This window comes from Solanum lycopersicum, chromosome 1 (genome assembly GCF_036512215.1).
Source record: "Solanum lycopersicum chromosome 1, SLM_r2.1".
Taxonomy (NCBI): Eukaryota; Viridiplantae; Streptophyta; class Magnoliopsida; order Solanales; family Solanaceae; genus Solanum; species Solanum lycopersicum.
Window position 1 is genome coordinate 71797615 of NC_090800.1, and position 72089 is coordinate 71869703.

The 72089-nt window shown below is 36.5% G+C and overlaps 3 protein-coding genes and 2 pseudogenes across 3 annotated transcripts; 4 read left to right on the top strand and 1 right to left on the bottom strand.

Annotated features, from left to right (window-relative positions):
• The first annotated feature begins 10695 nt into the window (after window positions 1–10695).
• LOC104647749 (uncharacterized) lies at window positions 10696–11196 on the top strand. Its single transcript, XM_010323403.1, has one exon. The coding sequence runs from the start codon at window positions 10696–10698 to the stop codon at window positions 11194–11196; it is 501 nt and encodes a 166-aa protein (XP_010321705.1).
• Window positions 11197–12787: 1591 nt separating this feature from the next.
• LOC101254526 (cullin-1-like) lies at window positions 12788–16652 on the top strand (annotated as a pseudogene).
• A 1977-nt stretch (window positions 16653–18629) lies between these two features.
• LOC138346864 (uncharacterized) lies at window positions 18630–21919 on the top strand. Its single transcript, XM_069294762.1, has 6 exons — window positions 18630–18818; window positions 18951–19829; window positions 19871–19949; window positions 20107–20513; window positions 20607–20744; window positions 21410–21919. Exons 1-6 carry the CDS (start codon window positions 18630–18632, stop codon window positions 21917–21919), a joined length of 2202 nt encoding a protein of 733 aa, XP_069150863.1.
• A 10904-nt stretch (window positions 21920–32823) lies between these two features.
• LOC138346880 (secreted RxLR effector protein 161-like) lies at window positions 32824–33678 on the bottom strand. Its single transcript, XM_069294763.1, has 2 exons — window positions 33053–33678; window positions 32824–32962 (listed from the first exon to the last, which is right to left on the bottom strand). Exons 1-2 carry the CDS (start codon window positions 33676–33678, stop codon window positions 32824–32826), a joined length of 765 nt encoding a protein of 254 aa, XP_069150864.1.
• A 5573-nt stretch (window positions 33679–39251) lies between these two features.
• LOC101254234 (probable disease resistance protein At1g61300) lies at window positions 39252–46261 on the top strand (annotated as a pseudogene).
• The last annotated feature ends 25828 nt before the right edge of the window (window positions 46262–72089 follow it).

The following is a 72089-nucleotide window of genomic DNA, read 5'->3' on the forward strand; positions in this document are numbered from 1 at the left end:
CAAATTCTATCACACATGCACGAAGCATATCCTCCAACACTTGAATCGTTCGCTCAGACTGACCATCGGTCTGAGGATGGAACGCAGTACTAAGGTCCAACCTAGTACCCAATTCCGCATGCAATGTTTTCCAAAACTTAGAAGTAAACTGCGTACCTCTATTTGATATGATGGAGAGTGGAACTCCATGCAATCGAACGATTTCTGAGATATAGATTTTGGCTAACTTCTCTGCATTGTAGGTCACCTTGACTGGAATGAAGTGAACAGACTTAGTTAACCTATCAACAATCACCCAAATAGAGTCATACTTACCCAATGTCTTTGGAAGACCAACCACGAAGTCCATTGCAATTCTCTCCCACTTCCATTCAGGAATGGGCATTCTCTAAAGTGTTCCTCCGGATCTCTGGTGTTCATACTTTACTTGCTGACAATTTGGACATTTGGCAACAAAATCAACAATGTCGCGCTTCATTCTACTCCACCAAAAGTGTTGCTTTAGGTCACGGTACATCTTGGTTGCACCAGGATGTATAGAATATTCGGAACTATGAGCCTCTGTAAGGATGGTGTGGATCAAATCATCAACACGGGGCACACATATCCTTCCCTTAATTCTCAAAACACCTTCCTCATCCATTATTGCTTCTTTAGCCTCTCCTCGCAACACTTTATCTCGGATCCGAATCAATTTCTCATCATTAAACTGCTTTTCCTTAATCTTGTCAAGAAAAGAAGATCTTGCCTCCACACAAGCCAACAATCCTCCCTTCTCATTTACTTCTAACCTCATGAAGTCGTTAGCCAAAGTTTGAACCTCTCTAGCCAATGGACGTCTAGAAACTTGCAAGTGAGCTAGACTTCCCATGCTCCCTGCCTTTCTACTTAAGGAGTCTGCCACAACATTAGCCTTTCCTGGGTGATACAAGATGGTAACATCATAATCTTTCAGTAGTTCCATCCACCTCCTTTGTCTCAAATTCAAATCCCTCTGAGTAAAGACATACTGTAGGCTACGATGATCCGTGTATACTTCACACTTAACCCCATATAGATAGTGTCTCCATTGCTTTAATGCAAACACTACCGCAGCCAACTCCAAATCATGGGTCGGATAGTTACGTTCATGCACCTTTAATTGCCTCGAAGCGTAAGCAATTACATTCTTCTCTTGCATTAGCACTGCACCCAAACCCGAATAGGATGCATCACAATAGACAATGAAATTCTTACCTTCCACGGGCAAGGTGAGAATTGGTGCAGTAGTCAACAAAGTCTTGAGTTTCTGAAAGCTTTTCTCACATTCGTCCGACCATACAAATGGAACATTCTGCTTAGTCAAGTTCGTCAATTGGGAAGCAATGGAAGAGAATCCCTTGACAAATCAACGGTAATAGCTAGCTAAACCAACAAAGCTCCTTATTTCTGAGACATTAGTAGGTCTTACCCAATTCTTCACTGTCTCAATCTTAGAAGGATCTACCATTACCCCATCCTTCGAAACCACATGCCCCAAGAAGGACACTGCATCTAGCCAAAACTCACACTTGGAGAATTTGGCATAAAGCTTTTTCTCCCTCAACATTTCCAATACCATTCTCAAATGCTCTTCATGTTTCTTCTTGCTCTTTGAGTATACCAATATATCATCAATGAATACGATCACAAAGAGATCCAGATATGGCTTAAAAATCCCGTTCATCAAGCTCATGAAAGCAGCAGGGGCATTCGTAAGACCAAAAGACATTACTACAAATTCGTAATGCCTATACCTAGTTCGAAAAGCAGTCTTTGGCACATCCGTTGCCCGTATCTTCAATTGATGATAACCAGATCTCAAGTCAATCTTAGAGAAGACACAAGCACCTTGTAACTAATCGAACAAATCATCAATGCGAGGAAGAGGATACTTGTTCTTAACCGTTACCTTATTTAGTTGTCTGTAGTCTATGCACATTCGAAAGCTCCCATCCTTTTTCTTCACAAATAATACCGGAGCACCCCAAGGAGATGCACTTGGTCTAATAAAACCTTTGCTTAGCAACTCTTGAAGTTGTGCCTTTAACTCTCTTAACTCCGCGGGAGCCATTCTATAAGGGGGTATAGAAATGGGGCGAGTACCCGGTTCAAGATCGATGCAGAAGTCAATATCTCTATCCGATGGCATGCCAGGAAGGTCTGCGGGAAACACATCTAAAAACTCATGAACTATCGAGACCGACTCAATTGGAGGTACCTGGGTAGTATCATCCCTGAGATGTGCCAAGAACGCTAAACAACCCTTACTAACCATTTTTCTTAGCACGAAGAAAGGAGATGATACGAACCGGATTAGAAGTGTAGTCACCCTCCCACACTAATGGATCTGTCCTAGGCTTGGCTAACGTCACAGTTTTAGCATTACAATCCAAGATTGCAAAATTTGGAGAAAGCCAAGTCATACCCAGAATTACATCGAAGTCAACCATTTCTAAGATAACCAAGTCTACATAAGTATTGCTCTCCATAAAAGTCACAGGACAAGACCTATACACCTTCTCAACTATCACAGACTCACCCACCGGAGTAGAAACACGAATAGGCATGTCAAGCAATTCACAATTTAATTTAAGACCAGTAGCAAATGAGGAAGATACATATGAAAATGTGGATCCAGGGTCAAATAATACAAAAGCCATGCAATCACAAACCGAAAGATTACCTGTGATGACAACATCAGATGTCTCCGCTTCAGATCTCCTAGGGAAAGCATAACAATGGGCTCTCTCACCTGTCTGTCCGTTGCCCCTACCATGTTGTGATGTAGTGGCTCCAGTTTGCCCATCACCCCGGCCATTTTAGTGACCACCATTACCTCGACCACCGCATCCTCCAGAATGACGGCCTCTTCCATAACCACCTCTACCTCTAACATTTGGAGGTCTGTAACTCTGTTTTGGACAATACCTCTTAATGTGTCCAGTCTCCCCACATCTATAACACTCTCTGGATTCGAGCATAGGTCTCTCAGAGAAGTGTTGACCGGTCTGAGGTGGACCCCCAACTACAGTCTGTAGTGAAGACTGAATTGGTCGGACTGAGTAACCTACTGAACCCTGTCCTCTAGAGTAAGAACCATTAAACTCACTTCCCTTTCGAAACCTTTTTGATGTAGTTGCCATGGTGAAGTCATCTGGCTTCACTCCCTCTACCTCTATCATGAAGTCTACCACTTCTTGAAAAGATTTCACTGTAGCCGCTACTTGTAAGGCTGAAATCCGCAACTCTGATCTCAACCCCTCACAAAACGGCAAATCCGCTCTTGTGGACTAAAACATAGTTGGGTGGCATACCGGGATAATGCACGAAACTTAGCCTCATATGCAGTAACCGACATCCTACCTTGCTCTAGGCTCAAAAATTCATCTCTTTTCCTATCCCTCAAAGTTCGGGGGATATACTTCTCCATAAACACGCTAGAGATTGATGCCCAAGTCATAGGTGGTGCCTCTGTTGGTTGACACTCAACAAGTGATCGCCACCACATTTTGGCGTTTCCTTGAAACTGATAAGTCACAAACTCAACACCAAACCGTTCTACTATACCCATCTTGTGTAGTAGCTCATGACAGTCAACTAGAAAATCGTAGGCATCCTCAGATTCAGCACCCTTGAAGACTGGAGGTTTCAATTTCAAGAACTTACTGAAAAGTTCATGCTGATCATTTGTCATTATCGGTCCTGTAGTCAGACGAGGAAACGTGCCTATTCCCAATGAGGCATCCATGCGGGGAGCCATAATAGCCGCATGTTGTACCTCCGGAGCCTGAGGTGCTGGTGTAGAAAACACTGGAGGTGTTTGACTTAGATCAGATAACCCACTAAGATAAGCAAGAACCTGATTTATCATCTCTGGGGTAGGTTGGGGTGGTAGTTCCTCATTCTGCACTTGCTCAGTTTCCCCTTCCTCACCCTCTCTTACTACTTCTTCAGTCGGTGGAGGAGTCACCGCCCTAGTATCAGAAGGGCTAGGTGCTCATCCTCTTCCTTTAGAGGACGTCCTCCCACGACCTCTACCACGACCTCTTGCCGCTATTCTTCCTCGAGCTACAGCCCCAGTGGCTGGCTCAGACGCTTCTTGTCTTGCCGATGTTGGTGTTGGCGTAGTCGTTGCTCTAGTTCTAACCATCCGCGAAATAGAGTGAAGATGGTCAGATACCAATTTGTATCACCTAGATACCAATTGGACCCAAGTAATAGCACGAAAGAAAGAAAGAAAGAAAGAAAGAATGGAATTTTCCTAAAGTCTTATAGCCTCTCAAAGAAAAGTAAAGGCGTCCCCCTACCGTTCCTTAAGACTCTACTAGACTCGTTCTTGTGCGATGAGACCAACGAACCTAATGCTCTGATACCAAGTTTGTCACGACCCAAATCGGGCCGCGACTGGCACCCACACTTACCCTCCTATGTGAACGAACCAACCAATCTAAACCCTAACACTTCAATATAATATCAACAGAAAGTAATGCGGAAGACTTAAACTCATTACTAAATCTAAGAGTATCTAAGAAGCTAAAATACATAAACAGCTAGTCCATGCCGGAACTTCAAGGCATCAAGACATGAAGAGGAAGATCCAGTCCAAGCTAGAAGCATTAGCTTACCCTAATATCCGGAGTAATGAAGACTGGCTAGAGTTGCGGTTGAGTTGAAGATGACGGCACGTTTGCTGCACTCCACAAATAATCAAAAAGAAAACATACAAGTAGGGGTCAGTACAAAACACAGGTACTGAGTAGACATCATCGGCCAACTCAAAATAGAAAACAATATATATCAGATAATATCATAAAATCAACTACAATACTCAACATGCGGCATTTACAATTACCATAACCCTTGGTCATAACACCAAGCTCATCAATGAGGACTCACGCCTCCTCATCATACTCATTTGGGAATTAGGTTCATTAGATTGAATATATTAACATCTTTCGAGATTCATTATCTTTATTCCCCTCGTGTCGGTACGTGACACTCCGCTCCTCATATACTATCCTGGTGTCGGAATGTGACACTTCGATCCTCATTCTATCCTGGTGTCGGAACGTGACACCCGATCCATATTCTATCCTGGCACCGGAACGTGGCACCCGATCCATATACTATCCTTGTGTCGGAACGTGACACTCCTATCCTCATTCTATCCTGGTGTCGGAACGTGACACCCGATCCATATTCTATCCTGGTACCAGAACATGGCACCCGATCCATATACTATCCTGGTGTCGGAACGTGACACTCCGATCCTCATTCTATCCTGGTGTCGGAACATGACACTCCGATCCACATTCTATCCTGGTGTCGGAATGTGACACCCGATCCATATTCTATCCTGGTACCGAAACGTGGCACCCGATCCCCTAATCTCACTACTTTCGTTCATCAAGCCTTCTTTTACACTAAGGCATCATCATTAACAAAGTAGATTAGGGTTTCTTTTTAAAGATTTAAGATTCAATAGCTTCATCATGCTTATTTCATCACAATTATATTATCACAACATGCAAAACACATAATTAAGCATATAGAAGGGTTTACAACACTACCCAATACATATCATTCGCTATTAAGAGTTTACTACGAATAGTATAAAAACCATAACCTACCTCCACTGAAGATTAGTGATCAAGCAAGCAAATTTCCCAAAGCTTTGTGTTTTTCATTTTCTCTCTTCCTCGTTCGATCCTCTCTCTCTCTTTGTTCTTTCTACTTTTTTTATTCAAACCCTCTTTCTTTTACCCTAATTAACATATAATTAAGAATAATAGATCGCAATAATAACCCAGTAATTAACTTAAGGTTACCTCTTTTAACCCCCAAGTAATTAGACTTATTAGCATTAACCCACTAACTTTATAATTAAAGTAGGAATAGTCCAAAACGCCCCTTAAAACATTTAAAGAAATCCGACCCAGCCTGGGATTACGCAGCCTGTGACGGGCCATCGTGCCTGCGACGGTCCGTCCTGCTGCTCCGTCACAGAGTTCAGAGACTGAAATTCTCTGAAGAGTCTGTGATGGTCCGTCACGCCTGTGAGGGTCCGTCCTGCTATTCCGTTACGAAGTTCAGAGAGTCGATTTCAGTACCCATTTTTCAGAATTTCTAAGTGGTTTGAAATGAGACCCCTCGACGGTCTGTCGTGCTCATGACGGTCCATCGTGGGTTCCGTCGTCTCAGCCTGTTTTTCCAGAAATAAAATCTGCTGCTCAAAACGACTAAATAGGTCGTTACAATTAAAATACATAATATTTAATTTTCCTTAAATATTTAGAAATATAACTAATACTTGTTAAACTTATTTTAGTATGACTTAGTACTTTTAGATTATGATTATTTTCATTATGACATTACAATATTTATTTTATATGTTGATTTCATTATTATTTTTTAGTGAATACTTTATGTAATCAATACTCATCTCATATTTTGTATTTTTCTAAAGAAACATCTTAGATAATTTTACTTTGGTTTGCACGAAAGGTGGGGGTGAGGTACTTTTTTCGGCATACAGAAAGAAAATCCAGGATAATGGCTTTCAAAAGACGAGTGAGGGATGTTAAGTGAGCGACTGAAAAGGAGACTAGAAAGAACATGAGAATTAGCACCATTCATATGAGTGCTTTTGTTTTGTCCCTTCGAGTCAATAAAACAAAAGGACAACCCTCTCTATATCTCGGTCTCGGTTTAGCATCATATATCGATGAGCTTCTTTTTTTTGTTGTACTGCGGATGTTGGAGCAACTCCTCTATGTTGTGGGTGTGGAAGGGTGGGGGGTCGCCGCTTGATATATTACTTGAGAGTTACAAATAACTTACATTGTACATGAACATTGATAGATACAATTGAAAGTTTAAAACAACTCTTTTTCTTCTCCCTTCTATTGCTCTCTTATAGTGGTGTTTATCTTATTTCGCTTTGATCTTATAACATGTTATCAATACCAGTTTTTAATTTATTCCAAAGATATGCATAATATGAAAAACAAAAATGTGGGAGATCTTTCTATAAGTATATGGGTATGTATTTTACCAATCATTTACTTACAAACATAATTTATGTCATGATATCACCTTCCCTTGTTATTTAACATTGATTTGGTAACTATAATTCTTAAAAGATTGTTCAGATCTTTATTACTGCTATGTTTGAGATTTTTATGTTTGCATTATTGTTGACATAATTGTTACATCAATAGTAAATGAATCTTAGTTTCTATTGTCATTGCTAGATGAAGCCTAAGGGGTTTCGGAGAACCTTATAAAAATAATTAGGGGAAAAATGGACGGGAAGAACTCTGGATGGGATTAATTATAGATATACTGTCAATTACTGTTTTGGTCTGATCAAGTAGCCCAAACTTTTTTAGAAACTAATATTAGTTTTTATTATTCACTCCATTGTAGATAAATAATTTAAAAGGAAGACGGTTAACTCCTTGTGATATCCATTATTGTGCAGCAAGGTATGTAAGACTATTTTATTTCCTATTTCCTTGGTATGAATCCAACACTTGTAAGCTTTCTAAAGAAAACACCAATTGTATGAAGGCCCAATCCATCGGTGACTTCTTGAAGTTGACTCCAAAATTTCACTTAGACACCTTAACTGAACAATGTCCATTTTAAGCATCTTATGTAGGATTATGCTGTGTCATTTTGACACTTTTTCCTTACGTGATACAATGAGTGCGATACACTCACTATATGCGCGTGAGAAACTTACTTTTTCTAAAAATAAATTAAGCTTGGACCATTGGTCCCATTTTTTTTTGATTTTTTTTTTGAAAAAGAACGTCAGATGGACTCAAAATAAGACCATGAAACAGTGAAAACAAACATTAAAAAAAAACAAATAAACAAATAAATTGTTGTACTTTTCCATCCATTTCCTTTTCATCTTTTTTTCCTTATATCTGAAAAATTCTTCTTCTTTGTAGGTGTACCTTCCGGTGAGAAACTTACTTAACTATTTGTTATTTTATTTTCTTTATTTCTTCTCCATTTTCAGCCACCATATTCCCAAACTTAGATTCTTTCCACGGAAAAATAGATATGATGGTGACAGAGGAAGCAGTGAATTTGAGCAACAAATTTCTAACAAACATTTTCTTATTTTGTTTCCCTTCTTCCTCAATTTATTTTGACAAAAAAAATCGATATCTTGCTTTTTCATAAGTATTTGAAAAGAGATAAAGTTTTAATGGTGGAACGTACATCACATCGAGAGCTTCTATTAAGTATTAACCGACATAATTCACATGAGTTAAACATGGAGTCCAATGTATACCCCCATCGAGAGGACCTAATATACCTTGCAAGAAGTATAAAGTCATGATTGTGACATGATCACTAAAACTGATGTGCAATAGAGGGGACTTTCTGAACCTATGTGGCACGTAGTTCTGGGATTGTGAGGGTATGTTGTACCCTCGTCCAACTCGGTGCTAAGTCTACTTCCAACTGAATATTCATGAAGCTAAAATGCACCAAGTACTGAATAGCTTAAAATTGACATGCTAACTAAGAATGCAACATTTATATGCTGAGAATGCGACAACCGAAATTTGGATCACGATTTTCAGTTTAACTGATCTAGCAAGTATAATTCATGTACTAAGAGAATTTACACAAAATAGGGTTCTAAGTTTATACAAGGAATTAGCAACATTTTCAAGAAAACATGTTACTTTAACGTTTTCAAAGTGCCATCTACTACGGGACTGACGGATCATTATTTAAACTTCCGGCCGTCGTCTGGGTCGTGGTTCATGCTCTACCGACAGGGCTACCCTAAAACAAGCATAACTTTTTATTTTGATCTTGGATTTTAGCAAACATGGTGGCTTTTTAAAGAGGAATAAATTATCTTTAATTTGATAGGTCATGGATCACCAAATTCATTCTGTGCTAAAAGATATGACCGTTTGAAGTTGACCCAAAAATCATTTTTCTCTAACTAGCTGAGCTGATGACCCTCACCTACAGTCTGTAGGTCAAACCATGGACAGTACTGGTTGGCCGTAGGTGGGATTGGAGACCACTGAATCTTGAACCTCGACGACAGAAAACCACCTACGGACCGTGGCTCCATCGACGAACCATGGACCACGGCCGTAGGTCTCATCTTTCAACCCTGAAACTCACCTACGAGACCTACCTACAGCTCATGCATGGAATGACGAATTGTCCTAGTGAATGGTCACAAAATCTTGACTCTTATGGGAACTTGAACTGGCCAACCACGGTCCCGCATACGGTCTCTAGTTCTACCTATGGTCCATGGGTGGTTCTTTGGTGCTGGCACTAGTTTTTTGGAAACTAGGATTTTCTCCCTTATTAGATCCGTGGTGTTACAGTTTCTGTTATATTCTAGGTGTTTTGATGATCGTCACAAATGCGGGGACCTGGTCTGTTGTAAAGTGCTCTCGTCCAGATACAAATGGAGTACAACTGTAAAAGTTATCATGTCAGATGGTAGGTGAAAAGTGCAGTGTCCTACACCAATAGGAAGAGCGGACGAGATCGTATGTTTCGGTATCTCACTAATGCAGGGACCTGGTCCCAAGCAGAGTTTCCTCAATCAGATACATATTTGGTTACAACTATAAAGTTGTCATGTTAGAGGTTGGTAAGGCGTCAGTGTACTACACCAATCAAAATGGATGAGGGTGTTTGTCCAGTGGATAATAACTCTTTATGTTTGATAGTTTTAGCATGACAAACACCATATTATATTAATTCATCCAAAGAAGAAAGTCATCTAGCAAGCCTTTTCAAGAACTCACAAAGAAGTTTGCAAGGGAACTGGTCCTCGCAAGACTGCGAAGTGAAAAGGTGAAAAGACAGCCGTTAGAAAAGCCGTGACCTCTGATGCGGTAGGTGCACAACTTTTCCAACAGCAGGCCTTCTTCCAATGGGATGGCTTCAACGAATTTGTGGGAAATTATATTATCTCTTTCCAACAAACACAAATTCAAGATTTGTCAAACTAAAACCAAAAGAGCTTAAAAAGAGAAGGTCATCTTCAAGGAAGAACTCAAGCACAAGAATACATACAATAAAAAATCTGATCAAGAGAAGAAGTGCTTTCTGTACCTGCTATTGTTCTTGAATGTTTGTATTGAGCTTAACTTGTAGGATTCGTTCCATTGATTGTTAAAAACATTTCAAACCTAGTTTGAGTCTTGTAAGAACATAGTTAGGAGTAACTTTTTGTCTTACTGTAAACATTTATATTAATCTGTTGGGTTAGTATAGTGGACGGTATGGTATCTGCTTAGTTGAAGTCTATGTTATCTAGGGGTGATAGCTTAGTGGATAGTGTTGTATCTGCTCTAGCTTTTCTAAGTAATAGGAGGTTTGAAAAGCCTTGTTGAGAACAGGTCGTGGTTTTCCTGCCTTGAGCAAGGAGATTTCCACGTAAATTTGTTTGTTCAACCTTTACTTTCAGCACTTATTTTACTGTTCATTATTATAACTGTGCTGAGGACCTGGTCCCATCGAAATAAGTGGATGAAACTTTTAGTTACTATTCTTGCTTAGTTAAGGAACCTGATTCTTAACTGATAACTAGACAAATACATTCCAACAATTGGTATCAAAGCAGGTGCTCTCTAGCTGGTTAACACCAAGAGAGATTCCTGTAGAAGAATGATTGCTCCACTAAACAGAATTAAGGAAACGTCAAAGAAAGAGGTGAAGAAAGAGAAGTCTCTAGCTCTCAAGGTGACATTAGATAGAACTTATGATGGAGATGATGAAATGACATACCTCCCAAGAAGGTTTCAAAAATTGGTTAGGAAACATAGAGGTTTTCGAAAGGAAAGAAACTCAAACAGAGCTGCAAATGCTAATTACCGATGTCATAAGTGTGGAAAGTCAGGACATTTCATCAAATATTACCCCATGCATAAGGTTGAAAACAAAGAGTTTCCAAGACCTGGGGGTGAAAAAGATAGAAGACGGGACCTACTACCCAAGAGGAAAGTAAGAAAAGCTGCAGATGACTATGTTGAGAAGAAAGCTTTTGCTGTCTTGGGGGATTCCTCAAGTGAGTCGGAAGAAGATTCAGAAAACTATGAGGATGTCTTAATGATAGCCGTAGAAGATGATAAAAATGTCTTCAACTCCATTGTCTCATTAATGGCATAATCTAATGATGAAGAGGATCTAAATGAGGTAACTCTTTTTGACCTTAAATATGATCTAGATACTCTTCCAATTTTAGCTTTGAGGAACTTGCTGCTCGTCTTATTGACTCTGTTGATGAATGAACCACTGAAAACTTCATGTTGAGTGAAAAATTAAGTTTGTGTGGGGATGATGATTCAGCTCTTAAATCTCAAATATTTAAATTGACTGTCAGGATAAGTATCCTTGAGTCTGATATTCCAGAACCCAATGAGGGACCTGATACCTCTAAGGGTGGAAAGCGAAAGCTTAGTATTTTTGAAGAGGAACTGGAAGAAAAACTTAAGACTTATGAGTCTAAGTTGGTCACAAATGCTCAACTGAGGAAAGATCTGACCAAGGTAAGGGAAGAGTTAAATCAATTTTTGAAGTGGACTGACTTATTTAAAATTATCTCTAACTTATCTGGTCAGAGTTTCAATGGCAAGAAGGGGCTGGGATGCAGACTAAATAGAACCTCCTTATAATCCCCATAGCAAATACGTGTCTGTAGCTTATAATCTTTTGTGCACACACTGTGGTAGAAATGGTCACATGAAAGAGAAGTGTGAGATTTTGAAAAGAGCTAAAGAAAGGCATGTGAAGTTTGTCAGATCTGAAAATAATCAAGAAAAGAAAAAATGGTGACCTATTCCTCGTGCTAAACCTGTCAGATCCGACAGTAATGTGAAAAAGGAACGTAACGGACCTGGTCCACCCTATCGTTTTAGTAAGAACACCTTGCCCCCTTGGACAGGAAGATTTCTTGTTAAGACTTTTAACAGCTACTGGGAACTCCGTTTGAAGTGGGTTCCCAAGTCTAACAAGTAATTCTTGTGCAGAAGAGAGGAAGCAGTGAGTGTTGGTTCATAAATAGCAAATTCTCATGACACATGACTAAGAAGGTTACAAAACCTCCTCTCTCTCAAGTCACTTCAAGGTGGAGGTGTCTCTTTTGGTGAATGACAAGAAATGTTACATTATTGGTGTAGATTTGTGATGAATGAAATGAAGTTAAGCTCTTATCATATAACTATTTTGTCACAAACTTTCTCTCTCAGGCCATGATCTGTTAACTGCTCGTTATGACAGTCTCACTGACCTCAATGCTCGAGGTGAGAATAATGAGACATGATTGAAGAGATGTGCTCATAAGTGTTGCGTTTCTGCACAAACCTGCGTCAGGGGGCCTGGTCCAGTCTGCATAAAATGATATTTGCAGATAACAAATGTTGTAATGATGATGTTTAAGGAGAAGCAAAACAGACCATCCTTCAGCAAGGCTTATCCGGTGTATAAAATGTGTGCATTAAAAAAGATATTCATGCGCTTTTTGATGAGTCTAGAATAATTGAGAAGTTGCAAAAGAAAGAAAACTCTGAGATGGAGGGACTGCTTCAGAATCAGAGAGATGGTCTAGATAGTGAGCTTGTTGAAGAACATTCTCTTCATAAATCCAGTAATCTCAAGGAAGTTGATGCATATGATGAACCCGATGAGGGACTCGGTCCTCTAGACAGCGTTGAACAAAGATGATGCAGTTCAAACTATAATGTGAATTCTTAAGGTGAGAATGAAGAAGCTGATCAAGCTTAGTTTGAAAGATGCAATGTATGACAGTTGGTTCCTAAACAAGTTGATCGGGTTGTCCAAGTTGCTTCTCACGTCAGAGGTTGGTGAGGCGTTAGTATACTACACCAATCAGAATAGAGGAGGGTGTTTGTCCAACGCATAATAACTCTTTATGTTTGATATTTTTAGCATGACAAAACACCATATTATATTCATTCATCCAAATAAGGAAGTCAGCAAGCAAGCCTTTTCAAGAACTCACAAAGAAGTTTTTAAGGGACCTAGTCCCTGCAAGACTGCGACGTGAAAAGGTGAAAAGACATTTGTCAGAAAAGCTGCAACCTCTGATGCGGTAGGTGCACAACTTTCCCAACAGCAGGCCTTCATCCAATTGGATGGCTTCAACTAATTTGTGGGAAATTATATTATCTCTTTCCAACAAACACAAATTCAAGATTTGGAAAACTAAAACCAAAAGATCTTAAAAAGAGAAGTTCATCTTCAAGGAAGAACTCAAGCACAAAAATACATACAACAAGGACCTGATCAAGAGAAGAAGTGCTTTCTGTACCTGCTGTTGTTCTTAAATGTTTGTATTGAGATTAACTTGTAGGATTCATTTCATTGATTGTTAGAAACGTTTCAAACCTGGTTTAAGTCTTGTAGGAACATAGTTAGGAGTAACTTTGTGTCTTACTGTAAACGTCTATATTAATCAGTTGGGTTAGTATAGTGGGCGGTGTGGTATCCTCTTAGTTGAAGTCTAAGTTATCTAGGGGTGATAGCTTAGTGGGCAGTGTTGTATTTGTTCTGGCTCGTCTAAGTAATAGGTGGTATTGCTTAGTGTGGAGATTAGCATGCTAATATCATGTTGTAATTGTCTTTTACTTTTGCTTGTTGAGGATTAGTGAAAGCGGTTTGAAAAGTCCTGTTGAGAAAAAGTCGTGGTTTTCCTCCCATGAGCAAGGAGGTTTCCACGTAAAGTTGTTTGTTCAATCTTTACTTTTAGTACTTAGTTTACTATTCGTTATTATAACTGTGCTGAAGACCTAGTCCCATCGAAACAAGTGGACGCATGTTCTTGCTGAGTCAAGGGACCTGGTCCTTGACTAATAAATGGAAGCATACATTCCAACAGTTTCGCACCCAGTGTTCAGTACCCGCATCCGAATTTGTGTCGGGATGTCTCACAGTGTGGGTAAAGCGCTCTCTAATAGGTAACCAAGGGAACTTGAATGGAGACCTGATTGAGGAGTAAGGAGTACATAACACTCCACCATAACCCTTGTTCATAGCATATTACTATATTGCTTATTTTAACCAGTTTGTGCTTTTGGCGAGTTTTGTTCAAAGATTTCTTTTTAACATCATATCTTCTCTTTTTTATCTAAAGTATTTAGTCACAAAGTTTGACTTCATCTCAGTGATTGTTTTATTTCATTTACTTAATTATCATTGAGTACATGATCATTGATAATTTAGTGGATGGGAATGTTACTTGAAAGAGATGGTAAATGTTATGTAAAGAAAAACCCCCCATCAAGTGCCTTTTTTTGCATTTCCTTCATTTATGTATCTTAACTTTCCCCCTTATGCTTGTTAGAACAATGTCAAAATTAATTCATTTTATCTTTTTAGGGATGAGACTAGTATTTCTTTGTCAATGCATTTAATGTAATTGCTCAATGTCTTGCATTCTTTCTAATAAACTAGTGTTCTGCAACCTTCAACAGGCAGATAAGAGAGGTATGGTTGGTTTGCAGGAACAGGTAATCCTTTAGTAAATCTGTTATCTGATCCTTGAATATGTTTTTGGCGGTTAACTTACTTCTGAAATTTCAGGTTTTTGTTCGGAAAGTGATTGAGCTTCATGATAAATATTTGGCATATGTGAACAACTGTTTCCAAAACCACACTTTTTCACAAGGTATGTGTTAGACCAAAGGATAGTTGTCTAATTTAATTATTCTACTCTGTGCGTTGGGTCTGTGCATCAGGGTAAAAGTAAATTGCTAATATATGTCCTCTGATCACTATCTAGGCACTTAAAGAAGCTTTCGAACTTTCTGCACAAGGGTGTTGCTGGTAGCTCAAGCACTAAACTTCTTTCCACATTCTGCAACGTCATTATCAAAAAGGCAAAAGTGAAAATTTGAGTGATGAAGCCATGGAAGAGAGTTTGGAAAAGGTGAGCTCTTGCTCTATAGATCCCCGTCGCTTCTTTTCCTCAAGAGCATCTGCTTTTTCTTTGTACTACTGGAGTTGGAGAAAGCTGATAATAGATCTTACTTGCAGGTGGTAAAGCTTATATTGATGATAAGGTCTTGTTTGCAAATTTCTATAGGTAGAGTTACCTCTACTGTGTATCTCAACCACTACTCGAATTTTCTTCTTTGTTACAAGTCTACGACTTCCTTTTTTTAGGAGAAGGCTAGATCGACTGTTGTTATTTGATAACAGTGTCAATGATGAACATGAGAGAAGTGTCCTAACAAAGTTGAAGCAGCAGTGTGGGGGGCAGTTCATATCAAAGATGGAGAGAATGGTAAGCTATCTAGATCAATTATGTTAAATTTGAGGCTATGTTCTCTGGTGACATTTAGGTCACAGATTTGACATGGGCAAAGGAAAATCAAGGCAGCTTTGAGGAGTATTTGAGCAATAGTCCAATAACAAATCCAGGAATTGACTTGACGGTGATTGTCTTGACTACTGGCTTTTGGCCTAGCTACAAGTCTTTTGATCTCCACCTCCCAGTAGAAATGGTATATCATATTAATATGTTTATTGGATTTATGTTGATTTTATCTTGGTTTTGACCCTAGTTCCTCTTGCTGGAAGTTCTTCTCTTTCGGGAAGGAATGATGCATGCTTTTTTGCTTGAATCATTTTTCTTTTCAAACGTCCTTTCGTTGATTCATTTTATGTTGTGCATTGTCAGGTTAGGTGCATTGAAACATTCAAGGAGTTTTATCAAACACAAACGAACGATAGGAAACTTAAGTGGACATACTCTTTGGGAACTTGCAACATAAATGGAAATTTTGAGCCAAAGACTATTGAGCTCATTGTCACCACTTATCAGGTTAATTTTTTTCTTACTTTTTGAAATCGGATAGTCTTAGTTAATTTGAAATATTGCTATTACGGTATCAATGAGAAAATGAGATTGAGACTTCTTCCTTTTTCATAGGCTTCTGCTCTGTTGCTATTTAATGCATCAGATAGATTGAGTTATCAGGAAATCATGACTCAATTAAACCTATCAGATGATGATGTTGTTCGGCTTCTTCATTCCCTTTCATGTGCTAAGTACAAGATTCTCAACAAGGAGCCAAGCACCAAAACAATTTCTCCGACTAATGTCTTTGAGTTCAACTCAAAGTTCACTGACAAAATGAGGAGGATCAAGGTACAATTAATGATGAGTAAGTTTAGCCTTATTAATATGAATTGTTGCACTACATTACTGACACCTTGAGGATATTATTGTAATGGGTATGCAGATACCTCTCCCTCCTGTTGATGAGAAGAAAAGGGTAATTGAAGACGTTGAAATGGATAGGCGGAATGATGTATATGCTTCAATTATGCGTATTATGAAGAGCCATAAAGTATTGGCGCAGCAGCAGCTGGTTATGGAATGCATTCAGATGTTGGGACAAATATTTAAGGTATCCCTAGAGTTAAATTGTACTTCTCAATTTTAATGTTTGGTATTAAATTTCAACTGAGCTAATTACTTTGTTTTGAATACTCCATAGCCTGATGTCAAAGTTATCAAGAAGAGAATCGAAGATTTGATAAGTAGACAATACTTAGCGAGGGACAAATATAACCCAAATTTGTTCAAGTACTTGGCATGATTTGTGCCAATCATATTACTTGCAGAAACACATAACTTCCTGGACCTTTGATTGCCTTGCATCAGGAGCGTGAAACATTTTGTAAACAATTGGATAACATCTCAGGAAAAAGTAGATTTGTCTGTCAGATACGATTGCCGTAACTTCTTCCTATCTTATTATCCCTTTCACTTGCTCTATTATGTATTTTGTCAATAGCTTATCCTCTCTGGATTCAGCACAATGGTATTTATTTTTAGTACATGCTCTGCAATCCTACTTTTTTAAATCTGCAATCCGGCTAAACAAATGTCATCAGACATGTCATTTATTCTTGAATGATGATTCAATATTTGGAGGGTAGAACAATAATGATTAATATGAACAATGAAGGTTGGTGTCTCCTGTAATAATATGTGAAGCTCAACTCATCAAATTAACATCTGACGAAACTCGGAAGTATATATTAGGAAGATAAATAAATAAAATTCTTCCCTATATAATATATTTCTTTCGTTTCAATTTGTTTGATCTACTTTTCTTTTAGGTCTTCTTAGAAAAGAATGACTTTTACCTTTTCTAACAACTTCTATTTCAACTTTTTAGATGATATGTTTAAGAGCACAAGATTAAAAGATTTTTACATATCTTTAATTTGACACCACAAAATTCAAGTCTTTTTACATATTTGAACTCTATATCAAGTCTACTCAATTTGGAACATAGGGAGTATATGTTATGAATTATTATGATGGTGGATGTTAATGTGCATATGCATTAGTATTTGATGAATGTCAATAGTCTTATGCAGTTGTAGACCTGTTTTTATTGCTCTCTGGTAGTGTGGCGTGATAAAGAATACTAAAAAAGATTGAGACTCCATCCATGGTTTAACGAAGATCTCTATATACTTGTTCAGAATAAGTAAGATATTCGATCTGTGTGCCTAAGAGCAACTCAAACAAAGATGAGTTTGGTGTGGTCTGAATTCAAACATGCATCTCCGTCTATTGGTGGGTGCGTAAATGACGTCGTGTGGGGGCGCCAATGTAGTGAACAAAAGGAGTCAAGTTGCTGACCTGGATGACATGGGGGCTGCCACGGAGAGTAATCACATGGATATGCCACGTAAGAGCTCTAGAAGAGTAATTCCTCCTAAAAAACTTGGCGATTACGTTTGGAAGAGTGGGAGGTCACGTGACAAAGGACAGAATTTGTTGCAACAAAAGGTATAAACAGAACAGTACTGGGCATAATGGGGCAAGCAAAAATTATGATGGATCTTTCTGTTAGCTCATCTCTAGTTTCTCATATCTTTCTTCATTCTATCTTCTCATCCTATTTCTTTTATCTATCTAGCACTAGTATTACTTCTAGTATTCCAAATTGCCTTACATATAGTTTATCAAGTATTGTTATTGTTTGCAGAAGTTGTAGTTGGTTCAGTTTATTAATACAAGGGTGTCTTTGAGAACTACTGTTATTATTCATTAGTAATCACTTTGTTACATTGGTGCTTTCATCCAGAGGTCTTTTATGGAGGACCAACAATTCAAGGCTCTAATTGCATAATCAATGAAAGAAGTAAAGGATTCATTCGCCAAGGATATCGCTGACATGCGAGGCTTATTCCAAGAGATGGTGGGAAAATTAGTTCCGATGGGTGCTCCTCAACGAGATCCGTTCATGGATGCTCCGGCACCGACCCTTCATCATAAACCAGCTTCGGTTGAGTTGGGTCGTTTTGGTGGACAAAATCCCGAAGCATGGTTATTTCAGGCCGAGCGTTACCTTGATTTTTATGGCATCGCTGCTGCTCACAGATTGACCTTAGCGTCTTTTTACCTTGATGGAGAAGCCTTGGATTGGTATCGATGGTTGTTTCGTAACAAATAACTAGTCGGATGGGATCATTTCGTTGAGAAAGTGAAGATTCGTTTTCAACCAAAAGGGCTTGAGTCAGCAGAGGGAAGATTGGCGAAACTCCGTTAGACAACCATGGTATCAGAGTTCCAGGGACGTTTTGAGGCTATGGCAAACCAGACCAATGATATCTCGGAGGGGCTAATGGTTCGTCTGTTAATCTCTTGGCTAAGAGAGGATATTAAGGGTTCAGTTTTTGCTCATGGACCTAAAAGTTTTGAAGAAGCTCTTGATTTGGCTCATACACATGAGAAGAGGATTCAGGCATAAAAGGGATAGGTACGACCCGCCTTTGCTAATAGAATTCCACCCTTGCTTCCAAATCCTAGCACCAAAACATTTCACGATCCATCTTCTAAATCAATTGTTCCTTCTTCATTATCGACCCCAACTCAGAGTAGGCCACCACTCAGGCATTTAACACACGCTGAGATCCAAAGTCGTCGAGAGCGTGGTCTTTGTTGTTACTGTGAGGAGAAGTATACTGTAGTCCATAAATGTAAAACCCCACCCCATCTTCTACTCCTTACAGATGGGACAGATATGGACCCTCTGTTGCCAGACCCTTTTGTCACAGATGATATTTTGGCTGAGGATTTGCAGTGCATAGAGTTACAGGAACACTCCGCTATTTCCTACAATGCACTAGCCGGAGGGAGTTCACCTTCTACACTACGATTTACGAGGCAAATGAATGGGACTTTGATTCAGATCTTGGTGCATGGAGGAAGTACCCATAATTTTATTCAGGAACGAGTTGCACGCTTTCTGCAATTGTCCATTGAAACCATCTCTAGCTTCCCTGTGGTTGTGCGGAGTGGCCAGCGCCTCCGTTGTGACGGAGTGGCCAGAGGCCTCATGTTGTTAATTCAGGGAACTACGCTCACTGAAGACTTGTATATTTTGTCACTCCATGGTGCCGACCTTGTTCTCGGGGTTTCTTGGTTAGCAAAACTAGGTCCAGTTGTCACTAACTATGCGACGAGAACTTTGGAATTCAATTTAGGAGGAAACCAATTAGTATGGCAAGGTGTATCTCCAACTGATGTGAAACCCGTACAACTCCATAGCTTAAGACGAATGGCAGCTACGGAAGCCATTGCATCCTCTTTTTGTTTGGAGATAGTTACTGGATATAACTCTGTTACAGAGCAGCCTACTGTGGAACTAGAAACCTTGTTAGAACTATATGCTGATGTATTTCAAAAGCCATCGGAATGGCCACCTTCTCGTATCCAGGATCATGCTATACATCTCAACTCTGGGGCACAACCGGTGAATGTTAAACCTTATAGTATCATTATTTCCAAAAACAGGTCATGGAGCAAATGGTTTCAGAAATGCTTAAAGAAGGGGTAAACGGGCTAGTACCAGTCCATTCTCATCGCCGGTATTGTTGGTTAGAAGAAAGACGGTACGTGGCATTTTTGTGTTGACTATCGAGCACTCAATGCAATCAAAGTAAAAGATCGGTTCCCAATCCGAACTATTGATGAATTATTTGACGAATTGCATGGGGCTCACTATTTTTCTAAGCTTGATTTACTCGCAGGTTACCAACAGATTCGTGTGATGCCTGAGGATGTGTCTAAAACGGCCTTTCGAACTCATGATGGTCACTATGATTTCTTAGTAATGCCATTTGGATTAACTAATGCTCCTTCAACCTTCCAGGCAACAATGAATGATATTTTTAAGCCACACTTGCGTCGTTTTGTTCTCGTATTTTTTGATGATATCTTGGTCTACAACCCTACTTGGAACACGCATTTGGAGCATCTAGAGATTGTCTTAAAATTGCTGCGACAACATCAATTAGTGGCTAAGCACTCTAAGTGTTTGTTTGGGCAGTCATCAGTTGATTACTTGGGTCACATTATTTCAGCTCAAGGCTTGGCAGTGAATCCAGATAAAATTGAGGTGATACAACAATGGCTCCCTCCTAAAACAGTAAAAGAGGTACGCAGTTTCCTTGGACTCGCTGGGTATTATTGACGTTTTATTCACCACTTTGCAGCTATAGCAGGGCCTTTGTATAACTTGTTGCGGCAGACTCCTACCAGTGGACAGAGGCAGAGCAGTAGGCCTTTGACACTCTTAAGGCCAAACTGGTTTCTACTCCTATCTTATCTCTGCCTGACTTTAGCCAAGAATTTCAGGTTGAGACTGATGCCTTGGGGAAAGGCATTGGTGCTATACTTTATCAAAAGGGTCATCCAATCGCATACTTCAGTCAACAATTAAGTGCCCAAATGCAAAATACATCCACTTAACATAGAGAAATGTTTGCAATAACTCAAGTGGTGAGTAAATGGAGGCAATACTTGTTGGGGCGAAAGTTCACTATTATTACTGATCAACAATCATTGAGGAGCCTCACGAATCAGACTATTCAAACTCCTGAGCAACAAAAATGGCTCACCAAGTTAGTGGGGTTTGATTTCCACATAGTCTATAGGCCTGGGAAACAAAATGCTGCTGCAGACGCACTTTCTCGTAGCTTTGAGGAAGCCTATATGAGCATCTCTATTACGTCACTGGAACTGGAACAAGAGTATAGACAACTAAATACTAACCACTATGAGTTAATAACAATATAACAAGCGAAACAAAAATTGGATGAGGACTTTGTTGATTACAAGTTTAAGGAGGGGAAATTATTTTACAAAGGTCGGATAGTAATTCCAACTGATTCACCTTTGCGCCATAAGTTAATGTTTGAGTTTCATGCCACTTCAATTGGAGGTCATGCTGGGGTTGCTCGAACTTACCATCGATTGGCCTCCAACCTTTTTTGGAAGCATATGTGCAAGGATGTTCAGTCTTTTGTTGCAATTTGTCAAATTTGCCAACAGATGAAAGACTCTCACTTGCACCCGACAGGTTTACTTCAGCACTTGCCAATACCGGACCAAGTCTTTGAGGATATTGCCATGGATTTTATCACTTGCCTTCCAAGCTCCAAAGGCAAGACTACTATTATGACTGTGGTGGATCGTCTCACCAAATATGGGCATTTTATACCCTTACCATCCACTTTCTCTACTTATACGGTGGCTGAAGCATTTGTGATTTGGGTTATTAGGTTACACGGAACCCCTCGAACTATTGTAACAGATCGAGATCCTCGCTTTCTTCACTCTTTTTGGCAGGAGATTCATCGTTTACAAGGGTCCACGTTGTCTATGAGTACAACTTATCACCCTCAGACGAATGGCCAATTTGAGGCACTCAATAAATGTGTTGAGCAGTACATTAGATGTTATGTTGATGATGTTCCTGCTACTTGGGTTTCCATGTTGCCTTGGGATGAGTTTTGGTACAATACTTCGTACCAAACTTCCGCAGGCATGGCCCCTTTTTAGGCGTTGTATGGTCGTGAGCCTCCTACTGTTGCACGATATATATTGGGAAGTACATCCAGTGAGTTAGTAGAGTCATTTTTGCTGCAAAGGGACAAAGTGTTACAATTACTCAAACATAATTTGGCAAATGTTCAAAATCGCATGAAGGCTTTCGCTGACAAATCTCGCACTGAGATTACATATGAGGTAGGGGAATGGGTCTTTGTGAAGCTTAAACCTTACAAGCAGTCTACTCTGCGTTTGCAACGCGATTATAAGTTGGGGCGGCACTACTTTGGTCCTTACAAAATTTTGAAACGTGTAGGTGTTGTGGCTTACAAATTGGATCTTCCTGAGGCTGCTAAAATTCATTATGTATTCCATGTTTCTGTCTTGAAACGATGTGTTGGTGAACCAGTTCAACAAGTCACTCCATTGCAGCTCACAGACACAATATCCTTAGCAGATCAACCTAACCCCAACCTTGAGGACAAGGTTGTTTTTTAGAGAGGGGGTATTGTTGTGAACAAAAGGAGTCAAGTTGCTGACCTGGATGACATGGGGGTTGCCACGGAGAGTATCACATGGATATGCCACGTAAGAGCTCTAGAAGAGTAATTCCTCCTAAAAGACTTGGCGATTACGTTTGGAAGAGTGGGAGGTCACGTGACAAAGGACAGAATTTGCTGCAACAAAAGGTATAAACAGAACAGTACTGGGCATAATGGGGCAAGCAAAAATTATGATGGATCTTTCTGTTAGCTCATCTCTATTTCTCTAGTTTCTCATCTCTTTCTTCATTCTATCTTCTCATCCTATTTCTTTTATCTATCTAGCACTAGTATTACTTCTAGTATTCCAAATTGCCTTACATATAGTTTATCAAGTATTGTTATTGTTTACAGAAGTTGTAGTTGGTTCAGTTTATTAATACAAGGGTGTCTTTGAGAACTACTATTATTATTCATCAGTAATCACTTTGTTACAACCATTATATCCCCCAATGAATTGATGGTCCTTCGACCTTTGTTTGGTTCAGATGACCAACACAGATTTTTGGTTCATACCTTCTCCGTTCAGTTAAGTGACTTTCGCCTTCTATCCTCTCTATTAGAAAAGTAAGCAAATTACGTCATATCTTAATTTAAATTGATTGTGGCATGTGCAATGGTCATCAATGATGATTCATTAATGTCCACTGATTCAAACTACACCCCCTTTATAAATGTGTTTATAATATTTCATTTTTTTGTGTGTTTCTTTAATAAAACATCTTATTTGTACTTATATAGGAAATAATAAGGTCTAACTTAATAATCCTAATAACGGGCCATAAAAGCATCCCTTAAAGCTGGATCCAAATTTTTTACATCTCCCACTTACACATAATGAGAGTGTTCTTTAAATCTGAGAACATGTTCTCATCTCCACAATTATTCATATAGGAAATTAGACCGTGCAACCAATATATTGTGAGAGTTAACTGATATATATATATATATATATGTTAGGAATATATAATCTCTCTTCGAGTATAAACCTGTAAGTACATCATAAAGTACACAGTACTCCATGTCATATGAATTATATTTGATACAATCACTATAATTAAAATGACCATTAGCGGTATTTAATTCTTAATTGCCATTAAATATGTATTTTTAGCAGCAATTTTCACTCTTTACATATGTCTCTAAGACTCTAGCGACATTGGTTCTAATGTCACTAAACTAATACCGGTAAAGACGTAAGCACTCTTTATTAGTGTCAATATTTAATGCCGTTAAAAGTTATTTTTGTTGTAGTGAATCTCTGAGACTTTAGGATACTGTTTGAAGAAGAAGCAAGAAAATCTTAGAGGCAAAATGTTGAAATTAAAAAAAATATATTTGGATTGTGAAAAAGACAGGTCAAGTTCGATTTTTGGAGGAAAAAAGAAGAGAAGAGAAGTTAGCGAAGAAGTTAGAAGCAACAAATAGCAGGATAAGGACAAGAAGAAGCAAGGTACAAATGAATTTCAAGTTGGGAAGAAAAAATTGAAGACAAGGATGACTCTATTACCCAAACCTAAAGCCACACAAGGAATGGAGATTGAAAAAAAAAGAAAAGATATTGATGTAATCAATCCAGGTGTATATATGATAACTGAAATTGAAGTTGTTTATGTTTTCTTCTACAATTTATGAAAAAACATGATATTTGTTCAAAAAGTATCAAAGAAGGTGGACTGGGGTGAGTCTTCGAATCCATTGATAAAAAGAGCAACACTGAGAGATGATTAGAATTTCTCAAGTCTAAGAAGGGCAAATTCTATACCAATTTCACGTCAAAGATATACACTGGGTTCATATCATATTCGTACCAAAAGAATATCAATTTCAAATCAATTCTTAACTAGTAATTTTGTTTGTTATATAAATAGTATATGAATTGCATACATGTTTTTATCAATATCTATAGCAATTTTATATTAAGAGTGTATATAACAACATCAAACCATTATAATGTAAATATTATTTAATAGGAACTAATTGTATACCACTTCATACTATTATTATGTACTAGTTTCGAGAATGTGCGTTGCATGCTTGTCTCATATATTTCTTATCAAACAATTCTAATGATCGACCATTTCAACAACTTTTTAATCTTCTTCATTTTTTAACCTGTGCATGAAATCTAACAAAGAAATGTAGAAATGGAGGTAGAATATTGAAGAGGAGTCAATCTTAAGCTGCTTCCAACATTACAAGACATTTGTTAAGATATAGAAACCTGAATTCAAAACAAAATGTTATATCACCACAATAATAATTTTGACAGTGTTTGCTAAGATTATAGACATTAGAACTTGGGACAAAATAGACCTGTAAAAGGAGCTCAAACTACATAAAAAAAAACCTATTCTACACTTCATTTAACTAAGAATTATCAAAAGAATGCAAATATTTTGGGACGATATCCACATGTTCTTATAAATGAGTCTTGTGCCTGAAACAATTCCATCAAGTTGTCTTGCTTGCTCGGGGACTAACACCCAAGTAGATTGCAATGAGACCCTTAATACCAAACATCATGGCCATTGAGATCTGCTTAAGATTATTTTTCATATTCCTTGTCTTATCAAGGGATTGCGCACTTAATAAAATGACAAGCCACGAGAAAATCTTGTATCTAATAACATGGCACCAAAGACGTCAAAGATGATGGTTATGAAGCCATATTAATCTGTAGGAAGATCTTGTGGACCACCCAGCGAAGGCTTGTACATTTTTGCCGCTATGTTCGAGTAAAAAGATTCAATGGATTTGCAAATTCAATTGCTATTCGGGTGACTTAAACAAGGGACCTTAGGTAAAGGAAGATGAAAAGAATGAAATTATTAAAGATATTTTAGCCAAAAATTTAAAAGACCCATCGATTTCCAACTTAATATTTGACCTTTGGTTTATCAGTTTGCTCACAAATAAGAGATGAAGAAGCAATTGAAGAAGTATCATGCATCGAGAAAAAGAAGAGTCTATTGACTTAAATCATAATTATGAGTACTTTTACTGCAATATTATTAATGTAGATAATGGCTTCTTTTACATATATATAGAGAGAGAGATAAGTGTCAAAAACACACCTAAACTATCCCCTTTTTTTACCTTCATACATAAACTATTGAGAGTGTTAAATTTATACCTAAACTATTACTTTTTAGTTTGAGAAACACACCTATGTGTAATATACACTCTCTTTTATTTGAAAAAAACATTGACGCATGACATTTCACATGGATAAAATATTTCATCTTGATAAAAATTAAATACTGAACTATTAATACTAATTAAAGATTAAAGTATTACTATCCATAAAAAATTAACTTTTTCAAAAATAAAATTTAAATTATTTTTCTTACCCCCATTCCACTACCTCCTCCACGTCCCCTACCCTCAAAAAATTGATATTATTTTATTTTTAAAAAAAATAAAAAAATTTCCCCCATCCTATTTAACCCTCCGCTCCTAATTTTTATTTCTTTTTTTATATTTTTTTCATTTTGTGTAAGATATGTATGTACATAAATTTTTAGAAAAATAGTTTTTATTTAGTGTATCGAATGTAAAATAAATAAGTACAAAATTAAAATTGTCTTGCAACGACAAGTAAAAAATATTTTCAATATGTATTGATCTAAGACAAAATAAAAAAAAATGGAAGCGGAGGATTCAGTGGAATGGGTACATTTATTTTTTTAAAAAATAAAATATATCCAAATTAGTATTTGAGGGGGGGGGGGGGGGGAGGGACGAAGTAAAAAAAATATATTATAAAAGAAATTTAGAAAAAAAAACTTAAAAAGTGGTTGGGGTGGGGGCGGTGAGAGGAAGTGATGGATTGAGGTAAGAAAAATATTTTACATTTATTTTATAAAAAATATAATTTTTTTGGATATAATTTATTAATTTTAAATAACACTAATAGTTTATTTAATTTTTGTCAAGGTTGAATGTTTTGTCCACGTGGAGTGTGATGTGACAATTGTTAAAAATAAAAGAGATTGTATTATACACATCACGATGACAATAATATAAAAGAGAAAGATATTCTCAAACTAAAAAGTGATAGGTTATGTATGAAATTCACACTTTCAGTAGTTTAGGTATGAAACTCAAACAAATGATTTAGTTTAGGTGTGTCTTTGAAACTTATCTCATATATATATTATATACGAAAAATGACCAAAATTGCCTCCGAACTATGTGAAATAGACCATATATATCCTTCGTTACATTTTTGGGATAAAAAATGTTCCTGCTGTTATCCTAAGAGATCATAAATACCCTCAAGAGTTAACACCCCTAATTTTTATTGACGTAGCTTGCCAACGTGGGACCAATCTTTCCATCTAAGTGTTGCCAACTAGGATTCACTACAATAGAACTAGACCTTTAGCGGCGACAGCAGTCGCCACCAAAGCCTAGAAAATCGCCACTAAGACTTTTTAACATTAAATTCTAATTTTGTGTTTTCTTCTTCATTATTTTTAAAATATCAAAAATGATATCGATTAAGTAGGATTTGAAAACACTGTTGTTTTATTTTTATGTCATATGTAAATGTATAAAATGTACAATGATGCATTATATAATAAGAGATTTGAATCAAAAAGTAATTTTGATGATTTTTCATAATAATATTGAATATTTTTAATATATATATATATATATATATGCAAGTTATTTATTTTAGAAAATTAGTTGAAATCAAAAATTAATTATCATGTTTTTTGTTTAAAAAATAGGTTGTACTAGCGAATGGTTGTGGAGCCTTAGTCGTCACTAAAAATCACTCATAGTCTTTAGTGACAATATTTTGGGATAGTTTGACAACTTTGTAGCCACTAAAGGTCAAGTTCTTCTGTAGTGAATCTTAGTTGGTATCGGTTAGGTGGAGGGATTAATCTCGTGTGGCTTGTCATGTCACTAAAAATTTAGGGTTTTAACTCTTGAGGGTATTTGTGGTTTCCAGGGAGAACAACAGGGGTAGTTTTGATCCCACTATGTAATGGAGACTATAAATGGTCTATTTTGCATAGTTTAGGGGCATTTCTAACCCTTTTCCGTTAATTTAATATAAAGCGAACGAACAAAAAAAAGGGGGGGTCTAATATCCCATCTTAAAAAGGACTAATTTTACCAAGAAGCAATTAGGAAAGAACCAAGTTATGCTTAAGTTGTATGTTTTGTATTCACTTCAAATGACCATAACTTTCATATCACAATGAGTTAAATGCCCTATAAGATATCAAATGAAAGGTCTTGGAATCCTATTTCCAACGCCAGTGAGTTTGCTTAATTTCAATTTTAGATGAGAGAGATATGCCCATCTGAAGTCTAGGAAAACTACCCAGATTAGTGAGGGGTACTTTGGTCTTCTCCTTAACCCTATCAACTTAAAACGAATTTAGTAATATTTTTGTGGTAAAATCTGATTTGGTTCAGATTTCATTATCCTAAATACGCTTAGGGTTTTGAGAGGATTTCAAGAAGTGGCGAAAAGAGAAAAGGTTCAAGGCGTTCCTCAAGATTCGGGAGATTTGTCGAGGGATTTCGCCAAATTAAGAGATGTGAGTTCTCATAGTGTTGGGTTCGTTCACCCACATGCCAATCATGTAATTTTAAAGAAAATTCCATTCTTGAGTTTTTAGGATTGGAATCCTTGATGAGTTTCCTTAAAGTTTCATTCTAAATATTGATTGTTGGGGTTTTGATGAATTCGTGAGGTGAATCTTAGTGATTTGAAGGTTTGAGTAGATTATCGTGTACTTATATTGGGTATTCGAATATAAGTAAGTTGAGAAGAAACCATTCGTTTATAGGCGAATTGGAGTCAGAAAATGAGCAAGAAAATTCGTAGAGGAGTTTCTGGGCAGTGGTTGGTGCGCCGCCCCACCAGTGCACCAGGAACAAGTTCTTGTAGTTCAGGAGATCGCTCCCCGGGCCACTATGTGTGCCAGGGTCTTCTGCCCCACCCTTTTTCCATCATTTTGTACGTCTGAGTCCTTTTAAGTGTACCTTTACTCCCTATTGATTCTAACTTCTCTAAACTACAACTAAACATCGACAGATCATCTATGACATGAAATCATAACCCTTGAATTCATAATTCATAATTCAAATTCATAGTAGTGTTAGAAGTCAAGTCTTGAGAGTTCTTTCGAGTCATTTCGAGAAGTCTTTTACAATCTTTTAAAACTTGCTTCAAGTCATTTTGAGAATCTGAAAAGCTGAAGAATATCAAAAGTAAGGTGCAGGAAAGATCGGAAGTTGCCCGGAGAAACTTAAAACGCATTTCACGCAATAGCGAGGCTTGGTTAACTAGTGTTGATACCATAACTGAACATGTGAAAGCTTTAAGGCAAGGTGCACCTGACATTAAAAGGGGTTGCTTTTATGGTTGGTGGCCAAACCTGAAGTCACGTTACTCGATAAGCAGGAGACCTAAGAAAATTACACTGGAGTTGATTCAACTTCAAAATGAAAGCAACAGGCCTTATATAATCTCCTGCGATCATCAAGTTCAAAGGTGAGGCTATACCTAGTAACTATGGTGAGGTGTTTGACTCCAGAAAATTGAAAGAGAAAGAGGTCATGGAAACTTCGAGAGATGACGGGGTCACTATGATTGGGATATGTGGTTTGGGAGGTATTGGTACGACAACACTGGCTAACAAAATCAGACAAAAGCTGAAACAAGAAAGGTTGTTCAAAGATGTCGTCATTGTAACTATCAGTCAACAACCAGATTTGAATAAATTCAAGGTAAGATCGCAGAAGGACTCAGGCTGAATTTAGAAGGGGATGATTTGTGGAGTCGTGGAGATCAGTGCACACAAGGTTAATGGATCAGAACAGCCACACCCTTGTAATCTTGAATAATGTTTGAGAGTCTCTCCGTGATCTAGAGAAACTTGGAAGTCCCAGTGGTAGCAACCACAACCACCAGTGCAAAGTGACAGATGCATCATGGAAAATGCCAGGTTTCAACAGTTGGTAGGTTAAAAGATCCCCATCAGGAAGCAAATGTCCCAACGATGGCTCCAGTAGGACAGCACACAACGGAGAAATCAACGACTGCTGGATCCGGTGAAACTGAGGAGTCTAGAAATTCAGGCTTCTCGCTTTTCTCTTTCACACCCGATCCTTTTTCTTTAAAAGAAGGGATGGTAAGGAACTTATCTTCAAATTTGACAATAAACCACATTGCGGGTGAAAGTGGCTACAATAAGAAAGAACCCATTGAAGAGTACAATCCATTTGCAAATCATATTGAGTTTCCCGTTAACGATAGAGAAGGTGGCTGCCTGCCTGAGATTTTAGTTTTTATCTTCTGCTGATTGATGGAAGTTTGAGAACATGTAATTTTGGTGCACAATAATCCACCTCATGATTTTTTTTTACCTTGCCATGACTTCCTTTATATGGTTTGATTTACTTTGAATTTTTAAAAATTGTCTTTTTCTTACTGGTGCAAGGAGAGTAAAAGTTGAGTTGGGAGGATGTTATATATTTCAATGAGTATTTGTCTTTACAAATAGAGGTGGAACTAGAATTTTTAATAAGGAGGTTCAAAATCTGTAAAAATAGACACATGAAGTAGTCGAAAGGGGTTTGACATCTACTATATACTTATAAAATTATTTTAACCATGTAAAAATAATATAATTTTCCGTCGACCCCTTCTTAGAAGGTAGATCCGCCCCGGTTTACAAATTATTGTGGTTCTTGGTCTCTGATAGAATATATATCTTCACTTTACAAAATAATGGACTAGGTCCCTTACTACACTAATGAATATAACCAGAAAGTTAAATGCAGTAAAATCAACACAATGATTTTACGTGGAAACCTTCTTGCTTAAGGGAGTAAAACCACGACCTGTCTCACGGGATTTTCAATCATTTTCACTAATCTTCAAAAGCAAAAGTAAAACACGATTACAACAAATGTGAGAAGAAGTTTTTAATCTCACGTTTAAGCAATAGTCTCTATTGCTTAACAAGCCTAAGTAGAAAACAATCTACCCACTAAGCTATCCCACTTGCACAACCTAGACTTTTAACCCTACCCACTGATTCCTTTATAGTTTCAGGAATAGTTTACAATATAAGAACAAGAGAATATATTCCTAAACAGCTACACTAAAAGCTCCAGAGATTACTGTTGTTCTTGGAATAATTCTACCTTTCGTTTCCTAGCAGCCTTTGCAAATGTTCTTGAAAAGTTCTATCTCAAGTTGCAAAAACTACCCAAGATGCTTAGGAAAGTGCCTTTTATATGGACAACTCACTTTCCTTAAACTCTTTGCCATTGGTTGGAGAAGTCTCACTTTCTGACGCCATCGGGAAGTGTGCACCTACTTTCTGTACCGTCTCCAACTGGTAGTCAACTGGCTCGTCACATTGAGAGTCTGGTACCTCTAAAAGGTCTCTGGGTTTGTTTCATCTTCAACACTCAAGCAAGAAACCTGGTACCTTTACAAGGTCCCTAAGTTTGTCAAATCATCAAAACTGCAAATAACATTTTCCCCCTTTTTGATGATGACAAACAATGGTCTCAGATCTCCTCTAACTTTGTTCCCCCTTACTATATTCCCCCACATGTATGATCATTCAGCTTATTCCCCCTCACTGTATTCCCCCACATATATGATCATTCAGCTATTTAGCTACTTACTAGTTTTACTTCCCCCTTTTGGCATCATAAAAAAGATATACAGTAAACCAGTAATGTCAACAGTAATATTGAATAAGATCAAAGCTAAAAAACAATCAATAAGGAAGGGAAAAGCATTCACAAAAGACTATAATCAGAACAACAGAGGAATAAGTTAACCAGCATTCCATAATAACATTTATACATTAAAATCAAACAAACTGATAATCCAACAACACAAAGATAAGCCACAGAAAGAAAGACACAAGGGATCTTTTTAACAGGCTTGGAAGAGGGAGGTGGATGAGACAGGGACTGGATGATGAGAGTGAGACGTGCATTGGCAGCATCATTATCTTTAATTGTCTTCTCCTGTAAGGCAGTGATCTTAGCCTTCAACTCTGTATTCTCTCTCTCCAGAGGTTGTACCACGGAAGAACCAGGTCCCTCATTCTGTGCAGTGAGTAGTTCTGCTTTGAGTATGACAATTTCGGCCTCTTTACCACTCAAACGCATAGTGAGCTCCTCAACCTCATGCTTGAGTTGATCCTGATCTTCGATGAGTTGAGCCATCTTGCTCTTGGGATTGCCTCTCCCTTCAATACACTCACACTCGACCAGGGTACTCTCCGAGATAGTCTGTTTAACCATCCCGACCTTTCCAACACTGAGAGGAATTTGAAAATGCTTGAATACTTCCGTGAGAAAGTATCTGTATCCCATTCCATGAACACCTTTCCTCTCGATGACGGTTTTGTAGATATGCTCAAGCATAAAACTTGGGAGATTCAGGGCTTCGAAGCTACACAACATCTCCATCACAAACAAGTCAGCAGCAGTTGCTGAGTGTTTCTTACCTCTTCCCTCTGGAAAACTTCAGTTTGCTCACCCCTTGATTCTTCCCGCATCATAGCCAAACTCTCAATCACCAACTCTTCACTTGCTGCCAATATATTAGACTCAGATGCCTTATGCTTGGGCAAATCTCCTTCAAAGAGATTATCAGGCAGCATTTCTTGCAACGGACCAGGTTCAGTAGGAAAGCATGTGCTATTTAGATCTATGGCATAGAATGGATTGTCGGGTGTATCTTGCTGAGAACTAGAAGGGGCATTGGATCTGGAATTTACAGTAGACGGAGAGTAGAAAGCAAGTGTCTCTATTTCGCTAAGAGCATTTAGCATCTGTTTAGAGGTAGAAGAAGGAGAAGACATGTTTGACAAACAAAGAAAAAAAAGCTTTTCGAACAGAGAGAAGAAGAAGAAGAAACAAAGTTTGCCTTTTTAACTTTTGCTTAAACCCTTCTTGAAACAAAAAGAATGTTAAGGGACGGATGTGGATTTCAAAAAGAAGTAATGAGGGTTTTTAAAAGGCGTGAAAAGGTGTCAGGTCCGTGATTGGATGTGTCGCTTGAGAGAGAAGCGATGGGACTAATGGTCAAAATGACCGATGACTGACACGTGGCATTATCAACGGTCATAATTTTCAGTTTCAAATTAATGTGTAAATGCTAACCTGGACAGGCACCAGGTACCATGCACAGTTACATCCTCATTCCCCAGTTGTTCTAGTCATTTTCTTTGCTAGGCCAGTTCTTCCCGAAAGTATATCTACAAAAGGTACAAAAGGGATCTTTATTCAAATATTTAAATATTCACACAAAGGATACCTGCACTACAATTTTAGCCATCAAGGGAATTTAATTGTTGGAAGCTAAGAACATCACTTAGAGATCAACATGCCCAACTTCAACCGATTTCTCTCAAATTGATCTTTACTGAGAGCCTTGGTGAAGATATCTGCAATTTGCTTCTCCGTTGGACAATATGTAAGCACAATATTTCCCTTCTCAACATTATCTCTGAAAAAGTGATGTCTAACATCAATATGCTTTGTTCTCTTATGATGGACTGGATTCTTTCCCATACTAATAGCACTAGTATTGTCACACATAAGAGGAATTGCTTTGATGTGAATCCCAAAATTTTCCAAGTGTTGTCTGATCCACAACAACTGTGAACAGCAGGCTGCAGCAGCTACATACTCAGCTTCAGCAGTTGAAAGAGCCACAGAGTTCTGCTTCTTGGTTACCCAAGAGATGGGTGATGATCCAAGGAAATGAGCCATTCCAGAAGTACTCTTTCTGTCAACTTGATAACCAGCAAAATCAGCATCTGCAAAACCAACTAGATCAAAAGTATCGCCTGCAAGATAGAAGAGAACCAGGTCCCTTGTTTTCTTCAGGTACCTAAGAATGCGTTTTGCAGCCTTCAAGTGTGAGTCACAAGGACATGCTTTAAACCTAGCACACATTCCAACACTATAAACAATATCAGGCCTGCTAGCAGTCAGATATAACAAGGATCCAATGATTCCTCTGTACATTATTTGATTCACAAGAGGATCAGATTCCTCTACTACAAGCTTGGAATTTGTTCCCGTAGGAGTATCAATAGGTTTAGAGTCAAACATATTGAATTTCTTCAGTAGCTCCTTAATGTACTTCTCCTGACAGATTGAAATCCCATTTGATGATTGCTTGATTTGTAAACCCAAGAAGAATGTCAGTTCACCCATCATTCTCATTTCAAATTCCTTTCCTATTAATGATGAGAATTCTTCACACAAATGTTCTGAAGTAGCTCCAAAAATTATGTCATCCACATAAACTTGAATGATAAGCAATTCTTGTTCTCTTTTTAATAAGAACAAAGTATTGTCTATCTTGCCTCTTTTGAAACCATTCTTCAGCAGAAACTTTGACAGCCTTTCATACCATGCTCTTGGAGCCTGCTTCAGACCATACAGTGCCTTATTCAAGCTGAACACATGATCTGGTAGCTCTACATCTTCAAAACCAGGAGGTTGTTTGACAAATACCTCCTCTTTGATATCTCCATTCAGAAATGCACTCTTCACATCCATTTGATACAGCTTGAACCCCATGAATGCAGCAAAAGCTATTAAAATTCTGATAGCCTCCATTCTGGCAACAGGTGCAAAAGTCTCATCATAGTCTATTCCCTCTTCTTGATTATATCCTTGAACCACCAACATGGATTTATTTCTAGTAATCACTCCTTTTCCATCAAGCTTGTTTCTGAAAACCCATCTGGTTCCAATTACTGTTCTGCCTGCAGGTCGAGGAACCAGGTACCATACCTTGCTTCTTTCAAACTGATGAAGTTCTTCTTGCAGAGAGTTGATCCAATCTGCATAACCTAATGCTTCTTTCACATTCTTGGGCTCAATAGATGATATGAATGTTGAAAATGCAACTAGATTTCTTGTTTTTGATCTAGTATGAATTCCATAAATCAAAGGAGAAATAAGATTATCAAGAGGATGTGATGAACTATGCTTCCATCCTGATCTTGGAGCATACTGGTTGAGCTGATCAACATGTTCTTCTTCATCAAGAGAGACATCATTTTCTGGAGAGTTTGATGTACTCTGGCTGGAATTCAGAGTAGTACCAGGTATTCATCACACTTTTCCACCTCATCAGCCTCTTCAGGTAGATTATGATTCTGATCATCACAATCAGTTTTCAGTTGTTGTTCTGCATCATCTTCGCTTCCTTCAATTTTCTGTGAATTGAACAGTTTGATCACATCATCTTCATCATTTGATCCATTATTCTTCAAGCTTCCATCTTCATCAAATACAACATAAATGCTTTCTTCAATGCATTGAGTTCATTTGTTGAATATTCTGTAAGCCTTACTCGATGAAGAATATCCAACAAATACTCCTTCATCACTCCTAGGATCAAATTTTCCCAGATCATCCTTTCCATTATTCAGCAGAAAACACATGCATCCAAATGCTCTAAGATAGCTCAGCATAGGGTTTCTGTTGTTGAGCAGCTCATAGGGGGTCTTATTCAAAAGAACTCTTATCAGACACCTGTTGGTAACATGACATGCTGTGTTGACAGCTTTAGCCCAGAAATTTTCAAGGAGATTTGATTCAATAATCATAGTTCTGGCAATGTTCACCAAGGTTCTGTTTTTGCTTTCCACTACTCCATTTTGTTGAGGAGTTCTAGGAGCAGAAAAATTATGACTGGTACCATTCTCCATGCAGAATTTATCCAGTTTTGAGTTCTCAAACTCAGTACCATGATCAGATCGAATGCTGCAAATGACTTGATTCAATTTTGTTTGAATCATTTTGAAAAACACCACCAAATCTTCAGCTGTTTCTGCCTTTGATTTCAAGAATCCTGTCCATGTATATCTCGGGTAATCATCAACAATCACCAAAATATATTTCTTGCCATTTCTGCTTTGAACCTTCAAGGTTCCACACAAGTCCATGTGAAGCAGGTCTAGTGTTCTTGATGATGTTACTTGCTTTTTAGGCTTAAAGGATAATCTGATTTGTTTTCCTTTAACACAAGCTTCACAGATTTTATTTTCAGAAAACTTCAGCTTTGGCAGACCTCGGACGAGGTCCTTAGAAATCAGTTTGTTCAATAAAGATGAGCTCACATTCCCCAGCCTACGATGCCAAAGTTCAGCATTCTCATTCTGAGCACTAAGACATGTCAGGTCATCTCCATGAGACGTTTCCAAGTTGGACACATACATATTTTTACTTCTGTGAGCAGTGAGAATTACTTTCTTTGTAGTTAGACTCACCACAGTGCACTTCTCAGAAGTAAATTTGACTTCATTTCCTTTGTCACAGATTTGAGACACGCTCAACAAACTGTACTTCAACCCATCCACATGATACACATTGTCAATTGAATCTTCAAGAGATCTTCTCACTTTGCCAACTCCCAAAATGTACCCCTTTTTTCCATCACCAAAAGAGACACCTCCTCCTTGAAGTGTCTTGAGTGAGAGGAAATTTTTTACATCACCACTCATATGTTTAGAGCATCCACTGTCCATATACCAATATTGACTGTTGCTCCTCTCACTCACCTGCACCAAGAATCAATTGTTCAGCTTGGGAACCCATTTCAATTTGAGTTCCCAGAAGGCAGACAAAGGAGTGATCAGATTGTATTTAGTCCAATAGGGTAGATTTTGAAGCTTTCTAAAAAAGGACATTGGAGTAGTGACATATTTTTTCTTTGAAAATCTGTGAGTTGAAACATGCTTTGGAGGACCAGGTCTCTCTTTTGGTAAATTTTGCCTTTCAACATAATTAGAGAGTCTTTCATAGGAGTTTCTCCAGCCAGCACACTCTCCCTTTAAATGCCCATTCTTACCACAATGAAGACAGAGCAGATTGTCAGACACAAATACATACTTACTGTGAGGATTATAAGGAGGAGTGATGTTCAAACTTCCTAGTCCTTTCTTATTGAAATTACTCTGATTTGTTGCATTTGACAATAACTTTGAGGATTTTATCCACTTAAGAGATTTTTCAAGTTCTTCCTTAAGTTTGACAATATCCTTTTCTAATTTGTTGCTTTTCTCCAACGACAGACCAAGGTTTTTCTCAGAGTTTTTCAATTTTTCTTGAATTTCAACTTGCAAACCATTTGACATTCCATTTAGCTTTTCAGCTTCTTCAGTTATCTGATTCAACTGGTTCTTAAGTTCAGAATTATCAGACTCTAGAGACACCATTCTCGACATTTTCTCTTCAAGTTTAACTTTGTTTTCAGTTAAACTGTCAAGTTCAGCATTCATGGTGCCTCTTTCAGATGTTAACTCAATTACAGAATCAATCATGACTTTTGCCAATGTTCTCAATTTTTTAAGAGAATAATTATCCAAGTCATTTTTCATATCAAGAAGAGTTACCTGGTCGTCCTCTTCTTCATTTTCTGTATGAGCCATGAGAGCAAACATTTCATAGAAAATGGTTTCCTCCTCATGTACAGCCACCATAGACACATCATTTGATTCATCGGGATCTTCTGAATCACTTGAAAAATCACCCCACGCAGCAAGATCCTTTTTGACCACCAAGTTTGCAACAGCTTTTCGATCTCTCTTACCGAGTACCAGGTCCCTTCTCTTCTCTTTGTCACTTCTTGGATTTTGATGTTCCTTGTTTTCATTCTTAAGCAGAAGACACTCTCTAATAAAGTGTCCAGCTTTTCCACACTTGTAGCGTGTATCACCTTGAGTAGCATTTCGAAGACCATTTGTTCCTCTTTTAAAAACTATGTTTTTTCTCACAATTTTTTGAAATCTTCTGATAAGATATGCCATATCATCATCACTGGAATCTTCATTTGATTTGTACTTCAGCATCAATGACTTATCCTTTTTAGCTTCCTTCTTTGATGAATCGTAATTTCGATTCATCTCATATGTCTTCAGATTTCCAATCAAAGCATCCATTGTCAGCACCTTCAAATCTTTGGCTTCTGTGATGGCATCAACCTTGCTTTCCCAAGATTTTGGAAGAATTCGAAGTACTTTTCTGACTTGTTTGCTCATGCTTATAAAATCACCAAAACTTCGCAGCTGATTTGTAATGGAAGACAATTTTGTGAACATGTCATGAATTGTTTCTCCTTCCTCATTTTGAAGTTCTCATACCGTGAGGTAAGCATGCCAATCTTTGATTCTTTGACTTGTTCAGTTCCTTCATAAGCAGTGTTCAAACAGTCCCAAATTTCCTTAGCAGACTCACAAGAGGAAACCCTGTTGAACTCATCAGGTCCTATCCTACAGACAAGAAGAGTTTTTGCTTTATAGCCCTTCTTAATCTTTTTTCTATCAGCTTCGTCGTATTTCTGTCTAGGCTTTGGAACAAGACTAGTTTTCTCTCCATCCTTTTCTTATATCATCGGAATAAATGGTCCATCAAGTACAATATCCCATAACTCGCTGTCTTCAGCCATGAGGTAATCATGCATTCTAACTTTCCACCAACTGTAGAAATGTTCATTGAAACGAGGAGGTCTTGTTGACGACTGACCTTCTTCGAGATTAAGTGGAGCAGTCATTCTAGAACAAATATCACTTCCTTGGTGTTAACCAAATAAAGAGTGTCTGCCCTGATACCACTTGATAGAATATATGCCTTCACTTAACAGAATAATGGACCAGGTCCCTTACTACACTAATGAATATAACCAGAAAGTTAAATGCAGTAAAATCAACACAATGATTTTACGTGGAAACCTCCTTGCTAAGGAAGTAAAACCACAACTTGTCTCACAGGATTTTCAATCGTTTTCACTAATCTTCAAAAGCAAAAGTAAAACACGATTACAACAAATGTGAGAAGAAGTTTTTAATCTCACGTTTAAGCAATAGTCTCTATTGCTTAACAAGCCTAAGTAGAAAACAATCTACCCACTAAGCTATCCCACTTGGACAACCTAGACTTTTAACACTGCCCACTGATTCCTTTATAGTTTCAGGAATAGGTTACAATATAAGAACAAGAGAATATATTCCTAAACAGCTACACTAAAAGCTCCAGAGATTACTGCTGTTCTTGGAATAATTCTACCTTTCGTTTTCTAGCAGCCTTTGCAAATGTTCTTGAAAAGTTCTACCCAAGATGTTTAGGAAAGTCCCTTTTATATGGACAAGTCACTTTTCTTAAACTCTTTGCCATTGGTTGGAGAAGTCTCACTTTCTGACGCCATTGGGAAGCGTGCACCTACTTTCTGTACCGTCTCCAGCTGGCAATCAACTGGCTCGTCACAATGAGAGTCTGGTACCTCTACAAGGTCCCTGAGTTTGTTTCATCTTCAACACTCAAGCAAGAAACCTGGTACCTTTACAAGGTCCTTAAGTTTGTCAAATCATCAAAACTGCAAATAACAGTCTCCAAGAACAAGATATCCCTTATATTCAGAATCACAGAACCATGGATCATGTTATTCAGTTCTTTTCAAAAGATTGCCTAGATTGGTTGTTACTTCATTGCTTGGAATCTGAGTACTCTTTCATTTGTTTAGGATTAAGTTTGTTCATTGTCCAACCGTATATCTCTGGGACGGATTATGTGTTCTGCAAATCATTGAGCAGTGAAAAGTCTACACAGAGATGTACTCTTTTGAGAGCATCAACAAGTTGTAGCATTTCACTTGGAAAATGTTACAAGTTTTGTGAGTAGAAAAAGATCTTTGCACCAAATACTCCTTCAGTCCAAAAAACTGTTTTATTATGTTTAAAATAGACCTTCACTTTTGTTTGTCTGAATCAAGAGATACTTTATTACTTAGTTTCTAAATTACTCTCCTTATTATCTATAGGTTCTCAAAGTAATTTATACTTTTTAGAAGGTGATATAACAAAATTGTTATTCTATCTTGTGGGTGCCCCAAGTTGATGAATTTTTCTTCAACGATCTAAAATTAATACTACGTTAATAAAGATTGAATTTATATATATTTAGTATAAAAATTGTTGTCGAGTCGAACAAGTGAAAATGGTACTCTGGAAGTAATGTTTTTAAAAAATACATGAAAGAACGAGCAAATTTATATACAGACAAACGGGGCTCTATGATAACCTTGAAGTCCACATACCATGCAGCCAACGTGCTGTTCCGATAAATCCCAGGAGTCTAGGCTCCATTACTGGTGCCGGAAAAGGGACGACAGAAGATGGCCGGAATTCTATGCGCTTGTGGAAATACGGTAAGTATGATGAATGCAACGACGATGTTTAAGTTTAACCCTATAATGTCAGGTATTCATCTTTCAATTTCAATACCTGAAAATTGGGGTTTTTACTCGTATATATGTTCAAGCTTAAAGTCCCTTAGTGTATTATCATAGCTTGAAACTATATCAATTTGTTGAATCTTGCGAAAATGTGATAGTTTAGCTGCTCATAAATATATTATTATCAAAATTAACAAATGTTACAAAGAAAGTGATAAATTTGTACTTTTGGCCCCATTTTGTGCTAATATTTAAAATTTTCAGCTCAAGCTTAATAACTCGATAAGCTTATATGTTTCGTATCATAACATCCCACAAGTTATGTGAAGGATTGGGTAATGCTTTTACTACGAGAGCAAAATAAATCTTTGGATAGTGAATCTCAGAAGCAGGGTGCAGCTAGGAGTGGAGGCTGCCCGGAGAAACTTACTAGTCATTTCCATCCACTGTTGAGGCTTGGTTAACTAGTGTTGATACCACTACAGTAAATGTCTCAGGTGTAACACGGTGAGGTAGAATTGAGGTTTCTTCTATGGTTGGTGTCCAAACTTGAAGTCACATTAGTTTCTAAGCAGCAAATCTAAGAAAATTGCAGTGGATGTGATTGAACTTTGAAATAAAGGCAACAACTATGCTGTTTTTTCCTGTCGTGCAGTTGAAATTGAAGCTATACCTTGGTAACAGCGGTGAGGAGTTTGTTTCCAGAATAATGCAAGTATATTTGAATTCCTTTTGTAAATATATGTTTGAACATTTCTATGCATTTCGAACAAGGAGAATAATAACCAAGATCATACCTTTTTCATAATATAAAGTGTAGGTTCCTAAATATTATCAAGATACGGAAGGAGGAATTATAAGGGAGGAAGGATCCAGATATTACTTACAAAGAACATACTAATATAAGAAATAAGACTACTCTTGAATAGCTAGCCCCAATAGAATATAGGCATCTTCACACACGCTGTGCACATGCTTCTATTTAGAGGTGGCAAATGGGCGGGTTGGCCTGAATTTAGGCGGGTCAAAATGGGCTGAGTTGATAAATAACCTGCCAAAAGTTACTTGAGAGCTAATAATGGGCGGGTCAATAATCAGCCCAAACGTATGCAGGTTATGATTTCATGGACTAATTTCACCACCTCTGCGCCTTATAACCAAGGTACCAAATGTAATTTGCTAAGTTTCTAAATCTGCCCTCTGCCTTGATCTTTTTGTCATTTTAATGCCGAAGTATAACACAGAAATTAAGCAGCAACCATGTAAATTCTTCTTTCATTATATTTGACATCTGATCTGTATCTGTATTTTCTCATGTTATCTTGCATTCTATGTCTTTATATATAATGGTGTTTGTATGGGATGTTTCCCAAAAGAGAAAAGTTAAAACTATAACTATGGCTTTATAATAGTTTTAAGAGAAAAGTTAAAACTATAACTATGGCTTTATAATAGTTTTAACCAAACCTTCAATTTATAAAATTTGTCTTCAGCATGTTAAAGATTAAACAACATGCATTAGGAGTATTTCCACAATCAGACACCTCTGATTTAGAAAACAAATTAAAGATCTTAAAAAACCATTTTGGTGCTAAAATCACTTAAAGCTGGATTACTAGAGATAAGCTGATATCCTCCGATGGAATAAGTGATCACAGAAAAGGAACAACAAGTAGAAGAAATGACTAGAGCCCTTTCTCCGGGGTTGGAAGTGCTGGAGCTTTACGGCTGCCAAAGCTGGGGCAGACGTCAAAATCTGCTTATTATGAAAAGTATTTTTGGTCAGAAGTGTTTCTCCAAAAAGTAATTTGAGAGAGTAACCTGTTTATCTTTCACTTTTTTTATGGTGTCATTTGGTTGTAGTAGAAATTATTCTTAAAAAAAGCATCAAGTAGTCATTTGTGTGAAACTGGAAGGGAAATACTTTGTTAAAAGTTGGAGAGAATGTCTGATCTTTGAGTACTTTGAAAGCAAGTGGAAAATTCCGAAAAGCAACAATTACTTTTCCTTTTTTTCTTCTTTATAGTGTCTGTCATCGCAAGAAAGCATATATTTTTGGAAATTCTTAACATGAGTTTGAGTGAAGGAAGATATGGAATTAGATAATCACTTCTTTAAAATGTTAGCTAATCAATATTCTCGCTTTAAAAATATTATTTTGAACCCACTCTTGTTATTCTCAACCCTGAATTCCCAGGTTATAAATCTCTGTGAATCTGTTGCTTGGAATAACACAATCAAACACTCCATTACCTCTCTTAAGCTTTCATTTTCACATAAAATTCTCGAATCTTTGATTTTCATACCAAATTCTCCATTTCCCGCTCTCTGATATTTCATTTTCATACCAAATTCTACATTCTTACTCTTTTAGCTGTCATTCCAAATTCTCCGATTGCTCTCATATTTCATTTTCATACCAAATTCTCCAATTCCGCTCCTCTCATATTTCATTAATTCTCATTCCAAATTCTCCATTAGCGCTCTCTGATATTTCGTTTTCATACCAAATTTTACATTGTTGCTCTTTTAACTTTCATTTCGACACCTTCCAGTAACTAAGAAAACTAGTCAAAAAGAGAGAACTAGAAAGCAAAAAAGAAGCAGCAGAGTTCAGACTTGATAGTTGAAAAAAAGGCTTATTACTAAACTATACTAGCAATGGAATTCTTATCTATTTTTGTGGAAAAAGTCACAGATTGCTTGATGCAGCCAGTTGTGCGAGGGATTGGGTATTTGCTTTACTACAAGAGAAACATCAGATGTATGGATAAAGAATCTGAGAAGCTGAAGAATATCAGAAGTGAGGTACAGCGAAGAGCGAATGATGCCCGGAGGAACTTAAAAGACATTTCACCCAATGGCAAGGCTTGGTTAACTAGTGTTGATACCACTACAGCAGATGTGACAGCTGTAATGCAGCAAGGTAGAACTGAGGTTGAAAGATATGGTTGGTGTCCGAACTTGAAGTCACGTTACTCACTGAGCAGGAGAGCTAAGAAAATTACACTGGAGTTGATTGAACTTCAGACTGAAGGCACCAATCCAAATGCTTTCTCCTATGATCTTCCAGTACAAAGTGAGTCTACATATCGTAACACTGTTAAGGAGTTTGACTCCAGAAAATTGAAAGAGGATGAGGTCATGGCAGCTTTGAAAGATGACAGGGTCACTATGATTGGGATATGTGGTATGGGTGGTGTTGGTAAGACAACACTTGCTGAGAAAATCAGACATAAGGCAATACAAGAAAGGTTGTTCGATGATATTGTCATGGTAACTGTCAGTCAACAACCAAACTTGAAAGGAATTCAGGGTGAGATCGCAGGAGGACTCGGGCTGAAATTAGAAGGGGATAATTTCTGGAGCCGTGGAGATCAGCTGCATACAAGGTTAATGGATCAGAACAGGCGCACCCTTGTCATTTTGGATGATGTTTGGGAGGCTCTTCATGATCTAGAGAAACTTGGAATTCCCAGTGGTAGCAACCACAACCATCGGTGCAAAGTGACATTGACGACACGTATCCGAGATGTTTGTGAAGCAATGGGAGCTCAGAAGATCATGGAAGTTGGAACTTTACCTGAAGAGGAAGCATGGATCCTTTTCAAGGAGAAAGTCGGTAATTTAGCTGACGATCCTTCTCTACTTGATGTCGTAAAAGATGTTGCCAAAGAATGCAAGGGATTGCCACTTGCAATTATTACAATTGCAGGAGCGCTTAAGCATAAAACCAAGCCTTCATGGGAGGATGCCCTTAAACAATTACATGATGCAGAAACAAGAAATATCCCTGGAGTGCACACCAAGGTGTATAAACATCTGAGGCTAAGCTATGATTACTTGGAAAGTGATGAAGCCAGGTATCTTTTTTTGCTTTGTTCTTTGTTCAAGGAAGATAGTAATATTTGGTCTGAAGATTTGCTTACATATGGAATGGGGCTTGGCATCTTTTCGGAAATTAAAAATATAGAAGGAGCAAGAAATAGGGTGTGCCATCTGTTAGAAACATTGAAAGATCGTTTCTTGTTATCCGTAGGTTTAAGAGAAATTTTTGTCAAAATGCATGATGTGATCCGTGATGTGGCTATAAGTATTGCGTCTGAGGGAGAGCATAACTTTATGGTAAGTCACAATGTTAACTCAGAAGAGTTTCCAAGAAGAAGTTCTTATGAGCATTTCAGTCACATGTCAATTATTGCAAATAAATTTGATGAGCTTCATAGCCCAATAGTTTGCCCAAAACTGAAGCTCCTAATGTTACAGCTCTATTCTGAAAAGCCATTCAAATTACAGGACAACTTTTTTGATGGCATGTGTAAACTCAGTGTCTTAAGCATGAGGGGACACAGAGATTACGAGTCCATTCTGTCTTTTCCAGCATCCATTCGGAGGTTATCAAGTCTGAGGACGTTGTGTCTGAATTATTTAAGGTTAGATGACATATCCATTATTGGGGAACTTGTCACTTTAGAAATTCTCAGCATAAGTAATTCTCAGTTAGAGGAGGTGCCAGTGGAGATAGGAAAATTGACCAATCTAATTATGTTAAAGTTTTGGGATGGGTATAATATACGTAAAAGGATTTCAGCAGGGGTGTTATCAGGACTAGTTCGATTGGAGGAACTACTTATGGTGGGAGTAGAAAATTGTAGTTACTCCACCTTGAGGGAACTGGAATCCTTATCAAGATTGACTGTTGGGTGACTGTTCTGTTGATGTGATCTACAATAACTTGGGCCTTTCCTCCAAGTTGACACAGTACACTCTTATAGTGGGTAGAGAAGGTTCCATAAGAACTTCTAAGTTCGACAAGAAAATTTCTTTAGAGGTCACCAAGACTGCCCCATTGGGTGATTGGATCTGCCACCTGTTGAAGGAGAGCGAATTTGTAGAGTCAATCGGAAAGGGCTCTAATAATGTGTTGACTGAGTTACAGCTGAATGGATTTCAGAATGTGAAACGTCTCATCGTCTCTAATTGTGATTTAACATATTTATTGAACATCTCACACAAAGTAATCAAGTTCCCCAATTTATATCAGTTGGATCTTCAATCTCTGGAATGCCTCACTCACTTTTGCAGTGAAAACGTTGAGGGCATTGAGTTCCCTCAGTTATGGAGAATGAGATTCTATGAGTTACCTGAGTTCCAAAATTTGTGGCCTACAGCCAACAAATCCATCACTCACTCAAATCCTCTTTTTCATGAAAAGGTTTGTTTCTTATCATGAAAAAGAAAAACTTCTTTATATATGAAAACCAGCTTTATGAATAAAACTTTTACCTTTTACTCAAGCATGAAGATATTTACTCGCACAAAGTCTACTCTTTTGTCATTATACAAATGACTCGGATATACCCTTTTTATCTAAAAAAAAATCAATACTTGAACGTTTGCAGGTTTCTTGTCCCAACCTGAAAGATCTTACCATCTGGAAACTTGAAAGCATAAGTGCTCTATGCTCTCACCAACTTCCAACTGACTACTTCAACAAACTTGAAACATTGACTATATATAGTTGTGGAAAATTGAGAAACTTGATGTCTCCATCAGTGGCCAAAGGTCTGTTGAATCTCCAAGTGTTATGTATAGAACACTGTCAATCAATGGAAGAAGTGATCACAGAAGGAGAAGGAGAAGGAATCATCACCTTATTTCCCCTCTTGTTAGAACTGGAGCTTCGCGGGCTGCCTAAGTTGGGGCATTTCTTTCTGACGAACAATGCTCTTAAATTTCCAGTTCTTAGAAACGTGACTATCCGAGGCTGCCTTGAAATGAAGACGTTTGTTCAACAGGGAATATCTGTGAGTACACCTTTTCTTATAAGGGTGAATCGTGCTAGGATGAAAGAAGATGATCTGAATAAATGGGTACAACAGAGGTTCAATTCTAAGGTTTGTCTTGTTTCATACCTATATAAGTAATTGCTACATAATTCTAATTAGGTTCTACTGCTCTCTTTCCGTTTTAGATACTTATTTACGTTCGATAACTTTCTTTTACTTAATAAGCTAGTCATCTCTCTCTTCTTTTGCATTCTCTGTTTCCTACAGGAACAAAAGGCTACTGATGGCAACATCGCTGAATCTGGTCATGGCAAGAGTTAGGAAAGCAGTAACAACTCAAACGAAATAATGCAAGTAGGACAGCACACAATGGAGAAATCAACGACTGCTAGAAATCCAGGCTTCTCTCTTTTCTCTTTTACACTCGATCCTTTTTCTTTAAAAGAAGGGATGGCGAGGAACTCATCTTCAAATTTGACAACCTATCACATTGCGGGTGAAAGTGGCTGCAATAAGAAAGAACTCATTGAAGAGTACAATCCATTTGCAAATCGAATTTGAGTTTACCTTTTCCAATATAGATAGATAGAGGTGGCTGTCTGCCTGAGATTTTAGTTTCTATCCTCTGCTGAGTGATGGAAGTTTGAGAACTTGTAATTTTACTTTGCTTTGAGTTTTTAAAGTTGAGATGAAAGGATGTCAAGGCTTTTTGGTTGGCAAAATTATTCAGTACTTATGAAAAGATTGGTGACTAGTTTTCTTGGAATCTGATCTCTCTTCCATTGATTAAGGATTCAAATTCGGTATCATTATTGTGCAGTGAAATCTATACATAGATGTACTCTTTGAAGAACATCAACAAGTTAGATAGCTGCTACTCACCCCAAATTGTATCCCTTCCATTCTATTTCATGCATCAACTAGTATTTTTTTGTTTAGCCTATTTAAGAAAGTGATTTTTTCTTTTAAATGTTGTATGGATGTAGCGATTAACAATTTATGGAGAAACACATTCTTTTTTTTTTTTTTGAGATGGACTAACAAGAAAAATAGGTGACACAAATTGAAACAGAAAGGATTAACTAGTTTGCCATTTTATGTTCATGTTGCACGCTAACTTAGAGATTGATACAGTAATGAATTTAGCACCATCACCCCTTTCTGGATCTTTAAATACAATTATGTTTTATCAGGTAATGTTCAAGGACTCTTTTTAGAATGACTTAGAGTCCCCATTGGTTAAGAATAGACCCATCATGATTTGCTTAAACGGACTTGGGCAGTTTTTATCGTGAGCTAATTTTTTGGGGATGAGTTATGCGCATGTCATATCTTAAAGCATATCTTTCACCTGGTTACATGAGACTTGCCTAGTGCAGTGTACGTCTCTTATATGTGAAGGCTATTACAATGGAGGGAAGTTTACCCCTGTGTACACCCTAAGGGTAGCGATTGCAAGTTTCATTATCATAAAAAATTGAGTGCCTATTTTATAATTATTCCTTAAAGACAAATTTCATCTCTATAGTATAAAATAAGTTTGTAAAAATGCCACGTAGATCGAAAAGGGGTAGAAAATTATTAATAAAATAAGTTGAGGAGAGTAATAGAACCTTAGTATAGTATAAGTTTGTCTCTGAGATTTCGGACATAGGTTGAGGGGGTACTTGTGCATTTTCTGCTTTATTATTTGATAAAATTTTGAGATTTTAGCTAAGTAGTAAATCCTGGTACATATGGCAAGAATGCCTTAGAGTATCTCACAGGTAGTAGTCCAGTTAACATTTACTCATAAACAACCCAATTAGAAAATTACCAAGTCCTATTTTGAACTATAGATCCACTTACAATGATAAATAATTATGGTGTTCATATCCACATCATATTTTGGACAAAATGATCAAGAAAGTATCATGCTCTTGAATTAAGATTAAAATGTTAATCATAATAGATAGTAATAAGGATCCAAGATTGTGAAAAGTTCTGAAAGACGGACAGATCTTTTCTCTTCTGGGGTAACCTATAAAGCCCTAATCTTTAGAATTGCCCCGATTTAAACATTAAGACTTTGAATAATCTACCAAAACTAATGGTATATCTGATCATATCAATATGTTACTTGGCATTATGCAGTTGATTTTATTTTGGTTTGACCCTTATTCCTCTTGCTGAAATTCTTCTCTTTGGGCAAAGAATCATGCATGTTGTTTTTGCTTGAATCATTTCTCTTCTCAAATGCCTGGTCGTTGATTCATGTCATGCTGCACATTGTCAGGTTAGGTGCGTTGAAGTATATATGGAGTTCTATCAAACAAAAGCAAAGCACAAGAAACTTACATGAGTATGCTCTTTGCGAACTCGCAACATAAATGGAAAGTTTGAGCCAAAGCCTATTGAGCTGTTGTCACTACTTATCAGGGTGATTGTTGGCTTACTTTTTGAAATTGGACAGGCTTAGTCAATTTGAAACATTTTTATTAAGTTATCAATGAGAAAACCAGATTAGACGTATTCGTTTTTGTTGGCTTCTGCTCTGCTGCTAATCTTTAATGCATCAGATAGATTGAGATATCAGGAAATCATGACGCAATTAAACCTATCAGATGATAATGTTATTCTTGTTCGGCTTCTTCATTCCCTTTCATGTGCGAAGTACAAGATTCTCAACAAGGAGCCAAGCACCAAAAACAATTTCTCCGACTGATGTCTTTGAGTTCAACTCAAAGTTCACTGACAAAATGAGGAGGATCAAGGTACAATTAATGATGAGTAAGTTTAGCCTTTTTACTATGAATTGTTGCACTACATTAATGGGTATGCAGATACCTTTCCCTGCTGTTGATGAGAAGAAAAAGATAATTGAAGACCTTGACAAGGATAGGCCGTATGCTATAGATGCTTCAATTGTGCGTATTATGAAGAGACATAAAGTATTGGCCCACCAGCAACTGGCTGTGGAATGCGTTCAGAAGTTGGGACGAATGTTCAAGGTATCCAAGGGATAAAGTCCTACTTCTCAATTTTAATGTTTGTTATTCAAATTCAACCGAGCTAACTACTTTGTTTTGAATACTCCATAGCCTGATGTCAAAGCTATCGAGAAGAGAATCAAAGATTTGATAAGTAGAGAATACCTAGAGAGGGACAAAGATAACCCAAATTTGTACAAGTAGTTGGCATGATTTGTGTTGATCATAGTATTTGGAGAAACATGCTGCCCAAGATGAACTTCCTGGAACTTTAATTGCCTTCCGTTCAGGAGCTTGAAACATTTTGTAGAAATGGTTAAGATCTCAGGACAAAGTAGAATTGCCTCTCAGATACTTGAGATGCCATTTCATTAACTTATTCCAATCTTATTAGCCCTTTCACTTGCTCTATTATGTATTTTATCTGCTAACTGTTCGAGTTTGAGTTAATAATGTTACTTACATTTAGCCCCCGCCCCACCCAAAAAAAAAAAGAGAATGTAAGATAGATATTCATTCACATGTCCTTAATCTCCAATTTCACAAAATTTAACTATTACTACAAACACATTTTTTCACTGAACAAATGTTATCAAACATGTCATTTATTCTTGAATGACCATTTAAAATTTGGACAGTGAAACAATAATGATTAGTATGACCTATGAAGGTATGGTGTCTCCTATTAAAATATGTGAAGCTCAAATCATCAAATTACCATCTGAAAAAACTCGAAAGTATATATTAGGAAGATAAATAAATAAAAAAAATTCAGTAAAATTTGTTTGATCTACTTTTCTTTTTAGTCTAATTAGAAAAGAATGATCTTTTTTCTTTTTTAAAATTTTTTATCTCAACTTTAATCCTAACATGTTTAAATTTATAATTTACTATTATATAAGCAAACTTCAATTTTATTACTCTGAGATTAAATTTAAAATTTATTTCTTTTTAATTACTCTACCTCATCCGGAAGTGAGCCATGATCCCATTACGATAAAGTGCACAGATATACTAGTAAGCTTTAGTTTGCACTATCACATTCACTATTGGGTGTATTCAACTTCAATCAATAGGCAATAATCATTTAATACCTGGGATAAAAACTCTATAGAGTTATTAAGGCGAATGAACTTAATTTGATTATCACAAAACTATGCTCATAAGCATATTGTTTTTGCCAATAATTTTGCCAATGCCAAATTGAGGCACACATAAAACTATTTAGAAGAAACATTTGTTAGGACCATGAAGTATCTAAATGACGTACTAGGTGGGTGAATATGTTTACAAATATCCACATGTATATATTTTAAGAACGCTGGAAATTTAATCTCAACTTTCGTCGTTGATGGCTTCACCATCAACTTGACTTGATAACAAGCAGCACAAGAAAATCCTATTTTAAAGAATCTTTAGGTTCGATGTCCATTTGAATTTTTCATAATTTGTCTCACCATTATAGGCTCAGGATATCCCAGACGATCTGAGTATCAAAATTAGTAATTTTTGATTTACTATAAATTGTGTCTTAATTGCACTAATTTTTGTTCAATATAAATCAGAAAATAAAATAGAGAACTGTTCTATAACACATGTCTACCCAGTGACATTCTTGTTCATATCATGTCTACAACCAAGATCACGGCCTTTTCCAGCATGGTGGACATACACTCATCTACTCCAGACATTTATCAAAAGTTCTCATTCATCACGCATGGAACACAATCATTTAAGTATATAAAATTATGATAACTGAGAAATTCATTCCATATTCACGTGCATTATTTAATCACTTGTCTTCTTTCATATATGTTTAGCTCTGCTACCACATTCACTTTAAGAGAATGAAGTGATTTTAATGGGATATGGTTCATGACTAATTTTCATCACAATCACATTATTGTCTTAGCTGTCATTATTTCATCATTATGGTGCATTGAGCCTCAAACCTGGCGTTCAATCTATATGAAGGCATTTTAGGTCACAAATCTATGGAACTTAAGCCAACATCTTATCATCATGGTGCACTTGGACATAAATTTGATGTCTTACCCTTTTGATGCGATCAAACATAAATTCTCAGTCTTACCCTATTGATGCGATTGAACTTGAATCCATCATCTTATCCTTTTAATGCAATTGAACTTGAATCCATCGTCTTACTCTCAATCAATTACATTGTGCATCTCTAACAATCTCGTATAAAATAGAAAATTAAATTAAGAGCAAGATTAAATAGATACAAGCAATGATGACCACATATATGCTATTCCTTATACAGATATGCATTAGTCTATATCTTGCTTCAAGATTTACTTTTCAAAAGTGTTCAGTCAGAATACTTTAAAAATACATATGCTTAATAAATCTTATCATACCTTAGGGATGATTTTATACCGGCCAAAATACAATTTACAGTTTTACCTTACTATCTAATTTCTCTATGGATTAGAATCACGTGTTGCTGACGTATTATGAAATCATATATATATATATATATATATATATATATATATATATATATATATATATAGAGAGAGAGAGAGAGAGAGAGAGAGAACCTTAAGCCCGCCTACATAGTGCCACCACAAACAAGGATTTCCTTTTAATTTATTTTATCTCCCAAACTAGCCTTGTCATTTCATGAAAAGTTGTGACTTTTATGAAAAAAATGTAAATTTTATGAAGAGTTGTCACTTTTATGAAAAGTTGTGCCTTTTATGAAAGGTGGTAACCTTTTCAAGGGTTGTATCTTTTCCAAAGAGTTATAATATTTTCGAAAAGTTGTGACTTTTATGAAAAATTATGATTTTTATGAAGAGTTCTCACTTTTATGAACAGTTATGACTTTTATGAAAGGTTTTGACCTTTTCGAAGGGTTGTTAACTTTACCAAAGAATTGTAACCATTCTGGTAAGACACAATAATCATTTGTTCACACTAACCTTTGTTATGTATAAATAGTGGACTTTCTTCTCCTACCTTTTAAGTTTTACTTGGGTGCTAATTTTTATTCAATAGACCTTTAAAATTTTATATTTGAACTTCTATATATTTTAACTTTAGTTTTGTCATGATCATTTGTAGACTGCAAATTTTGTTCTTTAGTAACTTATGATTTGAGAATTGTGAAATTTAATCATAATTGTGGATTCTCTGAATGCAGAACAAGATAAAAAAAATAAGGACATGCAAAACGACGAAACTGATTATAAGTGAGGCAAGTCCTGAAGGGATCAAGATTGTTGGCATTCCGAAATTATGTGAGTAATTATATAGTTCTGCACTTTCCATTTTTCTTAAACTTTGGTTGCAATTAATTTGATTTGTATGAACAAGTGTAGTATTTTGTCTTGATTTTTTCACTCCTTTTATTGATTTTAACTGATGGTGTATCCAAAATAACCTTTCTATCCTCCAAGATAGGAGTAGGTTTTGTATCCACACTATTCTTCTCATACACCTGTGAGATTACAATGGAATAATCATTCTATGTCGAACGTTTTTAATTTGAGTAATTTAAAATCCCTTTATTAGAAAACAAATATTTTAAATAAGATTAATGTGGACTATCATATTATGTTTCAAGTTTTTTACTTCCAGATTATTTTGGTGGAGCCAATGGAGACATAGCACGTGATCTGTATCACAAACAAGGTGTATAAAATCACTCTGTTTTAATCTAATTATTTTGCATCCCATTCATTGTTATAAGTTAAGTTGATATAACATAATTTGGTAAAGTCATAATTTAAAAGAGAGGGTTATCTGTGTAGAAGATTGATTGATATCAATAATAAAAAGGAAAATTACACAATGTAAATTATATATATTCAGATCCGTCTTAATTAAGATTTAGAGTGTGTTTGGTATGAAGGAAAATATTTTTCAAATCAACTCATTTTCCTCAAAATTAAGGAAAATGACTTCCCTTAAAAAAATTAAGGTAAACATTTTCCAAAACTCTCCTCCAATTTCAAATTACATTTGTTTTTGGGAAAAATATCAATTTTTTATAAAAAAAAATTCAATTTCAAAATTTTATTTTTTCACCCGATCCCTGACGCCCCCACCCACCACCAGCCACCCCCTCCCCCCCATCCCAACCCCACCCCTACCCAAAAAATTAATTTTCTTTTTAAAAATATTTTCAACTTTAAATTTTTATTTTTAAACTCCTGCCCCCAGCCAGTCCCTACCCCCCCCCCACCCCTAACCCCCCAAAAAATAATTTTATTTTTAAAAAATACTATCAACTTCAAATTTTTATTTTTCCACTCCTAACCCCTCCCCCTGCCCCCACCCACTACTCCCACCCCACCACCACCCAAAAAAATAATAATTTTACTTTTTAAAAATATTTTAAATTTCATAAACTATTATTTTTACTCTAGTAAAAATAAAAGATGTCTCTCAAAAACATTTTTCATTCATAAATCAAACAGTAAAAATCATTTCTGAAAAATAGTTTCTACTCATCATCCAAACATGAAAAAATAAGTCCAAAATCTACTTGTTTTCCAGGAAAACATTTTCTAGGAAAACATTTTCCTCCATACCAAACACACCCTTAGAGTCAAATAAATTTCTTGGTTATTATATTTAGCAAAATTGCAATGTTGTGGAATGCACACAAGTACATACTTTTCAATTTTCTTAACAACATTCGAAAGATAGCTTTTGACCCTGGATTTTTAAGCATTACCCTTGATACATATTTATTTAATTATTTGAAAATTGATTTTACGTATTTTAGGTCCTTCAGACGTTAAAATAATCTTATGTACAGGTACTAAAGTCTTTTGATAGAGTGTTTAAGAACATTATTGGATAGTGTATAACTATTTTTGACATTACTTGTCCTAAAAAATTTCTCAACATGCAACTAAGCAAAGAGAAAGAGTAGTAAAGAAAATACGAATAACAATCTCATGTCAAAAGGAATCAAGGATGAAATTCTTTTAAGATTGCAGTTACACTTTCAGAATTTCATCATGAGACCTATCTATGACATTATCTTTGTGAAGAAAGATCGGTGTTTTGGTATATTAAGGATGGTTTTATTTTTAATCATGCTTATTCATAAATTAACAGTCATTGCTTGTTGATACCATAGTGTTTCTATATATTTGATAATACTTGATAGAAAATATAATTTTCTACATATTAGTTATACATCCTATAATATTGCATATGTTGTGTATAACTTATATATGTACTAGATTTTCTTATTAAATCTTAGCAAATGACCCAAGTGTCTTCTAATTTGTGGTCTACAGTATTCAAGAAATGATTTTTAAAGAGTTGATAACAGTCAGTTCATTTACTTTTTCCATGAAGAAAGATATTTGAGTACATCTAATTTTCATTGCAAGATGATGTCCAACTCATGGTTGCCCTGAGATTAGAAATTATACATCTCGTATCGATTGATCCTTATTTATTCATAATAGGCTGATTATTTTTTAACTTAAATATTATGTGAAAACAAGACACATACTTTCTCTTTATTTAATCCATCCCATTTGTATCGTGATGGTTTTCTTATTAGATGGAAGGGAACCTATAAATTCAGAAAAATCTTAAAATTAATTTTACAACAATTATATTGATGAACTTATTAGTCATGATCATAATGAATTATAAGCATTACAACATTGGAAAAATATAGTACACTTTGCTTATAACATATACATATTAGGGAGAAAAGAAAATTAAAAATTTCCGAATTCCCCTTAACATTACACTAAAAAATCTTTCATATCTTTTAGTATTGGAGGTATTCAACCATATGTTATGTTATTTTATTGTGATCCACCATAAATACTTGAAGTTAAATATGAGAGTTGATTGAAACGAAAGATTGTGTATTATAACATTTTCATCATACATTAGATAAGATAATTTAGAATTTTCTATTAACCGTAGGAAAGATTTCACAACATATATCTTAGGAGAATTATATGTTCATAGATTGTTGCTTGAATACTCATCTGCAATGAAAATGTACAGGAGAAATGACATATTTTGTTTGACAAAAAAATATCAACTAAACAAATAATGAATATTAGGAAGAAGATATATAGTTTAAAAAAATCATAGTGTGAATTAGATCAAAATGAAATATGCTACTAAATCTCATCAAATTTTTGAAGTACCAGAAACTTCTCATTATACATATTTTCAATGTTCATGTTTGTTGGTCAACATTTTAATATTAATAGCTTTTTGGGATAATGCACAAGTACCCCCTCAACCTATGCCCAAAATCTCAGTGACACACTTATACTATACTAAGGTCCTATTACCCCCTTGAACTTATTTTATTAATAATTTTTTACCCCTTTTTAGCTTACGTGGCACTATCTTGTGGGCCCAACGATGGTTGACTTTTTTTTTAACTAGTGCCACGTAGGCTAAAAAGGGGTACAAAATTACATATAAAATAAGTGCAAGGGGGTAATAGGACCTTAGTATAGTATAAGTGTGTCTCTGGGATTTCGGGCATAGATTGAGGGGGTACTTGGGTATTTTCCCTAGCTTTTTTTATTAATTTGCTTGAAATGTTTGGAATAAATGTGATGGATTTGCTGTAACTGTTGGATATTTATATATGGAGCATAACTCTATTAGGAGTTAGTGCAGAATGGCATTTCAGTTTTGCAAAGTTGCAAAATGTCGTTGATATCATTAGTGCCTATTTGACGGTCACTCATATTTTATCCATTATCTCATTCTTTACTCCTCCATTATTCTTCATCCATTATATTTTGTAACATATATAACTCCAACGGTCATTATCTTCACCATTTACTATGCTATTGGTCTTCCTCTTCATTGCTTGTGTAACACCCCGTATTCTAAGTGAACTAGTTTATTGTATATGTCGCTTAAAAATTCCCTTGTGGTATAGTTATATACTCAGTTTCCTATGCGACTGGTGAAAATAGAATATGTTTGAAGTTGTAATATCCTATGCTTTCCAACACATATACGAATAATTGAACTTAAAAACAACAATTCAAACTCGGGATAGTAAAAAGTGGTATCAGAGCAGTTCGTCGTAGGGAATCTACAAAGTCGTGTCTAGTAAGAGCCTTAGTTATAAATGTGTTGCGCGCCACATTTATAATTAGGGGGCTGCTTGGACATTTAGAAAAGTTACCTTCCTTCATAATCATGATCGTGCGATAGAGCGAAGTTAAGAAGCTAATTTCCAGTTGTACCGGATCATGCTATTCATATTAACTACGGTTAAGGTTAATGGTTGTTAAAGTGTCAGCATGTGACATACAGAAACGACCTCAAGTTACCAAAAGTTTGACTAAATTGAGCTCAATTTATTCGACCATCTCAACTGTAAAGGCTTTTATGTTATTTGCATCTAAAGTTGTATTGGTTCAGCTAGTCAACATGTGTTGTATATAAAGATTTTCATCAGTAATCTGCATTAATAATTTACTTTCTCATCATCGGTTACTTGTTAAGCATGTAGTCATAGGGTACTCGTCCTCCTCACCTAGGGTTGGGGTGTGACAGCTCGGAAGACTTCTTCTTATATAAATAGTGGCGGTCTTCATTTGATTTTAGACATAACACACAACACACAAGAAAAGATATAGAGTGAAAGAGTTTAGTTAAAAAAAGAGTTCTTATTAGTTGAAGGGAGGTGTTCTTTTTTGTGGAGCTTTGGACTCAAATCTTGTCCAGAGTTGTTGAGTTATACTTTGTGAAGGTTGTATCTTGTAGGGACAAGTCAAAGAGGACTACTGCTGGACCGGTGAAAATATTTACTGCAGTGGACTTGAATCTTTTTGAAGAGAGCGAGATATCCGCGCCTCAGCCTGAAAAGATTTATTTCTTCATTTTATTTTTCAATTGTAATCTTGCAATTTTATTATTTTGTAAGTTTTTCACTAACAATTATAAAGAGATTCAAAAATTGCTACAATTGAAAAAATCACAGATGCCAAGATAGGAGACCTTAACAAGTCATTTCGGTTCAATGGTAACCATTTTAAGAGATGGAAGGGTTAAATACTTTTCTACATAAGTCTTCTCAATGTTTCTTATGTGTTAACTGAGAAAAAATCCTAATAAAGAAGACATCACCTCTATAATTGATGATGAAACTATTTCTCATCTAGAGAAAGTGAAAAAGTACGATGGTGATTCCTTAAGTGTTGGTATTATCTTCTTAATTATCTAACTGATAATTTTTATGATTATTATGATAGAACTTACTCTAGTGCAAAGAAAAGTTTTAAAACATAGCAGAGTAAGTATGATAGCAAAAAGGCTGGAGTAAAAAAAATATGCAGCTAGTAGATTTTTTCATTTCCAAATGTTGGACAACAAATCAGTGGTAGATTAAGCTCAAGACTTCATAATGATTGTTGGAGAGCTTGGGCCCGAAGAGGTTAAGATCGGAGATAACCTTATTGTTTGTGGCATAGTGGATAAACTTCCACCTTCTTGGAAGGAATTTCAAAAAACTATGTGCCACGATCAAAAGGAAACCTCTCTTGAAACGCTGATAATAAAAATTCGCATGGAAGAAGAAGCAAGGGGCTAAGATGCACTTTAACAAACAGAAGAAAACAACATCACAACGAAGGTAAATTTAATTACTTTGAATAATGCTACTCTTGAAACTCACAAAAAAATACTTCTTTGAAGCCTTAGGAGAAAAGATTCAAGAAAAATAATGGTAGAACTCCCAAGAAAAATAATGGTGAAAATAACCAAGCACAAAATCAACAAGTTCAAGAAAAGGGACCATGCTTTGTTTATGAAAAGAGTGGTCATATTGCTCGATTTTGCATATTCTGGAAACGTGATCTTAACCCTCAGATAAACGTTACTGAAAAACCTTTTGTAGCAGTGATTACCAACATAAACATGGTTGAGAATGTTGATGGATGGTGGGCTGATTCTGGTGTAAACCGTCACGTCTATTATGACAAAGACTGGTTTAAAAAATATTCTCATTTTGAGGAACCCAAAACCATCTTGTTTGGTGATGTTCACACTACTCAAGTGCTTGGAAAGGGAGATGTCGAATTGTGTTTTACTTCTGGAAGGGTATTAACTTTAAAAGATGTACTTTATACTCCTTTTATGACAAAAAATTTGATGTCTAGTTTTTTTTAATAAAGCACGCTTTAAACAGATTATTGAATCTGATCAACATGTAATAGTGAAGACATATTTTTTTTTGTGGGAAAGGGGTATGCATGTGATGGGATGTTTAAGTTGAATGTTGAGATTAAAAAATACTTCTACTTCTGTTTATATGTTTTCTTCTACCTATTTTTGGCATGCTCGTTTGTCATTAAATTGATCGTTATGTTGAAATCATGAGTGGTTTAGAATTAATCCCAATGGTTAAAAAGAATTTTGAAAAGTGTGGTGCTTGTAGTAAGCTAAAATCACTAAAAGGCTTCATTTTCAAGTTGAAAGAATAACTGATTTGTTAAAATTAGTTCATACTGATTGTAATCATTTAAAATTTATTAAATATAAATTTATAAAATGATTCGGATTATATTGAATTCATAAATATATTAATCCAAATAAATATTGTGGATTGATATAATTGAGTTAAATATTTAAGTCCAATAAATATGGATTTAATTAAAGTCTAAATTAATTGATTTGGACTACATTGGATGAACCCAATTGGTTAAACTCAATCTCATCTCATTCTAGAGCCCATCTTGGCGCCACGTGTGCAGATGATGTGGCATGGCAAGTCAAATAAGAAAACCAATAGAATCATGACATGTGTCAAAGATGACAAGCCCGCTCCATAAAACCCAAATGCCATGTCACTTCAATCTGATTGGCTGAACGGAATCCTATTCCAATCGCAACTCCTCTATTCTAAAACTATAAATAGGGGTCCTCATAATTCAGAAAAGGGAGAGAAAATTCTAAACAAGAAGCTAGAGAAACTCTGTGGTACAAACGCCATTTAATTCTCTACAAAGCTACAAGTTTAAGAATTCAAGCATTCAAGTTCAAGAATGATCAAGTTCAAGACCACCGAATTCAAGAACAAGCTCGAAGCCCTTGAGTTCAAAAAAAAGTCAAGATCAAGATAAAGTTCAAGTTCATCATAGATTCAAGAATAAGATTTAAAGCCTTTGAATTTATATTTGAAAAGGCGAATTCAGAGGAATTATAGAGATTGTAACACTCGCATTTGAAATAATAAAATGATTGTTGCTATAATTTTCTGTTCTTGATTATTGTTTTCTCGACGTGAATTTTATCGTCTACAAATTCTGGCACGCCCAGTGGGATAATCTCTACCTCTCATCTCAACTTTTCAAACGTCAAAGAATATCAAGATGACTTCCATGAAAAACAACTCTCGATCAACATCCTCTAAGGTCACTAGCTCCAAATTATCTACTGAAGTTGAAGACATCCTTGGAGTTACCTTTGGAAGTTTTGGAGTTGTTACAAGAAGCAAGGCTGCTACACTAGGGCAACAAACGCTTCAAGTGTCGTCTGCATCAACCCCTGTTTTTAGGTCTTCGACTCCAAAAGAAGCAAGTTCCTCCACAAATTCTCTAGAAGGAGGAAGTAGTGTTGCTGAAAAGATCAAGAAGACATTGGCTCTACTTGAGCAATCTGGTTATAAGAACTCTACCAAAAGGGAGAACTGTGATTCAACTTGTGAATCATCTCCACGTATATTGCGTAATGTGAGTCCACTAAAAATTAACTTACGCGACAATCCATGTTACTCTCCTACATCTCCAATGATCATGCAAACGATGGTGACTGTTGTTTCCTCTACTGAGGAACAACTCGCAAATCTGACGAAGTTGGTTGAAGGATTGACGAAGCATGTACAACACCAAAAATCTCGAATTGACAAGTTGATGGACAGGATAGAAGGACTTTTAGATAGAGATGCGATCCATGCACCTTGAAAGGGCATTGAAGTTCAAGAAATCAAAGATCCTGCTAAGAAAGCCCCGTTTGTTAAAGAGATGCCAGTTTCTTCTGAAGGAATGATCCCACTCGATCGCTTGAAGGAGTTTATTGAAGGCACTATCAAAGATAAGTATGAAGTCTCCACCAAGTCTTCTCATATGTACGCTAAGCCATACACTGCTAGGATTGATAACTTTAAAATGCCTGCTGGTTATCAACCTCCCAAATTTCAACAATTTGAGGGAAAAGGAAATCTGAAACAACATGTCGCGCACTTCGTGGAGACATATAATAATGCTGGAACATATGGATACTATCTTGTCAAATAGTTTGTTCGCTCTCTAAAAGGAAATGCCTTTGACTGTTACACGGATCTCGAACCTAACTCTATTGATAGTTGGGAGCAACTAGAACATGAGTTTCTTAATCGCTTCTATAGCACAAGGCGCACGGTGAGCATGGTAGAACTCACGAATACTCGCTAAAGGAAGGATGAACCGGTTATAGATTTCATAAATCGGTGGAGGAACACGAGCCTAAATTGCAAGGACAGGCTTAGTGAAGCTTCTGCAATCGAAATTTGTATTCAAGGAATGCACTGGGAGCTTCTTTACATCTTGCAAGGAATAAAACCAAAATCTTTCAAGGATTTAGCTACTCGCGCTCATGATATGGAGTTGAGCATGACATCTGCCAGAAAAGATATGACTATTGTCCATGATCCTCGCAAAGGAAGGGACAAACAGGAACACAAAAGATGGAGCAAGTTTCTACCCAAAAATGACAACAAAGAATCCATGAGTGTAAATGTGTCACCCGCAAAATTCACCACGAATGAGGGCGTAAGACGAAATGTGAGAACGACTTTCCAAGCACGTTCAAATCAAAAGTCGACGCTAAGGGAGATGCAAGGAAATAAGTATCCCTTCTTGGATTCTGATGTTTCTGAAATTTTTGATGAATTACTTGAGTTAAAGCTCATTGACTTGCCAGAGATGAAGCGACCCGATGAAGCTGAAAAAATTGATGACCCAAATTATTGCAAGTATCACATACTTGTGAGTCATCCTCTTGAAAAATGTTTTGTCTTTAAGGATAGGGTGATGCAATTGGTAAATGAAAATAAAATTATCCTTGATGATGAGAAGGCTAGTTCTAACCAGATCTCTATCACGTTTGGGTCATTGGATCCAATCCAAATGTATATCTCTGAAAACCATGAAGAAAAGCCAGTAGAACAGGACGTTGACATAGATGGTGATGAGGGTTGGAATCTTGTAACTAGGCGAAGACACAACGAGTCAAGCTTACGAAAAGAATTATCCGAGCAACCGGTTAGAGGAAAAATGGTGAAGAAATCAGAGAAGCAAATCAATCAAGCGCCCCAAAAGGGCAAAGGTTGAAGTGCATCACTACCAAAAACCTCGACGTCTTGTGACTCTAGAGGAATTCTTGTCAAGCTCGTTCCATACGAAGTCTACTCAAGGCAATGTCGAGGCATCATGTTTTAAAATGGATAAAGGACAAACAATGAATGTGCCTCCTACTGTAAAAGAAGGAACAACGAGTGAATCCTCACCAAAAGTGTCTCCTGGGGAAGAAGAAAAAGAAACAAGGGAAATCTCAGAAATGATGTCTCTTTCATCATCTGAAAAATCTATTGAACTTTATGTCCCAAGAAGTACATGTCTGTGATACTAAAATCACATTTATGGATAACGATCTTCTGTTTGGTGAAACACTACACAATCGTCCTTTGTATATGGTAGGTCATGTGCTAGAGAAGAAGATAAATAGAATCTTAATAGATGAAGGATCAAGAGTCAACATTTTGCCTATCCACACATTGAAGGAACTTGGCATCACGACTGGGGAACTTAGTGAAAGTCGTCTATTGATACAAGGATTTAATCAAGGTGGGCAGAGGTCCATAGGCTCTATTAAATTAGAGATCCACATGGGAGATTTGCGATCAAGCGCATGGATGCATGTGATTGACGCAAAGACATCATACAACATATTACTTGGCAGGCCTTGGGTACATGAGAATAGAATTGTCTCATCTCCTTACTATCAATGTTTGAAATATCTTGAAGGTGGAACTGAAAGAAAGATAGTTGCAGATGATAATCCTTTCACCCCGAAGTGGAGACACACTTTGCAGATGCGAAATTCTATATGAGAAGTTATGTTGTTAAAGGGGTCAAATCCAATGACGTCAAATCAATCAAGATTGATAATATCGCAAGTAAAAGAATTGATGCAGCTATCAAAAAGGTAAAAATTGACACTAAAGACTCTTGTTCCATTCTTAAAGAAGGGAAGATCCTGTCTTCAAAGAAGAAGAAGCCTTCTAGGCTTTGCTATGTTCCAAAAGAGAAGAAAAAACAAGATCAACCATCTAACCTTGAAGAAAATGCATTAAGAGGGCTAACTCTTCCTATCAGACGGATTGATGCAATAAACTTGTTCGCAAAGTTTCCAGAAAAGTCAGTCGCTCAAGATCAAGTGCTAGATATGGCGCTCCCTACAAAGCGCACAAGAGAAGGTTTTGATCTCAATGCCTACAAGTTATTTGTGAAGGAAGGATACAACCCTAGCGATCCATCAGCGCTAGGGAAACTCCCATAAGAAGATACAACTAGGAAAGCGCGTGAAGGCCTAGGTTATAGCCAACCGCCGCCAATTCGCATTTCCATAAGAAGGGCAGTAATAATCATATAACTTTTGAAGATGACGCCACTACTCCCAATAAAAGGCCTTCTGTATTTGATCGACTTGGTGAAGCGACATCAAGAATTTCTGTGTTTAAGAGGTTAGGTCCTCTGAAGAAGAATAACGAGAACTTGAGAAGTTATTTGAAAGTTACAAAGCCTACTTCACATTTTATTCGAAAGGATTTCAGAAGTTTTATTCCTTCTAGGATGAGGCAACGAGTGGAACTTATGGTTTCCTGTAAAGAGGAACTCAAGGCAAAGGTTCATACTGTAGTTTACACCAAAGAGCGCGAGGAAGACGAAGAAAGTGTAGGTTCCTCAAATCGTTATAATACAAAATGAGTACGATTCTTTGCCTCAAAAGAATATTATGGAATAGGTAGAAGATATTGTCTCGTTTTGTCATATATCAGTCAATGACAATGATCCTATGAAAGAGGAAGATGCTAAAGATGCTCCTCCAGAACATGAAGAAGGAGTAAAGATCACAATAGATCCTTTGAAGGAAGTTAACCTTGGCACTGATGAAGATCTGAAGCCAACTTACTTGAGTGTGTTTTTAGAAATTGATGAAGAAGTCGCTTATATGAATATAATCAAAGAATATAGAGATGTATTCGCTTGGAGTTACAAAGAAATGCCTGAATTGAATCCTAGAGTAGCGGTCCATCAATAGTCAAAAATGGTTCTCGTCCAGTTAAACAAGCTCAAAGACGTTTTAGACCAGACTTGATTCCGTTGATAGGAAATGAAGTTAACAAACTCATTGAGGTAGGCTTTATTCGTGAGGTCAAATATCCTACATGGATTTCAAGTATTGTTCTTGTGAGAAAGAAGAATGGTCAAATTCGAGTTTGCGTTGACTTTAGAGATCTCAATAATGCATGCCCTAAAGATGAGTTTCCTCTTCCCATTCCAGAGTTGATGATTGATGCCACCACTGGTTATGAGGCAATGTTGTTCATGGATGGTTCTTCTGGATATAATCAAATCCGCATGTCACCAAAAGATGAAGAACTCACTGCATTTCGTACGCAAAAAGGTATTTGTTGCTACAAAGTGATGCCATTTGGTTTAAAGAATGATGGCGCCACATATCAAAGGTCTATGAAAAATATCTTTGACGACTTGCTCCATAAAAATGTTGAATGTTATGTTGATGATTTGGTAGTAAAGTCGAGGAAGAGGGGTGATCACTTGAAAGACTTAAGGATGGTGTTTGAGTTACTCCAAAGATATCAACTAAGGATGAATCCATTGAAATTTTCCTTCGGAGTTACTTCCGGCAAGTTCCTTGGCTTTATTGTGAGACATCGAAGAATTGAAATTGATCAAGCCAAAGTCGATGCAATATCAAAGATGCCTGAACCTCGAGATATTCATGAGTTAAAAAGTCTCCAAGGAAAGTTAGCCTACTTGAGAAGGTTCATCTCAAATCTAGCAGGGAGATGTCAACCATTCAGTCATCTCATGAAGAAAGGTGCTCCTTTTAATTGGGACCAAACATGTAGCCAAGCCTTTTAAAGTATCAAATCGTATCTAGCGAAACCTCCTGTTTTGGCAGCCCCTATACCTGGAAAACCATTGATACTCTACATTGCAGCACAAGAAAGGTCTGTAGGAGCCCTGTTAGCTTAAGAGAATAGTGAATGCAAAGAAAATGCTCTTTATTACTTAAGTAGAACGATAACGCCAAATGAGCTAAATTATTCGCCAATTGAAAAGTTATGCTTGGCACTGGTCTTCTCAATTCAAAAGATGAAGCATTATTTTCAAGCTCATGTTGTCCGCCTTATTTCTAGAGCAAATCCCATCAAGTTTGTTATGTCAAAACCTGTCATTAGTGACCGACTAGCAAGATGGTACCTCTAATTCCAACAATTTGAGATTGTGTACATCCCTCAAAAATCCATGAAGGGACAAGAACTAGCGGATTTCTTAGTAGACCATCCTATACCAAATGATTGGGAATTAACTGATGAGTTTCCTGATGAAGATGCGATGTTAATTGAAGTTCAACCTCCTTGGAAAATGTACTTTGATGGGGCTGCACATCGCGGCGGAGCTGGTGCTGGCGTGGTGTTTATCATTCACAAGAAGAGATTCTACCATTCTCTTTTACTCTAAAACAATGTTGCTCCAATAATTTCGTTGAATATCAAGCACTGATACTTGGACTTAAAATGGCCGTTGACATGAAACAATTACATTTACAGGTCTTTGGTGACTCTCAATTGGTGATTAATCAACTCTTAGGAAGTTATGAAATAAAAAAGCATGAATTGCGACCTCATCATGATTATGCTCAAAAGTTGATAAGATGGCTTGGGGATGTAACCCTTCAACATGTGCGTCGAACAGAGAATAAGAAAGTTGATGCATTGTCTACTCTAGCTTCAATAAAGCTGATGCATTGTCTACTCTAGCTTCAATGCTAACCCTTCCTGATCAAACAAAAGTAACCTTCTGTCAAAAATGGATAGTACCACCGTCAAATGAGGAAGAATATATTGAAAATAAGCTTGATCATATCGTCGCCATTGTTGAAGCTACGAAGGAAGATTGGAGACAACCCATCATTGACTACCTATGTTATGGGATACTTTCAGAAAATCCAAGAAGAAGGACTGACATACGTCGTCGTGCACCTCATTTCCTTTACTACAAGGATACATTATATAGAAGATCATTTGAGGGTATGTTATTATGATGTTTGGGAGAGGAAGAAGCGATTCAAGCTCTGCAAGAAGCACACTCAAGTGTATGTGGATCACATCAATCTGGACCAAAACTTCATTTTCACATAAAGAGGATAGGGTATTACTGGCCAACCATGGTTAAAGATGGCTTATATTATGCTAGAAAATGTGATGCTTGTCAATTTAATGAGAATTTCATTCATCAGCCACCCGAAGTATTGCACCCAACCATCGCATCTTGGCCATTTGACGCTTGGGGACTGGATATTGTAGGACCATTACCAAAGTCTTCTGGTGGACACCTGTACATCTTGGCCGCAACTGATTACTTTTCAAAATGGGCTGAAGCTGTCGCTCTTAAAGAGGTGAAGAAAGAGAATGTTGCAAATTTTATCCGAGTAAATATTATCTATCACTTTGGCATCCCTCGCTATATAATAACAGACAATGGCAAACCATTTGATAACAAGTTAATGAACAAGATTTGTGATCTTTTTGACTTTAAGCAGCGTAAATCTTCAATGTACCATGCTGCCGCTAATGGTCTTGTTGAAGCATTCAATAAGACTCTATGCAACCTGCTCAAAAAGTTGTCTCCAAATTCAAACGGGATTGGCATGAAAGAATGGAAGAAGCTTTGTGGGCATATAGGACAACATATCGCACACCAACTCAAGCAACACCATATTCACTTGCTTTTGGAGTTGAAGCAGTCCTGCCACTCGAGCGTCAAATACCCTCCTTAAGACTTGCTATTCAAGAAGGGATCATTGAGGAAGAAAATGCTCGATTGCGTCTTGCTGTGTTAGAAGCACTTGATGAAAAGAGGTTAGAAGCCCCACAAAACCTTGAATGTTATCAAGCTCGTCTATCTCGTGCTTTTAATAAGAAGGTTCGCTTGAGGTGCTTTCAAGTTGGAGATCAAGTTCTCGCGGTAAGAAGACCAATCATTACTTCGCACAAGTCTGGGGGCAAATTTACCTCAAAGTAGGATGGACCATATGTCGTACAAGAAACATATTCAAATGGTGCTTACAAGCTTGTTGATGCTGATGGCTTAAGGATCGGTCCTATTAATGCCAAATTTCTAAAGAGATACTATCCTTGAAGGAAGATGATGCTCCTTAAGGTACGAGCCTAAGCTGCATGTCACTCCTGGCCCGCAAGAGTATAAACTGTGTACGGCACAACCACAAAAAAAGAATCACTCAAATCCCCAGAACTACGTTGTGACTTGATCCTCTTTATTGAGGTACGTAGGCGCTTAGAACCATATTCTAAGTTCAGTTGCATGAGTGTCAAAAAAAATGTTCCCACTTGATCTATTGCATGAAAGTCAAAGCGATATGTATTTTATTTTTATCTTTTGTCTCATCAAACTTAAGACTTGCACGAAGTATTGATGGGTTTATGAAAGGGGCAAACCCTTATAAAATATGAATCTCTTATTAGTACGGTGGAAGTCTTTAAATTAGATCAAGTATGCAAATTGGAGTCTTTATATTCTTCGAGTTTATTATTTGAAGTAGCCAAATTCTCTAAGTATACAGGTTAAAGTATCCAAATACTCTAAGTATGAAGGTAAGACTTCAAGTATATAAGTAGAAGTCTCCAAATGCGTATGTAATTGAATTTCATGCCTAAAGGTGCGCGAGGTTTGTCCCTTTGCACCTTAAGCTAGCTTTGTTGCAGATTATCCCTCAATAGATCTTTGAATTTCTATGTTTTAAGGTGGACAAACTTGTCCCTTTGCACTTTAAGCTAGGCCTTTCACGGATGTATACTTAAAAGAATCTTTTTAAATTTTCATGTCTTAAGGTGGATAATATTTGTCCCTTTGCACCTTAAGTTGACCTTTTCACTGGTGTATATTTAAAAGGATCTTTAAATTTTTCATGCCTTAAGGTGGACAAACTTGTCCCTTTGCATCTTAAGCTAGAGTTCCGACAGATTTATCTTTAAAAGGATCTTTAAATTTCCATGCCTTAAGGTGGACAATATTTGTCCCTTTGCACCTTAAACTGGTCTTTTCACGGGTTTATCCTGTCTCAAGTTGGTTAAGCATTCAGAACCTTGTAACAGCTTGAGTTTATCTTCAAGGCGGGAGTGTTACACGGTATCCTATTAAAGCTTCAAGTTGGTTAAACATTCAGAACCTTGTAACACCTTGAGGTTATTGTCAAGGAGGGAGCATTACACGGTATCCTATTAAGCTTCAAATTGGTCAAGCTTATCCTTCAACGAATCTTTAAATTTCTATGCTTTAAGGTGGACAAACTTGTCCCTTTGCACCTTAAGCTAGAGTTTTGATGGATTTATCTTTAAAAGGATCTTTAAATTTCCATGCCTTAAGGTGGACAATATTTGTCCCTTTGCACCTTAAACTGGTCTTTTCACGAATTTATCCTGTCTCAAGTTGGTTAAGCATTCAGGACCTTGTAACACCTTGAGTTTATTTTCAAGGCGAGAGTGTTACACGGTATTCTAGTAAAGCTTCATGGTCAAACATTCAGGACCTTGTAACACCTTGAGGTTATATTCAAGGCAGCATAGTTACATGGTATCCTATTATAACTTCAAGTTGGTCAAGCATTCGGGACCTTGTAACACCTTGAGTTTATTTTCAAGGCGGGAGTGTTACACAGTATTCTAGTAAAGCTTCATGGTCAAACATTTAGGACCTTGTAACACCTTGAGGTTATCTTCAAGGCGGGAGCGTTACATGGTATCCTATTAAAACTTCAAGTTGGTCAAGCATTCGGGACCTTGTAACACCTTGAGTTTATTTTCAAGGCAGGAGTGTTACACGGTATTCTACTAAAGCTTCATGGTCAAACATTCAGGACCTTGTAACACCTTGAGCTTATCTTCAAGGCGGGAGCGTTACATGATATCCTATTAAAGCTTCAAGTTGGTCAAGCATTTGGGATATTGTAACACCTTGAATTTATTTTCAAGGCGGGAGCGTTACATGGTATTTTAGTAAAGCTTCATAGTTAAGCATTCGGGATCTTGTAACACCTTGAGGTTATCTTCAAGGCGGGAGCTTACACGGTATTTTAGTAAAGCTTCATGGTTAAGCTTTCGGGACCTTGTAACACCTTGAGGTTATCTTCAAGGTGGGAGCGTTACACGGTATTCTAGTAAAAGCTTCAAGTTGGTTAAGCATTCGGGGCCTTGTAAAACCTTGAGGTTATTTTCAAGGCGGGAGCATTACACAGTATTCTAGTAAAGCATCAAGTTGGTTAAGCATTCGGGGTCATAAAACACCTTAAGAGTTTTATTTATTTATTTATTTTGTTAAGGCATGGACGTTAAGCACATTTTCATGTGATAAAACCTTCCATTATGTATCCTCCATAAAATATAAAATTCCTTGTGCTGATCTACAAAAAAAAAGGAAATACAAGTGAAGGAGAGATTGTTACCGGTCAAGATGTTTGACACTCGAAAGGTATTAAATATTGAATCTTGGATGTGTTGTAGACCTTTATGTCTAGATTAGGAATCACCAAGTGGATTGTGATTTTGCTGTTCCAACGTCAAGACACGAGATTTTTAGTAAGGCACACAAATCTGAAAGTTTTTTAGCATGGCAGAATCTAGAGCTAACTTCAAAAAATCATCTAGAAAGATTCCGAAGGTATTAAATTTTAAATTTTGGATATGTTAGAGATCGAAAAGTCTAGTTTTTGAAAAATCAAACGGTTCATGATTTTGATTTTTCTACAATGAGATATGAATTTTCTACGACGAACATGTCAGGCTGTAAAAAAGTGACGAACTTTTAGGATGACAGAATCTATAGCTAACTTCAAAAAATCATCTACAAAGATTCTAAAGGTATTAAATTTTAAATTTTGGGTATGTTAGAGATCGAAAAATCTAGTTTTTGAAAAATCAAACGGTTCATAATTTCGATTTTTCTACAATGAGGTATGAATTTTCTACGACAGACATGTCAAGCTGTAAAAAGGTGACGAAAATAAATTAAAAAAGAAGGAAAATTACCTTGAGTATGCCCTTTTCGTCGTAGGCTCACAATCCGTAATTGAAGATAAAATTATGGATACAATGTATCTATTTATAGATGTCATGTGGTGGGATAGAATCCTTCTCCTAGTTCAATTACAATTTCTTTTTGGCTTGGGCAATAAAATATAATATGAATATGAAATTGAGTAGGATTACAATTCCTAGTTCAATTACAATTTCATTTTGGCTTGGGCAATAAAACATATATATGAATATGAAATTGAGTAGAATTACAATTCCTAATTGAATTATGATTTCCTTTTGGTTTGGGCAATAAACCATATATAGGAATATGAAATTGAGTAGGATTACAATTGTTAATTCAATTATAATTCATTTTTAACTAAGGTGAATTTAGTAACCGGTTAATGCTTCAAGCCTAGTCTCTAAAAAATAAAATATCTCGACAAGACTTGAAGCAGGGGGCATTTGTAATCATTTAAAATTTATTAAATATAAATTTATAAAATGATTCGAATTATATTAAATTCATAATATATTAATCCAAATAAATATTGTGGATTGATATAATTGAGTTAAATATTTAAGTCCAATAAATATGGATTTAATTAAAGTCTAAATTAATTGATTTGAGCTACATTGGATGAACCCAATTGGTTAAACTCAATCTCATCTCATTCTAGAGCCCATCTTGGCACCACGAGTGCAGATGATGTGGAATGCCAAGTCAAATAAGAAAACCAATAGAATCATGACATGTGCCAAAGATGACAATCCCGCTCCATAAAGCCCAAATGCCATGTCACTTCAATCTGATTGGCTGAACGAAATCCTATTCCAATCGCAACTCCTCTATTCTAAAACTATAAATAGGGGTCCTCATAATTCAGAAAAGGGAGAGAAAATTCTAAACAAGAAGCTAGAGAAACTCTGTGGTACAAACGCCATTTAATTCTCTACAAAGCTACAAGTTTAAGAATTCAAGCATTCAAGTTCAAGAACGATCAAGATCAAGACCACCGAATTCAAGAACAAGCTCGAAGCCCTTGAGTTCAAAATAAAAGTCAAGATCAAGATAAAGTTCAAGTTCAAGTTCATCATAGATTCAAGAATAAGCTTTAAAGCCCTTGAATTTATATTTGAAAATGTGAATTCAAAGGAGTTATAGAGATTGTAACACTCGCATTTGAAATAATAAAACGATTGTTGCTATAATTTTCCGTTCTTGATTATTGTTTTCTCGACGCGAATTTTAGCGTCTACACTGATATTTGTGAACTTGGTGGAATTCTAACTCGTGGAGGTAATAGATATTTTATAACTTTCATTGATGATTTTTCTAAGTTTACATATGTTTACTTGATGAAAAATAAAGTTATACTTTTGAAAATTTTAAAACTTATCTCCATGAGGTTAAAAATCAATTTAGAAGAAAAATAAAAAGAATTATAAGTGATAGAGGCCGTGAATATGATTCAAATGAGTTAAATTTTTTGTTCGATTATTGGGAATAATTCATGAAACTACACCTCCTTACTCTTTTCATCTAATGGAGTAGCGGAAATGAAAAATAGAACTTTGGTTGAATTGACTAATGTCATGCTTATTTGAGTCACATGCACCTTTAAATTTTTTGGGTGAAACTATTTTAACTGCTTGTTATGTGATAAATCGAGTGCCTCATAAAAAGTCTAAACTAAAAGAATTGTGAAAATGTTACAAGCCAAATTTGGGATATCTAAGAGTTTTGGGTTGTCTAGCCTTTGTGAGGCTAATAGATCCCAAGATTACAAAGTTAGGTAAGAAAGTTACTATTTGTGTTTTTCTTGGCTATTCTTCAATGTAGCCTATAGATTTTTAAATCTTGAAGATAAATTGTGATAGAATCTGGTGACGCTATTTTTCATGAAATAAAGTTCCTTTTGATTCTAAAAATAGTTGGGGTCAAAGGATTAAACAAAATATTTTGTCACTACCTAGTTCTTCTACTTCTACTTTGAAAAATAAAGAAGTTGATGATGTTGAGCTAAGAAGAAGTAAAAGATCTAGAGTAGAAAAAGATTTTGGTCCGAATTTTTATGTGTTTAATGTTGAAGATGAACCTCTAACTTTGAAACAAACATTATCTTCATATGATTCTATTTTTTGGAAAGAGGCTATAAATGATGAAAAGGGATTAACTAATAAAACTTGGAAACTAGTTGATTTACCATCAGGTTGTAAAACAATTGGTTGCAAATGGGTCTTAAGGAAAAATTTGAAACCGGATGGTCTATTGATAAATACAAGGCTAGGCTAATTTCAAAAGGTTTCAAGCAACTAGAAGACTTACAATTTTTTGATTTTTTTTTCCGGTAACAAGAATTATATCTATAAGTCTTTTAATTGTTATGGCTGCAATTTTTGATTTGCAAATTCATCAAATGGATGTAAAAATAGTTTTCTAAATGGAGACGTAAATGAAGAAATTATATGGATCAACCCGATTGTTTTGTTGAAGAAGGCCAAGAAAACAAAGTATGTAAACTTACTAAATTCCTGTATGACTTGAAACAAGCACCAAAACAATGACATGAAAAGTTTGATTCCTGCATGATTGAAAATGGTTTTGAAACAAATGAGTTAGATAAGTGCATATATCATAAGTCTTGGAATAGTTCACATGTGATTATTTGCCTATGTGTTGATGATTTGTTGATTTTTGGCTCTAACATAAATGTTATTGATGAAGCTAAAAATGTATTTAGAAGCCATTTTTATATTAAAGATCTTGGTAAAATAAATTTTATTCTTGGAATAAAAATAACAAGCACATGTGAGGGAATTTTCCTTGACCAGTCGCATTATGTTGAGAAAATTTGAAAAATTATAACTTTCATGATTGCTGAAGGAATATTGATTGTATTGAAGTGTTAAGGGAATACATGGGAGATATATATAGGAGATATAGGAAGGAGTACTAATCCTAATAGGACTAGGATTAAGGAGTACTAATCCTAATAGGACTAGGATTAGTACACAGTAAATACTAATATTATTTTATACTATTTATTTAATACTATCTGTTATTATCTCCCCTCAAGCCGAGCTGAGCGGAAGCGAACGGAAGCTTGGAACTGAAGTAATCGTGTTGTCGGCTCAGGAGAGGCTTGGTGAGAATATCAGCCGGTTGTTCTTCAGTGGGTACATACTGCACAGTCATGGTGTCGGCCTGAACTTCAACGCGAACAAAGAGACAATCGGTATCAACATGCTTCATT

Coding starts and splice junctions, on each gene's coding strand:
- LOC104647749 (XM_010323403.1), top strand. CDS start 10,696: ATGATTGCTCCACTAAACAGAATTAAGGAAACGTCAAAGAAAGAGGTG.
- LOC138346864 (XM_069294762.1), top strand. CDS start 18,630: ATGGTATCAGAGTTCCAGGGACGTTTTGAGGCTATGGCAAACCAGACC. Junction 18,819..18,950: donor CACATGAGAAGAGGATTCAG/GCATAAAAGGGA, acceptor ACCCCAACTCAG/AGTAGGCCACCACTCAGGCA. Junction 19,830..19,870: donor TCAACTCTGGGGCACAACCG/GTGAATGTTAAA, acceptor TTCCAAAAACAG/GTCATGGAGCAAATGGTTTC.
- LOC138346880 (XM_069294763.1), bottom strand. CDS start 33,678: ATGGGTGAACTGACATTCTTCTTGGGTTTACAAATCAAGCAATCATCA. Junction 32,963..33,052: donor ATCAAAGCAATTCCTCTTAT/GTGTGACAATAC, acceptor TCACTTTTTCAG/AGATAATGTTGAGAAGGGAA.